This window comes from Rosa chinensis, chromosome 7 (genome assembly GCF_002994745.2).
Source record: "Rosa chinensis cultivar Old Blush chromosome 7, RchiOBHm-V2, whole genome shotgun sequence".
Lineage (NCBI taxonomy): Eukaryota > Viridiplantae > Streptophyta > Magnoliopsida > Rosales > Rosaceae > Rosa > Rosa chinensis.
The window spans coordinates 50,805,234-50,875,827 of record NC_037094.1 but is presented as its reverse complement, the minus strand read 5'-3'; the positions used below and the strand labels follow the sequence as shown (position 1 = coordinate 50,875,827).

Below are 70,594 nucleotides of genomic sequence, written 5' to 3'. Positions count from 1 at the left end.
TCACCTAATTCGGTGATAAGACAGGGTACTATGAGTAGTCAAATACCCAATACCCATATGGATGAAGGCTTTTATTTTTTATTTTTTATTTTTGGAGAAATCTTGATGAAGGCTTAGCCAGGTATTAACTGTTAGGGAAAACATCACTAATGGTCACTGAGTTATGACTTATTCGACACTTAACTCACTATATTTTCAACAATATCACTTAACTCACTCAGTTTTACATCTGTCTTTCACTTAACTCACTGTCGTTAATTCTGCCGTTAAAAACTATTAAAATTGAGGGTATATTTGTCTAAACACTAAAAAAATGCATTTCTAACTGTTAAAAAAAGACAATTTTTTTTTTCAAAATATATTTAAGTTAAAAAATCATTTTTTATTAGAAATATCATAAATTTAAAAATTGAAAAAAGTCTAATAAATATAAATTGAGGGTATATTTGTCTAAACACTAAAAAAACTTTTCTTTTTTTAAAAAAGACATTTTTTTTTCAAATTATATTTAAGTTAAAAAAATTATTTTTTATTAGAAATTTCAGAAATTTAAAAAAAATCTAATAAATGTAGTTTTTTTTAAGTTAAAAATGATTTTTAAGTGTTTTGACAAATATACCCTCAATTTTAACGGCTTCTAACGGTAGAATTAATGGCAGTGAGTTAAGTGAAAGACGGATGTAAAACTGAGTGAGTTAAGTGATATTGTTGAAAATACAGTGAGTTAAGTGTCGAATAAGTCATAACTCAGTGACCATTGGTGATATTTCCCCTAACTGTTAATACTTGGTAGATACGGTTATGTTAGCAACAATGTTCACAGTTCACACATGTTATTCACCAAGTACGTGCCAAAAACATGGTTGTCCTTAATCAAGGATAGAAATGAATCACTTCACCCTCAATTAAGGATCTGTGTTTTGCCTTTCAATTTTATCCTATTAGAGCAAGTTCACCAGTAGTCAAGAAATTTCAAGGTCAAAAAGTCAAGTAACTGTTCACTGCCACTGGACATAGGTTTCCACCAGTTTTTTTTTCTTGACCAGTCAAGACTGTTCATTTTTCACTGTTTCTTAACTGTTCATTTTCACTCTTCATTGAGTGTTTTAACTGTTCATTGAATTTTTATTTTTTTATTTTAAAATTAAAATATATTTGATGTAAATATATGATAATAATGGAGATTTATGGATAATTAATGTCATAATTATGCAATTTACTATTTTTTTAATATTTTCGGTGGACAAATTATGAGCCACCTACAATTACCGACAATTTATCCTGAAATAAGTGAAGCCACCTGTGAGCCCCAAAAAAATTTATCGAGATAAGGTGAGATCGTTTGGAACAATTTGACGATCTCGGTAATTATTAGGGTCTTCGGAAATAAGTATTGAGATTTTTCACAAGGTGGAATCTCCAAAGTTTGTTTGAAGTCTATAATAAAGTACGCGACGTTACGAGTCTGTGAGAATTTTCGGGGAATTTTTCCGACACCAGCACTATTTATTTTGAATTTCAGAAGTTTAGGAATTATGGAAATTCATTTTAAATAAAAAGAAATGCTCTAGCATGATCTGGACCGTTAAAAAGTCCACTGCTTGATCAGCACCGGTCGTCTGAAATGAAACTCAGGCTATAAATAGCCCTTAGATCGAATCACCGTCCCAGATCATTCCAGAGACGATCAGAGCTCTCTACCCGTTTTTGCTCCTCGATGACCCGAAGCCACGACCTGGACAGAACTCCTCCATCCAACCACCTCTCCGCGGCGAACCCCCGACAACAGCTTTGTCTCGCCGTCGCCTACGTCCCTGCTTTCTCGGATTGTACATGCATCGACAGTGAACAAAGAATCAACGACGAGAAGCTGCGGGTTTTCCGGCGAAGTTCCTGCAATCTCCGGCGATCTTCGGGGCTGCATGAGGTACGGAAGTTGACTCTCTCGACGTGCTCTACGTCTTGCTAAGTTTAGTTTTTGAATTCGATCGATTGTTGACTGATTGGGTTTCTGGGTTAGCTTCATCAGCGCGTCTGTTCCTCTTCTCTCTCCGCAGACGTCACTGACTTTTGGGTGTGGACCGAACTAGCACAGGCCTTGGCTGGGTCAAGGAAAATGTCATCCCCTTGCCTTTTTTCTTGACTTCGGTCAAGAAAGTTCATCCTTTGACCGGTCAAGCCTGTGTTGGTGGAAGAGAGATTTTGGAGTTGGCCGGTCACCACCTCACCAAATCCATGCTTTGCTCGGTCAAAGAGGAATCGGTGGACTTGCTCTTAGTTGCCAAAAACTATGAATTTTGTCTACATCAACAATAACCAACCCCTCCCAAAAATAATAATAATAATTAATACCGGTCTTATGCTCACAAGCTTCAAGCTTTGTACGTGTAAAGCTTTTTTCTATATTGTACTATAATTTATTTAAAGGAAAAGACTTTGTCAATCAAAATAGGTGTGAAAATACTTAAATACCACATTATATATAATATTAAATTAATATTTAATAAATGAGGGATATAAATACAATTAACAAAATTTTTAAAAAAAATACTAAAAGAAAGAAAACTACCCAATATCGCTGCAGACAACAACCCATTATGTAATTAACATTTTTTTAATTAGAAAATTTACTTACACATGTAGAGCATACACTATGTGTGTGTATTTAATTAAAAAAAACCAATTTTGAGCAGTTGAATAGAAGGGTACTTATATCTTTTGTATATTTGCCTTCGAGGATTAACCTTTGGTAATAAAATATTTTGTTCCAACAAAAAAAAAAAATAGCAAGAGCAATTGAAGTGAGTGTGTACCAGTTTTGGAGAGCAGATGGATAATGCTTATTTTTCATATTTTTCTTTTATCTTTTTTTTTATTGCAATTTACAGTTTTATCCTTGCAAAAAATGAAAGTTATTTGAGTGAAAAGAAAATGAGAGGATTATCTGAATGATGAGTGATTATTGTAGACATGGGTAGTTAATTGTCTGAAAAATTATTTATTATTTAAGATACTACCACTTCATTTTTAAAAAATATTTAAAATTAATATAAGATTTAAGGGTTCGATACTTCTATTGATGTTTCACATACACTCACTTTGGCTGACAGAGGGGTTTTAAATATTTACTACTTTAAAGCGGCCCTCAAAGCTTAACCAAATTTTAATTTACTTAAAATAACCTTAGAAACAAACTCATCAGCTCTATTTCTTACCAGGGTAAATTGGGTAGTCAAAGAATATGCGATTAAAGAGATAATAATGAGTTTTATTTAGTAAAAACTGAAAAACAACGTGGGAACTCCCCACTAACTTCTCAAGAGAACAAAATAGAGCTATAGATAAGGAGGAAAACAAAAACTATCTGTTAACTTGATTTCAGTTAGGGGTCATCATTTGGCCCTTCAGCCCTAAGCACGCCCAGCCCGTAGGGCCGAATCCTGACCAGGCCATTGTAATAGGGCGGACCGGCCCGACCCTTTCTAAAATAGGGTAGGGTATGGGCCATGAAAATGAAGTCTGGCCCGACCCTTTAAGCCCACCCGAATAAGCCCTAATAATTTTTTATTTTTCTATTTTTTAATTATGTTTCTCTTTTTTCTATAATATGCAATTTATCTCTTTTCTTTGTAATTGATTTCATAAGTTTTGTTTTCTTTAATTTCTATTTTCTTTGTTACACAACAATTAATATTGGGAGATTTATATAGATAGCTAATTGAATATAACCCCCTTAACTAATATTAATAATGTTATAAGTTAGCTGAAAAATAGCAAATCGAATTGGCTCCACAAAACTCGGACGGCTCTTGGTCTAGGGTTTTCCGATGGTTCGCCGTTTTGGGCTGCTGTCGGACGGGCTCTTGAATGCTAATGCCTAGGCAGCTTTTTGGTGGGGGAGTTTTGGCTCGAAGGTCTGCCAGAATAGGTGGAGGTGGAGCCCAGATCTTTTTTATGAGTCGAGATCGAGTTGTACAGAGGCAGTGGGTTTGGTCATGGGCTTCCAAAACCTGAGGAGCAATCTTCATCATGGGATTCCCAGAGCTGGAGGAGGCGGTGGCTATGGCGAAGTCAAAGCAGATCGTTCTTGGAGGCGCGCGGGGCTTTAGTGGTCTGGTTGGATTGCTATGGCGGCGTGGATATGGGGGATCTGGTCTGATCGGGAGGGCCGGCGTGGCTTGGTGGTTCTAGGCAATCTCGTGGGGTGGTTGCGGCGGTGAGTTTTCTGGATGGTGGTGGTTAGCAACTACACCGAAGCTGTGCACAGATTTTGGTTTGGAGATGGTGTTTGGGCTAGGCTTGGGGCACCCTCCTCTGCTGGGCTGTGAGCTGGACTTCCTCTCTTGGAGTTGTCCTTTTGTGCTTTTATTTTGGGATGGGGTGTTTGCCCTAGGCCCATTGCTATGTTTTAGTTTATCTAAATACAATAATTTCCTGTTGAGGAACCTATGCACTTTTGTGCACTCTATGTACCTCTAGCGCCTCTGGAGTAGTACCGAAAGAGGACTCTCACTATGTCTAAGTACTTAATTGTCCATTGAGTGGGTCTTTAGCTACGTACCATTGTGGGTACTACCACTAACTTCTTGTATTCTGCGGAAGGGTATGTACCGGCCTATTCTGGCATGTGATGCAATATATTGGCACCCGTTTTGGGTTTGATTCAAAAATAAATAAATAATAATAATGTTATAAGTTAATTCCTATATATGTGTGTGTGTGTGTGTATTAAATATGATTAATAAAAAACAATGAGTCTTTTATTATCTATATAAATCATTGAGCCATATTTTGAGAAGAAAAAAATAATGTATTTTTTTTTGTTAAACAAAATAAGGCCCTTTTTGGCCCATTTCGGCCTTATTTGAAAGGCCGGCCCAACCCAGCCCTAGCTGATCTGTCTTTTCGGTCTTGATCTCAGTCTATCGCTAAACAAATAGTGGAATATAATTACTATTTTATTTCATTCCCTCAACTTCTCTTGAGCAAAATTTAAGACCCTTTACTTCATATTTGGTTCTCCTTTTTCTTAGTCTCTTGAAATATCTCTTATGGTTTTCGTAATTATTTAGTTTTGCAATCTGATCTACATATGTCTAAAAAACGTCTTCTGCATGAGAAATGTGCGAATATAAAGGCTAGTATAATTTAGATCATTGCATTTAGTGGCATTATTATCTTCTTTCTCAATTAAATCACGTGAATTTCGACTCATAGAATATTACAGACCTTATTAGACCGAAAGAAAATGGTATCAAAGTAAAACATTTCATTTCGATTTCTAGAAAGGCGGAAAAGAGAGAGAAGAAAAATCTTGAACGGAAAAAAGGAAGGGGAAAAAAAAAAGGTTGAAATGGGTTTCCATTTTAAAATTCAAACGAAAAGAAAGGGACAGCAAAGAACAACCGGCCAACAGCTTTGGCTTGCTTTTAGAAGCAAAACTGATAGGCCCTGGGTCCCACTAAAAAAGGAGGACCCCACAGCTCACAACCAAACCTAAAATTAAAAATTAAAAATTAAAAATTAAAAAAAAAGGAAAAAAAAAAAAGGGGGACCCCCTCTCTGGACCTGGCTGTTTGCGGCCGGCTTACCTCAAAACCTCGATGTTGTCAAGCAAAGATAGAAATCCTTAGATGATCCTACGACAGCCTGTTCCAAGCAGACTCGCTGACAACGCGCCACCTGGCCGAAGACTGCCTCGGTTTCGCTTCCTTTTTTGGCTCTGATTCGTTGGTTCTTATTCTCCTTGACAGCGCTGTCACTCTGTTATTAGTTCCTTCTTTCCGTTTGATCTGCGGCGAATTAGAAGGGGTCACACAGTGATATCATTAAAACGTGCTTAGCGGTTTCTGACAAAAATCTCATCGGGTCTGCATGGCCCATTGTTTTATTTCTTTGCTTTTTGACTATTTTTTCTTTTCTTTTCTTGAAATTATTTAGTTTTTTTTCTTTTTGATGAAAAAGAAATATACGATATGACATAATTGAATCATTGTGACAGCCAATAGGAGCATTAGTCTTATCTGTTAATTTAGGTTTTGGATTAAAACTGGAATTATTTTTTTAGGGATCCACTAGGCATCAAATAAGTCATCCCTCTACCAACTTTTTTCCACAAATTGGGGATTAGTGGCTTCAAAATCTTTCCATTTGCATGTGCAATGACAAAACACAGAATCAAATAAAACATCCCTTCCCAGGCAATTTTTTTTTTTTAACCACACGCCATTATTTTTTTTAATTTAAAGCTGTTAAACATTACAAAATAAGAACAAAACTGTAATTTCCATGATGGGCTCAGCTCGAGCAGCTATTATTACTGAGCCGACTATCAATTATAGGATATAGTACAATAAGTTAGGATTTGAAGTTTATTTATTATTGTAATTCCGGATTATCAATCCAACTACCATTTTCTTCGAATAGCGATTTTTTTTTTTTTACTTTGATTCTATGTTGTTATTTTGGTTATGTTAGTGGTAGTTATTCCTATTTTAAGTTTTAGTTATTTTGTTTCCTTCTCTTACACGTAATTATAGAATTTTCAAAACAAGGTACATAGAATTCAAAAGTCATTGAATCAAAACCAGACTCACGTGCAATTCCTTAACTATCATGATTCTAGATTCGATAATGAAAATTTTCCGCCTCTATCAATACAGAAACTTCTGCTAGATATTTGTAGTCATAAATGAACGCCCTCTAAATTCAAACAAATACTTTTGAACGTCACATTAAGAAGAACAAGTTGTGGAATAACTTTGGCTTAATCAATTCTCCTTTGGCTTAATCAATTCTCAATTGTTGAGTGTCGTCCTAAACAAGAGGATAAACCAAAATTTTCCCATTAAGATGAGCAGGAACTTATGACATCATCCCATAAGACCCTTATGAGTATAAGACAGAAAAGAGGAAAGAAAATAAATTACCAAAAATAAAAATCTCATAGCAGCCAGGGCAGGGCTAGGGTGATAGTGATATTATGGGCAAACATGGGGCGAGGGGCAATTGGACACATTCTGGGGCAAAGTACATCGTTGGATATGAAATTGGCGATAGAGATGGAAGGATGGAAGGAAGAGAGAGAAAGAGAGAGAGTTGAGAACGGAAACGGAAACGGAAACGGAAGAGAGAGTGGGGGTGGACCCCACGAATAGAAGTGGAGGGGTGTGTTAGTTCACTTAATAGCTGGCAAACCGGTCTGACAGACTGGTTCGCTCCATAGACAACAACACACAACATCAACCACCATTTCTTCTTCTTCTTCTTCTTCTTCTACAAACACCCCCCACTTCTTCCATCAACCCTCATTTTAAGCCTTCCCCCTCTCCCTCAAACTATACCTCTCCATTTCTCTCTCTCTCTCTCTCTCTCTCTCTCTCTCTCTCTCTCTCGCCTGAGTGAGTTGATTATAACCGTTATACATGGCTGAGGAACACGAGAAGCCTGCTGCCTCTGCTGTGGAGGCACCGTGTGAGGTGGCGGTGGTGGAGTCGGAGGCGCCGCCTGCTGAGAAGTCTGTGACCGAGAAGGAAGCTGTGCCGGTGCCGGAGCCGGAGCCGGAGCCGGAGGCCAAGCCTGCCGTGGAGGTCGTTGAGGAGGCGGAGAAGCCTGCCAAGGCTGAGGAAGAGGTTGATCCTAAAATCGTCGCTCAGTCAGTTTCGTTCAAGGAAGAGAGCTACGTTGTTGGTGAGTTGCCCGAGCCGCAGAAGAAGGCTCTGGAGGAGCTGAAGCAGCTCATCCAGGAGGCCCTCAACAAGCACGAGTTCACCGCGCCGCCGACTCCGCCGCCGGTTAAGGAGGAGGAGAAGCCGGCTGTGGAGGAAGAGAAGAAAGAAGAAAAGAAGGAGGAGGAAAAAGCTGCCGAGCCTGAGGCCCCTGCCCCTGTTTGTGAAGCAGAGGCACCAAAAACTGAAGATGCTCCAGAAGCTTCCAAGTGCGAGGAAGTGAAACCAGAGGAAGAAGTGAAAGAAGAGAAGATCGTTGTTGTGACTGAGGTGGTTGAGACTGTTACCAAGGTTGACGATGACGGCGCCAAGACTGTGGAGGCGATTGAGGAGACCATAGTGGCCGCAGTCCCTACTCCGGCGGCGACCGAGGAACCAGCCAAAGAAGCTGAAGCGGCAGTCGAGGCGACTCCACCGACGGAGGAGCCGAAAAAAGAAGCGGAAGGGGCCCCGGCTGCTCCTCCGGTGGAGCCAGAGGAGGTCTACGTCTTTGGAATCCCGATTCTCGGTGACGAGCGCAGCGACGTCATTCTGCTCAAGTTTCTGAGGGCTAGGGATTTCAAGGTGAAGGACGCCTTCGCCATGATCAAGAACACCGTGAAGTGGCGCAAGGAGTTCGGGATCGACGCCCTGCTGGAGGAGGAGCTCGGAAGCCACTGGGAGAAGGTGGTGTTCACTCACGGCGTCGACAAGGAAGGCCACCCTGTGTGCTACAACGTGTTTGGTGAGTTCCAGAACAAGGAGCTGTACCAGAACACGTTCACTGATGAAGAGAAACGGTCCAAGTTCATCAAGTGGAGGATCCAGTTCCTGGAGAAGAGCATCAGAAAATTCGACTTCAACCCTACCGGAATCTCCACCATCGTTCAGGTCAACGATCTCAAAAACTCTCCCGGACTCTTCAAGAGGGAGCACAACCAGGTCACCAACCAGGCTCTTCAATTGCTTCAGGACAACTACCCTGAGTTCGTTGCCAAACAGGTATGGTTTCATAGATAGAGTTTGGTTGATTAATTAATCTCTTGTTCAATTATAGTAAATTTGATTTTGGGATTTAGAAGGTGTTAATTAATTTCCTGTTCAATTATAGATAATTTTGTTTTGAGGTTTTGGGGTTTTGAAGGTGTTGATTAATTTTTTGTTCAATTATAGCTAATTTGATTTTGGGGTTTTGGGTTTGAAGGTGTTTATCAATGTGCCATGGTGGTACCTTGCTTTCAATAGGATGATCAGCCCCTTCCTGACCCAGAGGACCAAGAGCAAGTTTGTGTTTGCTGGTCCATCCAAATCCGCCGAGACCCTATTCAAGTAAGTGCCAGTCTAATATTCTTCACTGTTTTTGTCCCTTTTTGAGTTAATTCAAATTCAAATAAGGCTTTTGCATGATTCTGTTTTGTTGCTTTGCATATGAATTATGATGAACAGATACATAGTTCCAGAACATGTGCCAGTTCAGTATGGTGGTCTAAGCAAGGAAGGCGAGTGTGAATTCACCACAGCCGACCCTGTCACAGAGGTTACTGTTAAACCAGCTTGCAAACACACCGTTGAAATCCCAGTTTCTGAGGTATTACCTTGTTCATGTAATTGAATTGTGTATATATTACATTCTAGTCGCAATTGGATTTTGTTGAGAAACTAGAAATTCTAATGGGATTTTGTTGGATTCGCAGAGTGGTGTTCTTGTTTGGGAAGTGAGAGCATTGGCTTGGGATGTGAGTTACGGAGCTGAGTTTGTGCCAAGTGCTGAGGATGCTTACACAATCATATTGCAAAAGACTAGAAAGGTTGCCCCAAGCGATGAGCCAGTGATCTCGAACAGCTTCAAGATCGGCGAGCCAGGGAAGGTTGTGCTCACCATTGACAACCAAAGTTCCAAGAAGAAAAAGCTCCTCTACAGGTCCAAGACCAAGCCTTCCTCTGATTAAAAAGCGTGCTGATGAATAGTTCTTCATTCCTAGCTGTCTTGGCGGTTCACATTTCCGATCAAATACAAGACAGCTCAAAGTGCAGTACTGCAGAATAAACAGTGGTTCTTTGCTATTTAAATACAGGGTTAATTTTTTGTTCTTTTGGTTGTTGATATTTATTTTCGTTTTTTGGAATGAAAGAAGAAAAAAGTTATGGGATTCATATTTATTTTAGTGTATGGGGAGAAATATATTTGTTATTCTGTTTTGGACCTTTGGAAGGATTGGATGCCTGTGGTGGGGAAAACATTTGACGTAGATATGTTTAGGGATGGGGACATGTGTACGGACTTGGGACACAAGCTCTGTTTCTATTCTTGATACTGCCTGTAAAATTTGTGTAAATTTGGTTGGTACCTTCATTCTCTTCCTTTATAGATGTTTGGTCATTTTTCTTTGTTGTTGTCTGTGGTCCTATCAATCACTTTTACTCATTAATTTCTTTTTCATGTTTTTTCATCAAGTTATATAGTTTTTTTTTTTTTGATACGAAAAGTAGAACACTTAAATACGAAGGCCACGAGGGCCTCCACAGTTTACAGAGTCAAATAAGATAGCTCTAGAAACTGTAGGTGGGAAACGATTAACCCACCACACACGATCCGAGAGAGAATGGCCCAAATTTGCGACAGAATCAGCAGTAAAATTTGCCTCCCTAAACACATGTTTAAAGGAAATGGTAGAAAACGAATTAGCCAGAGTTTTGACATCCCGAATGATTTTACGCAGCCTCCAAGGTGGGTGAGAAACTCCATTAACCGCATCAATAACAAGTTTGGAGTCTCCCTCAACCTCAAGGAACTGAATTCCCCTATCCTTCGCCGCAGCCAGACTATCACGTAAAGCAACGGCCTCCGCCATTGGAACAGTGGCATGACCCGAAGTTGTTGCACTTGCCAGAATTGGGTTTCCAAAATGGTCTCTGAAGATGAAACCCGATGCAGCAGCACCAGACTTGACAGATCCATCAAAATTAAGCTTGATTGTATTTAGTGGAGGCGGACTCCAGCGGATGTGTTCTGGTTCTTGGCTGGAGTAGACCTGTGTTGTAGCCTGCGGATCATTATCCAACATCTGAAGAACAGCCTGTGAAGCTGACACAACAGTGCATGGCACTGCAGATACATCTTTAAAGATAAGGTCATTTCTGGCTTTCCAAATCGGCCAAGCTAAAACAATGACTTTAGCAAAAAGTTTTTGATCATAAGGTCTTCTACTGAACATTTCAGCAAAGACGTTTAGATAACCTTCCTTCCAGTCAATGGGTGCAGAGATCCCTGCAAGTCTCCATACATTCAAAGCAAAAGGACAATACCCAAAGAGGTGGTCAGCTGTTTCATTATCAGTATTACAAACAGGACAGGAATTATCTAAAACTGACCCAAACCTTGAAAGTCTGTCTCTTGTTTTTAGTCTGCCAAGGAGGAAAAGCCAGGCAAAGATTTTAACCTTTGGCGGAACATTCAGCTTCCACATCTTGTTAATGAGATCCATTTGGTTATGCTTATTTGTGTTTTGTAACTAAAGCCAGGTTGCCGATTTGATTGAGAACTTCCCACAAGAAGAGGGGCCCCAAACAAACTCGTCATCCTGGTCTGATAATGGTATTGGGATTCCTATAATCTGATTAACTATTTTATGATCAAAGAAAGAGTACAATTTAGGTAAATTCCATGTACCTTCAGTTATGAAATCAGCCACTGTCTCCTGCCAATTAATTTGAGCTTTCTGCATGTCATTTAGCAGGTTGCACAGGGGAAAATCAAAGGCCCAATTAAAGGTCCAGAAATTAATTGTGCTACCATTTCCCACAATCCATCTCATTCCCTTGAGAACCAGGTCCCTACTGTCCAAAACTCCCTTCCAAGCCAGAGAACTTGACTGCTTCTTTTTAACCTGAAAGAAATTAGAGTTTTTCATCAAGTTATATAGTTGAAATGAGGTCTTAGTCTTTTTATTTATTTTTAATAAAGAGTTGGTGCTGCTTTTAAATTTTGATTAATGAAACTGTTGAATAAGGGGGGGACATAGAGCCTAAACTCCTGATTACAATAATCATTTAGAATATGTCCCGAAATAATATCAGGAATCTCTATAAAGTACATGTATTCTAACAAGCACTAAATAGCAAGGAGTGCTTGACAGGCTACTCCATTTGTTTTGACATAATGGAAAAATAACTTGATATGTAACTCGATTACAACGTAGTATAATTACCAATTGCACAGCTTTCCTACTATATTGCCGTCGGAAAAAAAATCTGACGACACTTAGTTTCACCCTGCCACTAGGAGGCAGCGACCATTTGATCAAGCAAGGAACTCGCCGCCTACCTAGAGCAAACACGTTACTGCAACTAGGAAGTTGCGACCATTTGCCAATGCAAGGAACTCACCACCTACCTAGAGCAGACATGACACACAAGGTGTAAACACCGAGACCAAACCCACTGCGTCCTACCAAAAAATGGTAGTAACTTATTAAAACAACTACTACTATGAAAGCCAAACAACTAAATATTTTAAAATAAAAAACAAACCCTCTTAGAGGAGAAGGCTTGATGAAAGGAAAGAACTTGGCTGACCAGCCCTGGTCAGGAGGGGTTGACCACAGCCACTAACAATCTGACAGCTGTCCTTTTTTTTATTTTTTTTGGCACCTTTTCCTTTCGATTCTCCTTCTTCAGTTCTTCCTCCTCTGTTCTCCTTCTTCCTCTTCTCCACTCCCATAGTGCAATGGAGTCCATAGTCGCCTCAGCCGCCCAGAAGCCATAGGAGCCGCTCCTCTTCGATCTCATCTCCGCCATCATTGAAGAGCCCAAGGTCCCTCTGCGTGAGTACCATTTTGGAGGATACATCTACCGGGAGGTCCGGAAAGAGCTGTAGGCTTACGGGTTGCAAACTGCAGCAACTTTTTCCGTTGCCGTCGGCCAAGGTGGTGCGAACTGCAGCAACTTTTTCCGTTGCCGTCGGCCGAGGCGGTGCCGTCGTCCTCCACGCGTCCCTGATTAGGAGGGTCATTCAGATCCCACATTTTCTTCTTCTTCTTCTTCTCTTGCGCTTTACTTTCTCAGTAGCTTGACGCGTCCCTGATTAGGAAAGATCTACAAATAAACTCGGGTTCTTAACATCAAACCCAAAATTTTGGGCAAAACGGTATAAAAGAACAAGAACAAGAGGAAGAGGAAGAATTGAATAAGGAGAACCGAAAGGGAAAGGGGCAAAAAAAAAAAAAATTGGACAGCTGTCAGATTGTTAGTGGCTGTGGTCAGCCCCTCCTGACCAGGGCTGGTCAGCCAAGTTCTTTCCTTGATGAAAATAGGAGTGCTAAGTGAGGTGTTAGGCTATGATTTAGAGTTTTAATCTAAAAGAAGGCTTGATGAATGTTACTTTTTTCAAGTATCAACCCTACCCGACCCTTTTCACTCCATTAGCCGCTTAAGACCACCTTTAGTTGGATTTGCTTGAGGGAATGGTGTTGTGTTGTGTCTATGTTGTCTAAAGTTTTATATTTTAATACGTCTACATAATTTCAAAAATTATACCAAATATAACTTCATGCATTAACCATTAAGATCCAACTTATGAACTAAACTGAACCAGTGAAAAACCGATATTCACTTGTGTTCACATTATATTCATTATCGTATACAATTTCATCTAGTCTAGTCTCCGGCCCCCATTTTTTGAACTCGAGATGAATTTAGTGTGACCCTTTATGTCTTTGTCCCCGCACTCTCTTGCAGGCGTCGTATGTTCTTTTCCATCATAGTTTGCGGCTCTTTCGATTTTTTGGATTGCAAATGGTTGAAAGTCTTGATTTGATGTTTCCAAAGAATGCGTCTAGTTTTGAGTTTTAAGTTTTTCCTTGATTCGATTTATGGGGATTCCGTTCTTCAAAACCTCTTGCATACATGTTGGTTCATTATCCAAGTAAGCAGTGTTGAGTAGCCTTTTAATGGCCTTGGTGTTGGTTCTCAGGCATATATATGTTCCGATGTTAGGGTGTAATGATCCTTGGAGAATGTCACAAACTAGTTCATGGTCGGAAGCCAACATTTAGCTCACCAAGTGATCAAAATTGACTATCTTTGGGTTTTGGTTGTTATCTCTGATGAAGAATAGGAGTTAGCTTCTTATTGAGAGGTTTAGGACCTTGGTTTTTAAGACACCACAGATTATCACTTAAATTTCGAGTCTTTTTATGATATATTATAGGATTTTGCACCTGTTTTTCTAAATGTGCTTAAATGTGTGAATTAGTGCGTTAATGACCCGTTTATCACAATATGGATGTGTCACTAGGTATTTGCTCTTGCTGGGGTGCAGTAATAGATGTGTCACTGTGCCATTTATGTTATCGGTGCCTCCTTTGGTTTCATAGAATGTTAGTTTGGCTAGAGTAAAGCACATCCTAATCCCAGGCCACTTTCTTTAACTTGGTATGATACTGTTGAAGCTTTAACAACGGTGGCACACGCTCACTCCTGAAGGTTGCAAATAAAACTTTTCCGTTTCAAGTTAAATTAGTGATAGAGTGTCACGCCTCGATTTTCAAATATAATCTTAAAATTATACATGTGTGATGATTCAGCCATCAATATAAAATACTTGTAAAACTTTTTTCTTTTAAATCAAGTACATACTAATGCTTTGAACCCACTACGTCAATACATACTCTCTCCATAGAGTCATATATTCTATAAGTTTACGAATTAAATTGTCACAACAAAACAATACGTAAATGCTCCTCAGAGCTTACTACATAAGAGCAACTCCAACAGCTTCCCTATATTTTGATTTTACTCTATTTTAGGGAAGAATGAGTCTCTTTTACTCCAACAGATTCCCTATAATCATCCCTATTTTAGAGATAATGAAGAGAGAGAAAACCAAATTCCCTAAATTTACAGCAATCTCTAAAATTTAAGGAAGAATTATGGAGATTTTAGAAATTGCTGCAAAATAGGGAATCTGTTGGAGTTGGAGAAGAAAAACTAGCTAAAGCTTTGATTTTTGCTACCCTATAATACAAAAATTATAGGAAAGCTGTTGGAGTTGCTCTAACGGAAGTCATGTCAATGGTAAAGTTACAAAATTGGCTTCCTACTGTAAATATGCAAATACACGATCTCAGTTTCAGCCACGATTATCCTAACCTGCATGATTAACCCCTACACCATCGAATAGTGCACCGGGTTGCCACATAACAAACCCAGTAAGCTTATGAAAGCTTGTATGACTAACTCAAATACAACAATCAAACACCACCATACCAACCACGAGAAAACCACTATTTCAATTTAATAAAAACAAACCACGCATGTATTCCTTTCATCGAAGGAGTTGCATATGTCACTCCGTGACAAAAATCATATTAATTGATCGCTCAACAAAATAATTATGAAATCCAAAGTCCCCTATGGACAATAAAAGATATAATACTCTTGAAACTGTCTTTCAAAACCCGTACTTATGAGTCCCAAGTAATCTCAACTATTACCCCCATAAGATACAATTAAACCTGGCAGACAGACTAGAGCTCTAACTAATCGTAACCAATAACCTGACCAAAGCATTGGTTCCCGATAACATGTCATGGTCACATTCGTGACCCCCGATGCTCAACCCTTAAGTCTTTGGATTCACGTTATAAATACTAAAACATTAAGTGAGTCGCACTGGACCCAAAATGTTACATGAATCTAAAATAAAAGATTCTCTGACATTGATCCTCCTTAATGACTCCCGGTACAGAGACCAAACATTTAATTAAGTCACCCATGACCTAAAAATGTTCCACAAACTCAACACTTTTCAAACAATAGAAATCAACACTTCCCATAATATATTGTTTTTCGAAAAGTCACCACTCAAAACAATAATATGAACCCTATCACAAATATTGCTTTATCACAACAAATCCACCAACAGATATATATTTCACGTAAATAAACATAAATGAACATTATGAGATTGCAATTAAATAATTAACTTTCAAAACGATAAGGTAACTCTGTTCGTAAATGAACATTGTGAGATTACTCACCTCAAAATTCCCGCTGCATCTTCACACAACTAGATAACTTACAGAACGTATTCTGTCAAGAACCTAAGGAAAGTACGATCTCAATTCAGTACACGATTCATAAAGCGATTAAAGTTCTAATCCCCCGATTGAACTAAAACATGAAAGTAATGCCAATCGAGGCGAAACCTCATCTGAGACCACCCAAAGTCTCTGAAACACTTCTAGGATCAATATATCAAAACTACAAGTCGATCGAACGACTGTATCCTCACGGATTGAAAATCGAGACAATCGAAACTGCTAAAAATCCTAACATGATCAAATGATCTCTAAAAGTTACATATCATATATCAAAACATTCAAATCGACTAGTAGATGATAAATGAAGCAAGAAACTATCCCAGACATGGCCAAACGCTCTGTCACGCGTGGCTACACAAACTGCATGCGCCGCCTGACCAAACTCAAAACCAGCAAGATCCAACCGTCCAAAATGAAGAGAATACCAATTGGAGCAACTTTAATACCTGGAGTTCAAGCTAACTCGACCTAGATCGCCGCCGCAAGCCCAAATACATTGTTCACCTTGAGTTGCAGCTCCACACTGAAAATTGATCAAAACCACCACCAAGGATCGATAGAGGAGGCCTCTGCGAGCAAACAAGACCAGTTTCACCTTCAGCTGTTGCCGGAATCAAGAAAACTGATCGGGTCCGCCGCCACCAATCTTCATTGCCTCGCTGTGCCGCCGTGGGTCAGAATCGCCTCTAGAGACCACCGTAGGGAGGACCAGACGGAGGAGAGGAGGCGATTTGGGTAGGTGGCGTGGTCTGCCGTTGCCGGAGGAGCAAGTTCCGGTTGGGTCTATTTTCCAGATACGGGTCGGGTCGACTGGAAGAGAGAGAGAGAGAGAGAGAAGTTTCTATGGAACTTTCTGGAACAGTGCCAAAAAGGGAAATTTTTGTTTTGTGTGATTTTTTTTCCTGAAACTTGCCATTTATACTAAAATTTATGAAAATGGAAATAACTTTCGCTGACCATAACTTTCTTGTACGAACTCCGATTTACGCGTACAGCATAGTCCACGAACACGTATTGACGCTAATCTCTACAACTTTTGTGAATGAAGTTTTCGGAGAAACTCAAAGTATAAAAAGTCAACATTCGTAACCCCCCTAAATGACGTTTTCTGAATAATTATTCGTCCGAAAATAGTTCCACTTCACTACCAACATACGGATAAAGCAAAATAACAATTATTAATTGCAAGAATTAAATAACGAAAATCTAGTTCATCACACAAAGTTTGTTGCTACTTATAAAACAGGTTAAAGCTTTGAACAATAAGTCTTTTAGTGAGTTTCGCCCAAAAATCAGAAGAATAAATTGATAAGGACATCAAAACTGAAAAGCTAAACGTCATCAAATTTACATGGGAAATTATTTATTGATAAAACATCAATAGTAAGATTAAATCTTTGATATAGGCTAACACTGTGTACCTTATTATTTGCAAGAACTGTTGGTTTCTCTTTTTTTATTTTTTATTACAACAACTGAGAATTACAACAACTAGTTTTTCATGAGTCAAACTTACGATCTCTCACTTACAGAGGGAAGACTTATGTCATTGGACGCAATGAAACTGAGCTATTTAAAAAGATTATAGCTTTCATGTCTCCTCTCCTCACTGGTTTTTTTTTTTTTTAATAAAAATAAAGAAAATATTAAATATTGGCTATAAACATGTTCTTAATATGTTTCGTAATAACCTTTTGTGTTTTATTTCTTGGCTGCAACATTATATATCTGATCAACTCCTCAAAAAAAAAAAAAAGATATATATATATATATATATATATCTCTCTCTCATGAAAAGAAAGAAGAAGAAGAAGAAGAAGAAGAAAAATCACGCGGTCTGCAGCTGAACCAGTTTTGGTTCGTTGGAATTGGACCAGTTTTGTTCGTCAAAGTAGTTTACTGTGCTGTTGTTCCCTAGCGCAGTCTGCGGCTGCAGAGTGCACATTAAAAAATTAAAACAAAAGATTAAAGTATGTGACTACAGAAGTACAGAGTCATTTCATTTCATGGCTCTTAAATCATAATAAAAATGTGAACAAGAGGCAGCACATCTTTTGTTTTCCTTTTTAAAAGGCCATTAAAGCACTGGCCCAATAAAATTAAGAAAGTAAGTAAGCTAATTTCCTTACAGTAAAAATTTGAAATAAAACTAGGTCACATGTCAATTTGCTAGATACAGATTTGCTATAATTTAGGAGTTAGGCAGGCTGAGATAAGCGGCAGTAATTTAGGCAATCACTTTATATAGAAAGTAATGCTTTGCAGTCCAGATCGCAACATTGAAGTTTTATTTAAAATGAATTTATTTTATTTAAAACTTAAAAATTATAAACATTAGTTCGGGTGTGTGTCCATAAAATTTCACAAAAATTCATAGACTCTTCTTGACGCATACTTTGTTAGACTGTAGGGACTTGAGCTTGTACAATTATACTAGGGTCACTACCGTTTGCTAAGGTTTGTAACTCTTTTTAAATGTTTTGTACTAAAGAATAGTTGAAATTATTTAAGTGATGACTCTTTCTACCGTGTCTTTAAACTGTGAGTCATTATGTAAAATTTTTGCCTAATATAAAATCCGAACCTCTATAAACAACTTCCTAACTAATCATCACCGCAAAGCACATGACGCCTAGAACAAAAATGATATAAAACCAAAACTTCATATCTTCAAAACCTTCTTAAATTAGTCATCGAATCTATAATCAAGCTCCTTACATAATAATATACTCAGAAACAACCCACACCAATGATACCATCCAAAAGAGAAATGACCATATGCAATGCCACCATTTGACACTCACCCAAAGCACAATTAAGCAAGGATTACACATGTTTTCGTTAACAATTATTACTTTAGAGTTAGGCAGAGAGGCTGAGAGAAGCGGCAGTAATTTAGGCAATCACTTTGCAGAAAGCAATGGCTTGTTGGTTGTCTTCATTCCCAGCTTTATTCATATTGATTCCTTCATACGACTCGGGACCCGTGTTTGGTTTGCAATCATTTTCTCCACCACCTTCATTTAACAAACATAAAATTTTGGATTAATTATTGCTCTTAAGATATTTATAATCAATCAACTGGGTCAAATTAAGCATCACCAAAATTTAAATATTACAGGAGCACACCTGCTATCAACGTTTCACAATGGAAACTTCATAGTTAATTATTGTTTTGGTTGGAGATTCTTGGTTTAAAAGCGACATGACCTGCCGTTTTTTTTTTCTTTTTCTCCTTTTGTTTTACTGTAACCTTTCCCTATCAAAATATTCATGTTGATCTTCTGCAGTTTCGGTGATAATGGGTGGCAAAAATAAATAAATAAATAAAAGGAAAAAAAAAAAATTCCTCTCATATACACAAATCATGATCTTGTACTGACGTACTGTATTGTATTCCATGTGAAGTGCTATAGGATTTACTAATTTAGGGTTTAGGAGTTCAGTTCAAATCGATCAATAATTAAACGAAATTATAAATAAATAATTAAATACCCTTTTTAGGCCACTGTATACTATAAAATTTATTCCTTCCCTCACGAGGCTAGCTAAAAGCTTTTTGGTTCCGCTAGTAACTTCGGGTGAATAGATTTTTAGGTTCGAGTGGGCGATAAGAAATAAAAACATCGGGTGGCCTGAAAAGAAATGTTACAAAAATGATTTTATCTGTAATAAGGTCACAATTAGCCTAGCTAACTATAGGAATGAGCGGGGCTCCGGCCACTTGGGGTGAGGAAGCTCCGCCGTGGTTGCCAGCCATCTTCAATATTTAGTTTCTTAATTCAGCTGAAAGTTTCATCGAGACTGTTTGACCTCTTGACAAAGCAGTGAAAGCACAAGTACAGATTGTTGGAGCATGAATATCTCCCATCCTAGGATAAGAGATCAAATACAACTATGCCAACGACGTCCTTTTGGTGTAGCAAGGGAGCCTCTTCTGCTTGACCTCTTAAGTTGGGCACAATCCAAGATAGAGGCCCAATCTTCATAATCTCCTGGTTAGCTCAGGAATGAAAATTAGAGATATGGGTGACCAGCACACTCTTTCACTACCAACATGGTGTTTGAATCAGGGCAATTAACTCGTCGCGCTCCTGAGCTCTAGGGATATAAGGAGTGACCAGCAGACTCACAAGAAGTACAATACTATAAACAAGCGTGGTCATGAGTCATGACCATGATCACCGGTCATTAGACTCGTCCATAATCGCCATGAGTGCCATCTCCGATGGCTTGCAAGTACCAAGAAGTTCCAACCTTAATAGGAACCATGCAATGGCGGATCCAGGATTGGAACCTTGGACGGGCTGGATTTCTTAAACAAAACAAAAAAAATTTATATATATATATATATATTATGGAGAATCTCGATAGTGCGAGAGAATTTTATAAATTAAAAAAAAATGTACATCTAGTCATGGGGGGACGTAGTGAGCCTTACCCCTCAAATGCATATCTATACAAAAATAAAAAAACAAAATCAACAACAAAATAAACGTGCAATGCAATACAAGAACCTAAACTAACTAAATCTAACTCTACGAGTTCCACAAGCTTCAAACTCTTTGATCACCGATTCATTGTCCATAGATTCAGCATATTCTTTCTCAATATGAAGGACCATACAATCACCAAGAAACTCATCCTCCATCTTGTTTCTAAGTTTATTCTTAATGATGTTCATAGCTGAAAATGCCCTTTCAGTGGTCGCCGTAGAAACAGGAATAGTCAAAACTAGACAAATCAATCTATAAAGCATAGGGAAAAATTCTGACTTCCTTGTTTGAACCAACATTCTGCACAAATCAGAAATGGATTCCAAATTCTGGAACTTTGCATCACTACGCATATCCTTCTCATAATATGCACACTCTAATTCTAGAGCAAACATTTCACTATCAACAAAATCTTCAGGATAATACTTCTTTGCAAGATTGCATGCACCTTCAGTTTTAAAATTACTGAAGTTATCACAAGGATCCAAGGTTGAACTAAGTATAAGAAGTTCAGATGTTTGGTCTGAGAATCTTCTATTCAACTCACTCAACTGAAAATCAACTAAAGCATTGAAGACATCTATATGGTAATGATGCTCAACTGTAATGAAATCTCTTTGTTGGCAACGACGACCTGTACCATCCTTATAACGAGCATTCATATCAGGCATATCAATATCATGTTTCTCACAAAAAGTTTCAACATTTCTTACCAAGTCATCCCAGCCTTCTTCTCTCATCTCTTGAAGAAATGATTTTGTATGTCCAACAAACTTCATAGCATGTACGAAGTCAAGAGATTTTCGCTGCAATGTCTGACAAAGAACTTCAGTAATTTTCATCAATTTGTGCATTAGAAGCAAGCAGAACACAAAATCAAAAGACATCATAGTTTTAAGAACAGCCACAGCTTCTCCTTGCAATTCCTTGGGTCCTTGCTCAATCATATAATTAAGAGTTTTTTTGGTTGAACTAAACAATTCAATCAAACTCTTAATTGAACGAAAATGTGAGCTCCAACGTGTAGCAGCAGCTCGTTGCAAAGTACAAACTTGATTAGCACCAGTACCTGTTTGAAGTTGGCCACAAGCTACCAAATCTGCAATTTCTTCCTTTCTCACAGCTTTTAATGCAGAATGACGCTTAGCAGAAGAATCAACAAAATTCACAATTAAACTTAAACTTGAAAAAAATTGCCAAATCTCCGGCACCCCTTTAACTGTAGCATTCAATGACAATTACAAGCGGTGAGCAAAACAATGCACATAATAAGCATAAGGACACTCTTCAAGAAACAATGCTTGTAACCCATTATAAATACCTCTCATATTGCTAGCACCATCATATCCTTGACCACGCATATTTCTCACTTGAAGATTGTACATAGTAAGTACTTTAGAAATCTCATCTTTAAGAGTTTGTGAGGTAGTGTTAGGAACACTCACAATCTTAAAAAATCGTTCTCGAATAATACCTTGACAATCAACAAACCTCAAAATAATGGCCATTTGTTCCTTACTAGATATATCTACTGCTTCATCAACAAGAATACAATATTTGGAATCTCCAACTTCTTCACGTATCTTGTTTCTCACTTTATTACCAAGAATATTTAGAAGTTGCTTTTGAATTGATGGACTAATGTACTTGGCATTTCCGGGAGCATTTCCCAAAACAACTCTCTCAACCTCAATACTCATTCTTGAAAAAGATTTTATGACTTCTCTAAAATATCCCGCATTCAATGAGTTTTCAGTTTCACCATGGCCTCTAAAAGCAGCTCCTTGATTAGCTAGCAATCTTACACTTTCTATTGAAGCCTTAAGCCTCAATCGATTGTCCTCTATATCCTTACTAGATTTTGACTGAAAAATTGTTTCAATTTGTTTGGTTGGATTTCTTAATAAATCCCATTTTTGCATTGCAGCATGATGGGGAGAATTAAGGCCTCCTACATGCTTCATCAACACATTATCACTACCACAAACCCTCTTCCAAGCCTTAAACCCATCAACGGTGAATGCTGTATGCTGAGAATCTTCAGTGTCAAATAGAAAACAAGGGAAGCAATACGCCTTATCAAGAGCAATTGAATATTCAAGCCATGGATTGTCCTTGAACCAAGAAAACTGAAATCTACGTTGTTGACTCCCTTGTTCAGTGAATGGAAATTCTAACTCGGGTTGAAATGGACCCAATAAAACATAGGTTTTTCGAATACTATCACGCTCATTGATTGGATATTTCCATATGGCACAACGTAATCCAGGATCACGTTCAAGAGCGTTGATATTATTTTGTGGTTCAGGAATGGAAGGTTGTGGTTCAACATCAATATTTGGAGAGGATATGGAAGGTTCAGAAACCACATTTGAACTTGAAGACTCAACATTTGTTCTTTTAAACCATGAGTCAATGAATTTTGATCGCTTCGCTTTTGGCTCATGATTTGACATTTTACTCTAACACCTATAAATTAAGAAATTAACTTTGAATTAACTACTTTTCATAATAACTAATTTAACAAAAATAAAAAACCACAATATAAATTATATGCACTAATGCACAATGAACAGAAAGGAAAAAAATACCTCAGAAAGCAGTAGACTCAAATCACTCAATTGCACAGCAGAATGCCATATTTGCTGCAGAAACTCAATTGCACAATTTTAAGTAAACCCATTGAGGCACTGACCTGTTTAAGTATTGAAATCAAATAATCAATTAAACCCACAACAATTGCACATTTGCACAGCAGAAACTCATATTTGCATTTAAACAATTAAACCCACATCACATTTAAGTCGAGTGAACTGCAAAAGTGCAGAACCCAGAAATTGCAGAACCAAGAAGATGGAGAGAAATCAGAGCTGCATACCAGATTTAAGTCAAGTGAACTGCAGAAGTGCAGAACCCAGAAATTGCAGAACCAAGAAGTCGGAGAGAAATCAGAGCTGCATACCAGATTTCCAGACCAAGAGACAACCTTCATTCTTCAATCCATGAAATCATCAATCCAATACAACCTACGAAATTGAATTTCACATCAATCCTTAACCCTAGAAATTGCCCCAAATTGGATTGATTCAATTAAACAAAAGGATTAATTTCAGTTTACCCCCCTGAGGTTTGGGGGTGTCATCATTTCACCCCCTGTACTTTCAATTTTGAATTTTTACCCCCTAAACTTTCCAATTTCAATCAACCGTGTCCAATTTTCTACTATTCCGTCCAAATTGGACGTTAAGTTTGACTTTTGAGGGCTAAAATAGTCATTTCAACATAAATTTTTTTTTAAAAAAAATAAAAATTAAAAAATAATTTATTTATTTATTTTTTTTTTTTCTGTTTCTTCATTTTTTTTAATTTTTTAATTTTTTGTCTTCAACCTATACACCACAAGTTATAATAGGTTTATAAAAACAAAAAAATACTCTACGTGGTTGAAAGCCGCTCGCTGGTTTATGATATTTGTGATATATCTCTAATAAAGTGAAGAATTTTAGGATATATCCCCAATAAAGTGAAGAAATATTTGTAAAAAATAATTTTACACTATATCTGTAAATAAATATCTGTATATCCCCAATAAAGTGAAGAAATATCTGTGTAAAATCATTTTTGGTCTACGATATTTGTGATATATCTCCAATAAATTGAAGAATTTTATGATATATCCCCAATAAAGTGAAGAAATATATGTAAAAAATGATTTTACCCTTTATCTATAAATATCTGTATATCCCCAATAAAGTGAAGAAATATCTGTGTAAAATCATTTTTTACAGATATTTATTTACAGATAAAGTGTAAAATTATTTTTTACAGATATTTCTTCACTTTATTGGGGATATATCCTAAATTCTTCACTTTATCGGAGATATGTCACAAATATCGTAGACCAGCGAGCGGTTTTCAACTACCTAGAGTATTTTTTTGTTTTCATAAACCTATTATAACTTGTGGTGTATAGGTTGAAGACAAAATAAAATAATAAAATAATAAATAATTAAAAAAAACGAAGAAACAGAAAAAAAAAAAAAAAAAAAAAATGAAGAAACAAAAAAAAATAAAAAAGCGAAGAAACCGAAAAAAAAAACTAAAAAACAGAAAAAAATAAATTTTTTTATTTTTTTTAAATTTTTTATGTTGAAATGACCATTTTAGCCCTCAAAAGTCAAACTTAACGTCCAATTTGGACGGAATAGTAGAAATTGGACACGGCTGATTGAAATTGGAAAGTTTAGGGGGTAAAAATTTAAAATTGAAAGTACAGGGGGTGAAATGATGACACCCCCAAACCTCAGGGAGGTAAACTGAAATTAATCCTAAACAAAATCTTACATTCAATTAAACGAAATTGATGTCTTGATCTCTGAGACTTGAAGTGGAGAAGCCGAGCTTTGCTAGAGTTTAGAGGAGGAGGACTGGAGGAGGCGACGAACTGGAGAAGGAATCGAATACGAACTGGAGAGGTCGACTGAACTGGACGACTAGAGTTGGGAGTGGGTTTAGGACGGGACGGGCTTGAGCTGGACCATACCTAATAAAAAAAAAAAAAAACCAAGTATATATCTAATTTTTTTTTAGGCCCAAAATTTTCGGACGGGCTGGAGCCCGCCCAAGTCAGTATGTAGATCCGCCACTGGAACCATGCATAATCCACGCGCCTACATTATGAGTTCTGGATTCAGTATTAAGCGTCTGTCTACAAGCTCAAATTTCCTTTCCTCTCTCCTTTATCAACTTTTCTAGCATGGTCAAGAGTTGAACACGATGGAGAATGTAGGATCCCAGATTATGAATTCTAAACTTGCATATATGGTGGAAACCTTGGAGATTTGAGTTTTTCCTCTAGTTAAACTACAGCGAAACTGTGAGAAAATACACTAGGTAAGTAGACAATTATCAAAGACTGCATAAACGGAGGAACATTAAAAGCAAGAGAAGTATAATTAGTATCATGGTTGATGAATTACTAGGTCCATGCTGACCATATAACGAGATTTATGTATTACAACTCATAGTGCCCACTGAAATTAAAGGAAAGTACCAATGCAAACGTCTCAAAGCCACTCTACTGCTAATAAGCAGTCATGATGACTTCTGGCGTATTTCGGGAAACACAGTATGAAGACTCAACCACCACATCATCAAGGATTCAAGGGAACCCAACACTACTAGAAGTAGTAGTTCCATTTGTTTTGGGCATATTTTGCTTAAATATGAACAAGGAACAACAGAACATAATAAGTCATTCACTATCTTGAATTACACATCAGTAGGACTATTCACAAGACTTGTGTGGTTAACAGCTTCAACACCATTATAACCTCAAATCACCCATCAGATGCTCTAGATTTAACCATTACAGGACCAGATTAAATTGTCTAGTCTAAAATCAGATTTTTATCATCAGTATTACTGTCGCTCGAATGTTTGTCAATGCATAACTTATCATCAAGGAATTCTGAAGGGAAAATTCTTACATACCTGTATGTCATACACACGTACATTTATAAGAGTGACAACAAATTTGTTGTCAAAGTGGTAATATTGAGTCCTATTTTGAGTAACTTAGTTTTATTGATGGTAATTACACCACCTACGACCTTGTTACAAGTTTTTGAACAAATTTATTGTCAATATTGTAAGTTTTGCTTAATTATATGTAAATAGTGTAAATGAGTATGATAATTTTGTTCTCAATGTTGTAATTTTGATTCATATAAATTGTAATTTTTGTTTAAATATATGTAAATTGAATGTATGATAAACATCACAGTACCATAGCTTGTCCCATTCTGAAGATGGAAATTGATAACTTCACTAAGAATAGAAAATAAATAAATAAAACAAATAATTCAACTTGTAGTGCTGAATGCATCATGAAACTCTCATTAGGGCTCCCCTAAAGTGAAAACTCTCTAAAGTTTCGTAAAGTACGTCAAATCTCAATCATCCGAATAATTTAATGATTTAGAAAGCCTCTACTTCATTAAAATTGGGTACTTTAGAAATTTTAGCCAATTTGAGGTTAACAGTGAGACTAACTTGCCGTTAACCACCTGACATTCAGTCCATGTATCTTAGAACCGAAAACTGTTGCCATTCAAGATTTAATAGAATCCTCCCCTCACAATTAAGTGAACCTTTAGGAACATAGACATATACCGCGACTTTGACTCCCCCTCTCTCTCTCGCTCTGCTAGGGTTAGGGTTTGAGTTTTTCCAAGTTGTGCGGCGTCCCTTTCATGGCTGCTGCTATATATTGCATCCATGACTGCCAAGCTAGCGACTAAATTGTCGCTCAGAGATGGAGAAGAACCGGTGGACCTAGGGAATCTTAGGGTTTTGGGGAAGGAATTTTTGACCCACAACTTCTATCTAGTGGGGCGCCTAAATACTTGCAGGGCGGTGGGGTTGGATTCCTTCCGAAGTGCTGTGAGATCAATGTGGAGGTTGTGGGGGACCGTGGAGGTCCAAGTGTCCAACCATGGGGTGAACGGTTTATGTTTATGTTCACTCATGAGAGGGATGTTGCTCGTATGTAGAAGGGTGGTCCTTGGGGCATTCAGCGAGCCATGATCCTCTTGAATGATTATGACGGCTTCTCGGACATCTCCGCCGTGAAGTTGGATTTTGTTTGGATCTGGGTTATGCTGCAGGGTGCATGTTCCTCCGGGTTTGTTGATAGAACCTACTGTTCGGTTGATTGGTGGGACTATTGGAGAGGTTCTAGAGGTGGACCGAGCGGCGATACACAAGGGAGAGGCGTGTGTCAAGCTTGTTCTTTCCATCAACGATCCGGTCTGCCTTGATCGTAGGGTTAGGGTTCCCCTGCTAATGTTTTAACCATTCGTTTCCGGTATGAGAGGATTCTAAGGCTGTGCCATTCTTGTGCTATGCTGAATCATGGCGGCTAGCCCTAACCTAGAGCGGCTGAATCCAAGGCCGACATGGTGGTGGAAGGGGTTTCACAGCCGGCAGTGGGACCAATCATCCCAGCCCTTGTTTTCAGGGCAAACGCCCAACCTTCTGTTTCTTCTTCGCTTCTTCCTTTCAGGGTTCCCAACCTGCTGAAGAAGAAGTTTGGGCAGATCCGTTCTCTCCCAGAAGTGGTGACGTCTTCTGGAACTAAAGGTACATTTTCTCATGCATCGGTGGTGGGTGTGCGTCGTCCCAGAGAGGAAGACCTTCCTGAAGATGGTAAGCGTGCCAAACATAGTTTGGCTCTTGTTCCGGGCAACCTGCAGCCAGAAAACCTCGGTCTGGAGCTCTTTTCTGACGGTCTAGTTGAGGTGAAGGTGACTCAGACTCCCAAGGTCTACAAGAAGAAGGGCAGGCCTCGGGGTTAGCGAAACAAAGTCAAGAATTCGTCGGCGGCGTCCACCGGTGGCGCTTCTGAATCCATGGAGTCGGGGTCCCTTGATGGAGGAGTTGTGGGTGTGCATGGGATGCATGTTGGTCCCGCCTCCCAGTCCGGGTAGGAGTTGAAATCCTACGTCAGCTAGGGTGGGATGTGTCTTGCTTGATGATAGTGACGTACACCAAAAGGGTCTTAGGCATCAAAGGGATCGAGGAAGTGTCTCATGCTAGAGGGTGTAAGGTTTCTTAGTTTCATAGTCTTTTTTTGCTTTTTGGCTAGTTGGTTTCTTTTTCTGGAACTTTAGTTTTTTTTTGGATTTCCTTGGTTTTTAGCTTCTCTAATGAGCTTGCATTGTAATATGAGGGGTGTTTGTACCCTTCATGCTTGACTGAGTGCGGTCGTGATGATTTCGATTAATGGATTAGTCTTCTGTTGCCCTAAATATATATATATATATATATATATATATAATAAAATAATCTATTCCCAGATACAGATACAGTTCACGAACTGTGGGAAGAGATATTCTTTCCCAAATCCGTTGGTGAAACTGTGTCAATCTTTTCCTACCAAGCTTAAGCGATGTATGCAACACGTACATCAGTTGGTCCTAGGATATGATGCACTGCTTAATTAACTCTTTCATTGAAGTAAAACATTAACATGTATGTACGTGGTCCTCAATCATAACTTTTGAGTCTTGTATATAGACACTCATGAGCATTAATTGATAAAGGTCTAATGCCCTAGGATCCCTTGGATACTTAATTATCATAGGTGATCGACTTGGTCAAGAACACTAAGTTGTGCCTCCCATTAGGGCTCTATTCAAGAATGCTAAAGCAACAACCTCTTCAAATCTGAATTGATTCTGGAGATGGTGGTCAGTTTTGACTTTCTGGAGAATGGAAGAGAATGATGGGAATGGTCGAATGGAACATGATACTTTGATAATAATTTAGTCAGAGTTGTGGGATTTATTTATAATTGAAATTGCGAAGGATTTTTCTTTTCAATTAAAACACCAAAACTGATTGTGTCATCCATCATATTCAGATGCTGGCATTTTTGTTTTGGGTGTTTCTAAATGTACCCAGCAAATATCTGTGTAAACCCAACAAATCAATTTTTCATGAAAAGACAATTGTATCCTCATAAGAAATGACATTAAAAGTCATGATAAATTTAGATATTAACAAAATAAACCATAAAGTTTGAAACCCTTTTTCTTATTTGTACCCTGCAGTTCATTGTGTTCACCTTGTTACATTGTTTTTTTTTTCCAGCAAAAGCTTGAACCCAAATATCACTTTTCATTATAGTTGCTTCATCTTAGATTTAATATACATGATATTGACAAAGTTGTCCCTCAACATGTAATTCCCGCTTCGCCTGCAGATGATATTGTAGAGTGGTTCGGGCATCATAGCAATGGTCCCTCGGTAAAACTCCCGTTACCACCACATCTATACAGGAAGAGTACTAATTGGATAGGATTGGTTAAATGTGCATTCTTTTCCGTGCACCACCATTCAACTACCAATCTTGATAATAATTTCAATCCTGACATTCCTCTGCACCTTACATGTTATTTGGAAACTAATTAATATAGGCAGTCTGGGCCTTTTCCATTCCTACACCCATGATTTCCAACTAATTATAAACTATTTAATTATTTGTTGGTAAATGTATGAATGATTTAGACTGTTTTAGTCCTATCTATGATGATTTGCATTCATAATTCATAACGGTACCGAAAGTAACCAGAAATATTTTCTTTCCAAGCCTATAAATTAATGACCACCAACGAAGAATTCAAATGGCTGCATGTAGAAGGATTCATATGGGTTTCCTACATACCACGAAGGTCGTTGATTTTGGATCATCGAATGAGTGCATCGACCTACAAGTTTCAATTGGAAGTGACTGCCCAGGCTTAAGGGTGATCAAGTGTGGGCTTCCTCTTCTATATGAACATGATGAGCAAGAATTTGAGAAGACCATAATGCATTGCAGGATCTCGTTGTCTGATCATCTAAGAAATTTACAAAGTTTGGTGTTCTTCATCTCAGAACCAAGAAGTCTTTGGGTGTTTGGTATTCTTCTTCAATGTGAATGAATTTTGCTGGGTGTATGAGTTTTTTGCTGGGTATATGTGCTTTGCTAGGTATAATTAAAGAAAATGGTATTATAGGAAAACTTGCTGGGTGTAGTTAGAGATTTTATAAATTACTCGGATGTAAAAAGTTTGCTCGGTGTACTTAGATATTTGCTTGGTACATTTAGAAAGACCCTTTTCTTTTCTTCCCACAGTTTATGATCTGATCTGGGAAAGGAACTTTTTTTTTTTTTTTTTTTTTTTTGCCGTTAGTCTCACTATTAACCTCAAATTAGATAAAATTTCTAAAATACCCAATTATAATGAAGTGGTGGCTTTCTAAATCATTAGATTACTTAGAGGATCAAGATTTGACGAACTTTTATAACTGTAGAGAGTTTGCACTTTAGAGGAGCCGAATCCCTAAAGTATTTTCGATACTTACAGCATGCACTCTCCTCCTAATGGAAGATCCAGATTGTTCTCTTCCTCTTGTTGAAGTCCTAGCTAAATTGCCCCCTTCCTATAGTTGAAGCTAGAGATTGCCCTCTTCCTCTAGCTGAGCCTTTAGATGACACTCTTCCTGTAGTTGAGGCTGCAGATAACCCTCTTCCCTGAAAACATATTGTCAAAAATCCCAAACGAAAATTATAAAAAAAAATTTTAATGACGAAAATTATCAATTTAACATTACCTAAAATTAGTTGCTTACTCTTCCTCTAGCCGAACTTCAGGACTGATCTCTTGATTCTCTTCCTCTATTTTGAAGTTGCTAATGGGTCTGTTTCTCTAATTGATTGTCCTCTGGTTTTCCCTTGGAATACAAACAGATTTCAAAAGCATATCTCAAAACAAAAATCAAAGGTATTCCAATAGAAAAGACAGTTTAGAAATGCAAGGGACACTTGCTCTTTCTAGACTTCCAATACTTGTTAATTGTCCACTTAACCTAGTAGAGGGTCCTTCACTCGTTCCCTACAATATATATTGTTTTCAATTGTATGGACCACAAAGCTATAGAATAGCGAAACCAAAACTACGTATCAAGACCACAAATTTAACCTAAGATATTGTAACATGGACAAAGCCATAGATGAAACAATAATACCAGACCAAAGCAGAAACCCCGATATTAGAGCCAGATAACAATATTAGAGCCTAGATCACACACACACACGACATCAAAGCCAAAATATAGTATATCATCAACGTATTTCCGCCAAATTCCAAACATGAGATTGATGCATACTCACATAAAAGGGGTCAAAATCTGTTTCACCAAAAAGGGTAAGTAGAGGCCTATAAATATGGGCCCAAATATTCCCACAATAAAACCCTTAAACCCATATGACCAAAAAAAACCCTTAAACCCAGCGCCGTCTTCTTTCTTCAAACAAGGAGAGTCGAACCACCGACTGTACACACTGAAACTGCAACTGCCCATCACTAAAGCAACTCCTGCTTTGTTGGTTCTGCACATCTTCTCCAATCTTGACGGCTCCGCCACCTTGCTCAGCTCCGAGTGCCGCCGACCTCGGCCATCGGAACCGAGCATCGCACCCCAGTTTGAAAGTTCAGTCAGGTATTTTATAACATGTGGCTTTTGTTTGCTATTGATGATCGAATTTTCGAGGTTGGTTTTGATAATTGATTTTTAATTTGTATTTTAGAAACCCTAGATATCAGCCATGGGCGTGCCGGTCAAGTCACTGCTGGACCCTAACCCCGGCGCGGCCATCGATAAGCAATTCCTGGCGGCGCCGATCAAATCCGCAACCGACAAATTTGCTCTGCTGCCGGAGCTTCTCAAGGTCAGAGGGATCGTCAGGGAACATCTGGACTCCTTCAACTACTTCGTCAACACCGGAATCAAGAGAATCGTGCGCGCCAATGACCGCATTGTGTCCGCAGTTGATCCCAGAATTTACATCAAGTTCTTTAATGTAGAGATTGGCGAGGCCTCCGTGACCAGGGACGGTGTCACTGATAAAATTGCTCCACACACATGTCGATTATCCGACATGACGTATTCGGCTCCGGTGAAAGTGAATGTGGAGTATGTTGAGGGGGCACATGATCTGACACCGAGACGGAAAGCTGGTGTCACGATTTGCACAATGCCGATAATGTTAAGGAGTTGCAAGTGCATTTTAGCTGGAAAGAGCGACTCGGAGCTTGCGAAGCTCGGGGAGTGTCCGCTTGATCCGGGAGGCTATTTTGTGATTAAAGGGAGTGAGAGGGTGCTGTTGATTCAGGAGCAGCTTTCGAAGAACAGGATTATTATAGGCAAGGACAAGAAGGGGAATGTGACTGCTTCTGTGACTAGCAGCACCGAGAAAATGAAGAGCAAGACTGTGATTGAGTTTGATAAGAGTAAGAAGACGGTTTCTTTGCTGATCAATGCGTTTGAGAAAAAGGTTCCGATTATGGTGCTGATGAAGGCTATGGGGATGCAGAGTGATCAGGAAGTTGTGCAGATGCTTGGGAGAGATCCGCGGTATGGTGCATTGCTTTTGCCATCTATTGAGGAATGTGCAAAGGTGGAGATATACAACAAGGAGCAAGCATTGGTGTACCTGGAAGGAAAGCTTGCAAAGAAGCGTGAGAAGGATGGTACTCATGGTAGAGTTATCTCAGTTCTTGCAGATGTGCTTCTTGCTAATGTTGCGGTGACGCGGGGAAATTTTCGTCTGAAATGCATGTATGTTGGTGTCATGTTGAGACGCATGATGGATTCAGTTTTGAACAAGGGTGCAGTGGATGACACTGATTATGTTGGCAACAAGCGGTTCGAGTTATCTGGACAATTGATTTCTCTCCTGTTTGAGGATCAGTTCAAGACAATGATCGAGTCAGCTAGGAAAGAATTAGACACTAAAATGTTACCAAAGGCAAAGCCTGGGAGGGGTTTGGCCTTGCTCTCTCTCATACAGAAACCGCGTATATCAGAAGGACTGGAAAGAGCCCTGTCTACCGGAAACTTTATTATCGACCGGTTCAGGATGAAAAAGTCAGGGGTGACTCAGGTGCTAACTAGGCTATCCTTTATAGGAGCTCTGGGCTCAATGACCAAAACAAAGCCGCAAGTTGAAAAGTCGGCGAAAGTAAGTGGACCTAGAGCCTTGCAACCTAGTCAGTGGGGAATGCTTTGTCCTTGTGACACTCCCGAAGGTCAAGATATTGGACTGGTGAAGAACTTGGCCCTGCTGGCTCATGTCACAACGGATGAAGTGGATGGTCCATTGATTTCTCTGTGCTACTCTTTGGGTGTTGAAGACTTAGAACAACTATCAGCAGAGGAGCTACACTCGCAGAATTCTTTTCTGGTTCTATTTAATGGAAACATCCTCGGAGTGCATAGAAAGCCACAGAGGTTTGCCACTGCAATGAGAAAGTTGCGTAGAGCTGGAAAAATTGGGCAGTTTGTAAGTGTCTTTGTCAATGAGAAGCAGAGTTGTGTTCAAATTGCTTCTGATGGTGGTCGAGTTTGCCGTCCGCTAATTATTGCTGACAAGGGGATCTCAAGGGTGAAAGGACATCACATGGAGGAGTTGAAGGCTGGCTACCGGACTTTTGATGATTTTTTGAATGACGGTTTGATTGAGTATCTTGATGTCAATGAGCAGAACAATGCTTTGATTGCTCTGTACGAAAATCAGACAACAGCAGAAACAACTCATATAGAAATAGAGCCTTTAGGCATTTTAGGTGTTATTGCTGGGCTTATTCCGTATCCTCATCACAACCAGTCACCTAGAAATACTTACCAATGTGCTATGGGAAAACAAGCAATGGGGAATATTGCCTATAACCAGCTGCGTCGGATGGACACGCTTCTCTACCTACTGGTGTATCCTCAAAGGCCATTATTGACTACCAAGACAATTGAGCTGGTGGGGTATGATAAACTTGGAGCTGGGCAGAATGCAACTGTGGCTGTGATGAGTTATAGCGGCTATGACATAGAGGACGCAATAGTGATGAACAAGTCATCTCTGGATCGTGGGTTTGGTCGTTCTATATATATGAAAAGATTCAGCGATGGCATCAAAACTTATAAAACTCGAGGGACTGAAGTCGTCAAACAAGACATAATAGCCAGGCCTGATACAGATGGAAAATATTATAATGACAAAATGCGGGTGCTTGATGATGATGGAATTGCTTTACCTGGAGAGATTATTGCACCAGATGAAATCCTTCTGAACAAACAGGTCCCAAGTACAAACAAGTCAGGACATAGGCCTGCACCCTTGAAATACAAAGGACCTGAAGGGGAGTCTTACGTGCTGGATAAAGTCTCTATGTATCCTGACAAGTATAATAATTTGCAGTGCAAATTCTTAGTTCGCCATACTCGTAGACCAGAGGTTGGTGACAAATTCAGTAGCAGACATGGGCAGAAAGGTGTCTGTGGTACCATTGTCCAACAGGAAGATTTCCCATTTTCTGAACGTGGCATTTGCCCTGACCTAATTATGAACCCTCATGGATTTCCAAGTCGGATGACTGTAGGCAAGATGATAGAGCTTCTTGGGAGTAAAGCAGGAGTTTCATGTGGCAGATTTCACTATGGCAGTGCCTTTGGTGAACCAAGTGGTCATGCAGACAAGGTTGAATCCATAACTGAAACGCTTGTGAAGATGGGATTCAGCTATGATGGCAAGGACTTTCTTTACTCAGGACTTACAGGTTGCCCATTACAAGCATATATTTTCATGGGGCCAATCTACTACCAGAGGTTGAAACATATGGTCATAGACAAAATGCATGCACGAGGTAGTGGTCCTAAAGCTCAACTAACTAGGCAACCTACAGAGGGAAAGGCTCGTAATGGAGGACTGCGAATAGGTGAAATGGAGCGTGACTGTCTGGTTGGTTATGGTGCAAGTATGTTGGCATATGAGCGCCTAATGCTCGCTAGTGATCCTTTTGAAATTCATGTCTGCAGAGAGTGTGGTTTGCTCGGCTATTATGATCATAAGCGGAAATCCTCAATGTGCAGCAACTGTAGAAATGGAGATGTTATGGCTACCATGAAGCTTCCATATGCTTGCAAGCTCTTGATCCAAGAACTCCAGTCCATGAATATTGTTCCTCGCTTGAAATTGGCAAGTGCATGACATATGGTTTTTCTTGATAGTAGTGAACTACATAGGGATTTGATTTTTATGCTTTGCTCATTATTCGATGCATTAGCTTGCATATTTTTGAAAATGAACATTTAGCTCATTTCTGAAGATTACCTGCTCAGTTCTTTTGTTTGGTGATGATAAGTGCATCGTCGCTCATTGCTTTGGCACCTCCGATATCTGTTGCATAGTGGAGAAATTGGAACGCTTACTGAAATTTTTTTAATATAAAAGTTGAGTAGTTATACAATATTATTTGATAACCACTTTGCATTCATGAGTGGCTTGGATTTATTCAAATAAGCACAAAAATGACTCGTTATGGACAATTCTACTATTGCTTCAAAATTATCGTATGCAGCCATGATTCAGATGTGCTCGAAGTTTTTGAGGTATCTGGAGCTTATCTCTTGAAGCAGGGTATTACTTGGAGGACTGGGAATCATTTGCATGCTAGATTTTGGACAATTCTTTGGCTTTTCGGACGCCTTTGATCAACCTTATTGATGGTGTTGATGATGAGTTATTCTTGGCTTGGGACCTTCCTAGTGTTGGCCAAGTTAAACTCAGTGTCGCCACTTGCAGTATTAGAGCTGGAGCCTGGAGGCGTTCTTAGAGACTAGAAAAGTATTTTGGTTTCACAGCTTTGCATCAGATTTAGACCCTCGAAAAATCTTAAAGACCTGGCTTAGCAATGTCTCGCCTAGTTACAAAACTGGCTTGTACATCAAACGAGGCATACACAAATTATACAGAATTCTTATCTCCACACACTGTCGGAAGTTCATGAGCATCCCCTTTTTTCGACCCGGAACAAATGTTGATCATAGTCCAATTTCGAAAAGAAGAAAGGTTGAACCGGCAAATCTAAGCAAGCTTGTATTGAATGTGTTAATAATAAATCTCCTAGCAAATGTGAAATACTGAAACACTCAGTCCATATACTAATGCAATTCTGCTAAAAGAGCTGTTTTGTTCTCCATTTCATTATTCTCCTTGATTATTTCATGGAAAAAAATTATCACAAAATTGCTACCAATCACTACATTTGAGACATTGTGCAACATAAAATCGATTTAGAGACCATTTTCCATTGGTGAAAGTGATGATATTGGATCATCCGTGAAAAAGTTGTAGCCAATCACCAAAAACACATTTGGTAGCTAAAAAGGAAGAAAGACTGAGCGGAATATTATACTAATCGGCATCTATCAGCACAAGTAGCGACACAGGGTAACACTTAAAGCACCCAACAGAAGATCTGACCTTGTAAATTAAGCCCTAAAGATGGATTTAATTATGATGTTCTAAGATAAGAAACAAAAAGAAAAAGGAACAAGAAGACAAGCGCTTCTGATGCCAAATATTGCACGCTACCATACACATTTACAGTATCACATACCTCTCTTGCTTCAAGTATACATCAGCCACTTGATAGTAGATAAACCTCAGTAGTCAACTGCAGGTTTACTATCATAGACTTCTCTGGTTTCAAATAAATCAGCAAGATAATGTTTGGATAAAACTTCCACCTGTTCAGAAAATGACTTGAGTGCATGGTGGCCAATGTGTTTGACCATTTGATTCCATCACTTTTGGCATATTTCTCCCAGCCTATGCTCAAGCAGATCATCCCAATCAACATCTTCAATACAGCAAGCATCCAAGCTATTGAGAGCATCAAGAAGTCGATAGTCATCAATATCAGCCCACAGCTTTTGGTTTACCAAAGGTGATGTTAATTGGTCATACCACTTCATGCTGCAAACAGCATTGGTTCTAGAGCCCAACGTTTCACTAATTGCCTCCCAGCAAATATTATCTCGCAGCATGCCATGCTTGGTTTTCTTTTCTTCAAAAACCTTCATACACAAATCCTTGTTCACTAAATCAAATAAAGCCTCATACTCCTCTTGGGACCAACGTCCTTTCTTCTGATTTGGCAGTTTTATTCTGCGCCATGCATCCTTGACATGAATTCTATGTTTGCCAAGTTTTTCGCCCAAGGTTCTCCAATCAGCTCCACGATCTTTGTGGAACTTTCTTACCTCTTCATACTCTTCTGGGGTCCAAGTACGTTCCTCTGCTCGTTCGAACAAAATATGGGCTCGATATTATACACTCTTAAAGGGCCTCCATGGTAAGGCTTCCCCAATATCCTTCCAACCATTTTTCAATTCTGGGTGGTTTTTGACGTCAGGGTGGGACTTATAACGCAAAACCATGTCGAGGCCATCATCCCCTAAAGCATGTGCCTCTATGTATCTTAAAACAGCCTGTCTCACAATCTTGTTTTCTTCTTCTGAAAACCGTTTACCTCTTACCAGGTCTTCATGCTCATCACTTGGGTCATCAGACGGTGAGAAGACCTCCACATCATCAGCAAAACTTACTCTTTTTGATGCTTTCTTAGGTCTCAATTTTTCAGAATCATCACGAGCCCTAGTGCTTTTTCGGGTTCTTAAGTTGCCCTTACTTGACTCCTTCTCTTCATTGCAATCCTCCACAATAACATGTTCCTTTGATGTCGCCTTCTTCCTTTTTTCACTATCTACTACATTAACCCCCTCCAAATTTCTGTTGCAATCCTCTGCATTACCCTGTTTCTCAGAGTTGGCCTTCTTCCTTTGTTTCACTGTCTTCTACATTAACAGCCTCTGATTTTCTGTTGCAATCTTCTACATTAACATGTTTTCCTGACTTGGCCTTCTTCTTCCTTTTTTTACCATCTTCTACATTAACAGCCTCCATGTTTCTGCTGCTATCTTCTCCATTAACAAGTGTCTCTGATTTGGCCCTCTTCTTCTTCTTCCTTTTTTTTCTCATCATTTACATTAATAACCTCCACATTTCCGTTCCCCGTTTCATCTCCCGTTGACTGCACATTGACGTCATTCTTTGAGAACATGTTTTCTTGAACTCTCAGTGCTCTCAGTGCCCATTTTTTCAGCCACGAATTCTGGCAACTCCATTCCTGCATTCTTTCCACCATTTCTTTTCTCTTTCTTCCTCCCCTCTAAGTGCAAAACCACCCTTCTCCACGATATGCCCATCTAAACGGTGACTTGCTACTCCGGCCTCCGTTCCATCACTTGTGATATTCTGCACCAATTCACCACCTGCTTTATCCCTCTTCTCTTTTTGTTTTTTATCTCCTCCCCTGTTCATTTGTGCAACGTCTCCATATTCAGTTGCCACACCCATTTTGCCATCCTTGAGGATTTTCTCTCTTCTTTACATTAGCTGTAGAGTCAACTTCCTCCATGGTTTTCCTATCAGATTTCTCCCCATCATTTTTGAGCTCATTTTTAATTTTTTATTAATCATACTCTCTTTTAACATGACATCCCCCTCCTTTTCCCTCTTCCTTTTCTTTTTTTTTATTGGCTCGAGTTCCACCACTTTTGTCATATTTCGGCCCCTCAACTACCTTTCCCATTTTCTCACCACAGACTTCAACCACAGAAGAATTTCTATCAAGTTCATCCTTCTTCACTCTGTCCTTCCCTTTCCCCTAGTACTTTTTCTTCTCTTTTCCTGGTTCAAACTCCAAAGTTCTACTCTCCTCCCTTCCCATAATAGAGTCCTTTGATCTAGAATAGAAAAAAAAAAAATTAAGATCAATGAAATAACATGATGATATTTCTAGAAATACATATATGCCACTATACATGTGGATGTGAAGACGAGATTCTGGAAAGTGTGTGCCAGGGCTAGAATAACATCCAGATAATGATGGATATGCCAATGCCTTACAATGTACCTTTAGAAATCATAACAGAGAGACATATTCCAGGACAACGCTTCAACAGAAAGTGTATAAAATTATTTGGAAACAAATGACAATATTAGGTAGATCAATTGAGTTTCTACAGGTAAATCTATCTAGAACATTTGGTCCTATTAGATTTGAGATATCATTGACCAGGTGGCCAGCTAAACCATGAAAGGCATCTCTAAAGGCATGGACAAAGTCCTGGACACTTAACTCCAACAAAAGAATGCACGCCTTCCTAATGAAGAGCAAACTTCATTACAAATGTTGAGGTGCAATACAGCTCATAGAAACCCTGACAAATGCAAATGCAAATGCTTCCAGGCCACCAGTTGCAAACCGGGGGGGGGTTGGGTATATACAAAATGGGGTTTGGCTGAACTTAAATTGTCATATCCCTTTACTAACGTCTCTATGTACACATAACAAAGAAAACATAAAATTGATATCCATATATTCATTTCTGTAAAATAAAATTCAGACTATACCAAGTTCATTCCATTGCCAGGAAAGGCATAAGAAAAGAAACAAATCAAGACTAATGTACCACACACACAAAGAGCAAGTTATAAAAGAAATTTCTTATTAAGCTCACCAAGTGATAACAGCACTGCTCCACCAACCCCAACTGCTCACTCTTCGTTTCACCTTTTGGACGTCAATGACACCCCCGGCTTCTCTATCCCCAATGCAGCACAACTCAAATCTCACACGCCCTGTAATGACTCCAAAACAGAGAATTATCAATCTCACTCAATTGGGTTAGATTGAATCATCAATTTTGGCTTCAAAAATAGAGGGTTATCAAGTAAATACTCTAACGATTTGTTTGTTCGGGATTTCAAAATTAGGCGGCGGAACTCGGTGAACCATTTGCCGCAATCAATACGTACATATATGTAATATGTTCCTCTCTCAAAATCTCGGGTTCTCTTGTTTCTTTGCCACGTGGAATTTTTAAATCACATTAAGAGATCAAATCTCATATATCCACAACACATAGGTGCATAATTCTGAAAAGGAAAAAAAAGGAGATATATTGGAGATTTAGTTATTGTAGTTAGTGGAAAGAGAGGAAAGAAAAGAAAATAATATAATCGCCCGTCCGGAATAATCATGTTGAGTCGGGTGGTTGGAATTCTTTGAGGTCATTCGAACAGGTTGACAATTGACAGGATATGTAAGGATAGAAATGACAAAAATTCTTAGAGATCGGGCGATTTTGGAGGTTTTATCGCCCAATGGGGATGAGAATGGGCCAATGGGGAATCTCCGATAATTTTTATTGGGTATTGGAGTCGGAATTAGGCAAATAATGAACTTGGAGATGATATTGTGATCCTCATCCCCAACCCGCCTCATTACCAACCATATGCAGGGCAAAGCAACTGGCCTAAAGAATGAAGTTGACAGTAAAGATGGGATTTTTGTTATTTTTTATTTTTTTTAGTGAGGTTGCTAATTACAATAGTATTTTAAATTCATTAAATTTAACCTTTTTTTTTCAAAAATTCCAGCCAAAATAAGGAAACAATCCTCGATCAAAAAAAAAGAAAAAAAATGGAAACAATCCTCCCCTCTTAGTAATGGTATAAATTAGTTCTGAAGGTGCACAAAATATTTCTAATTTTATTTTGATTCAATTGTCGCAGTGAATTGATACATATTTATGTGCCTTGCATATATCCAGTATGGTGTACTCGCCACAACTTCCAAAGTTCACCGAGAGCAACAAAATTCTGATAGAATCAAATCTTATCGGTACTTGGCTGATAAATCATTACGTCGTTTCTTAAGCTTTCACTACCGTATCGACACTTGACAAAAGTAACGTCAAAACTCAAAAGCTTATGTCTACATCGAAGCCAATGTAAAAGCATATGGAAGTGTTTTTGCTGCTGTTTCCCTTTTGCTTTAGCTGTATGTCTGTGCCTTATGGCTTTTGCAATGGAAATTTACATTACCAAAAAAAAAAAAAGCATATGGAAGTGGTTGAGAAGAAACTAAGCTAAAATGCTATAATTTGTCATAGTGCTTACTGAAAAACGAAAAGGCATCAACAGATGATGTGGCCGGAATAAACTCATCGAAAAGATACTCCCCGGAAAGTGACTGCAGTTTCTATTGCATAAGAGGGTCCAGATTGATTGCTGCCGGTGGAAAAGAAAAGGGTCTTCATGGAAAAGCAAATGGAAAATGGACCGGGAAGTGACTTAGAGGCTTAAGCACGAGTAATCATTACTCACCCTCAATGCAAAGCAACATGGTTCAATGGAGAACAGCGTAAACCCAAAGTAGAATCCAATATTTATTCCTTGATCTAGTCTTACAAACATAGATGGCAAACCAATAAAAATATCCAGGTCTTTGTATAAACTATGAAGCAAACCTACATGCGAAGAAAGCTGATGTCTCAGCCAGCTACAAAGAAACAACATCAGTCTAACTCAAACTTTTTTCACACTGCCAAAATCATATACATATGAATAGAAAATTCTCTTAAGAAAATCATCAAACCATGCATGTATTGTTGAAAACTATGATGTAAAGTTGCTCATAATGCCGGCCAAAGTCAAATTTTTGGTGAGGGTCTCTATCTTTTAGGTAAATGGTCATCTTCTGGATGAAACTAACCGACAATTGATCATAGAGTAGGAATGGGAAAATGGAGGTAATATGCGTGTGTACCAAACATTGCAAGGATCGCTTGATTCTTGGTGGGGTGCAATAATTTTTCAGGTGCCAGAGTAGGATCATAGTGCTCAAGTGATGCATATTCTAGCTCAAATTGCTCTCTATTGTAATGATTCGCTCTACTCATCAATGAAATGCAAAGGATTCTATTGAAGAATGGAGAGAAGCATGATGACAGTAAGAATAAGAACGGAAAGAACATGCAGCTCTGGGTTCCACAAGATAGGACATGCTACCTGGTGAAATCATAGCAACCAAGACAATTTTACCATGCTACACTAGCTACAATCTACACTAGTGCACAACATGATTGAACCTTTTTCTCTTGTTTGGGGAAAAAAAATATGGGCTTCAAATTCGAATAAAAGAAAATGGAGGTCTTAGGTCCTACCATAGTCCCACATTGATATGTGCCTTTTGAAATTGGCACTATATAGAAAAGAACACCCTCCATTTAAAGTTGGTGTTCAAGGATGAGCTCCGTCCATGATCCAGAATGGGATTCAATCAGTAAAACTCATCCTTTAATAAACAAAATCCATATTCAAAGACAATTCTTCATCCCAACTGATAAAGATGTTCCCTTAGTTTACACACAATGGGGTCCAAAAGGTCCTGATACATAGAGAGCCAAATAACTACTGTGAAAGACCATCTTAAACAGAGTTAATACCAACATTTCTACCCTTTGTCCACAAATTTGTTTGCTTTCTTATAATATAACTCTAGTTTTGTATAAACGCACAAAACAAACCAAAATTCAACGACTCTGCAGCTCCGACCAGCCTTGCTCATCACTCGAAAAGCATGCACTAGAGTACTGTACCACAGAAGGACGACAACAAACAAACTAAATTTGCAGAACCAAAACTAACAGCTCTAAGCCATTAACTCGAATAAACTAGAAACCTCCATTTACAAAACACAACAGAATGAAGATGACCATTAATTATATGATGCCAAGCCCTTCCCTCTTCACTTTCACTTCTTAGTGCACAATCACATGTCTAAAGTGCACAATTACTTAGAATCCTTGGTCAATAGGAGGGTTCGACCTTGAACCTGTACAGAAGCCTCTTCTTCTTTGAGGTTGGATTGTCAACGGTGAGCAATATTTTACCCAGCTCGCCAACTTTGAACCTGTGAGGCAGCACTGGTTCATCAGTTGGGGCCATCTTTGTGGCTTTTTGAATGATCAGTGTATATGCATCTTGAGAGTCGGGAACAAACTCAGCACTGTAGCTCACCTCCCACCCAACTACACGAAGTTCCCACACGATGGTACACTTCTGCAATTTATTGGCATCCAAATCAATAAAGTAAGCTTCGATTCATCATCAAACATGCATGAGGGCCTGTTTGGCACTGCTTCTATAGAAGTGCCTTTCCTCACCAGCACATGATTTAACAAAAAAACAAACAAAAAAATGCAACTGCTTCATAAAATGCACATTGAAGAACTTTCTAATCAAAACACCCTTCATTTCATATTGAAAGCACTGTAAGCTATTTCTTCGAAGCTTCAAACAGTCCAAAAAGTACTCTGCTGAGTATTTGAAAGCATTTTTCCACTTCTAAAAGCCTAATAGCATTGCCTAACATGCCCTGACTCGTTTTGTGCTCGGAATGAAAGTACATTGTATATATATCAAATGATAATAGAACAAAAAAGAAGAAGCAATCTAACCTCATAAATTATAATTTCCACAGTCTTCTTTGTTCCAGGTTTGATGGTTACATCAGTGACTGGATCAGCAATCGTGAATTCTGGGTTGCACTCACAGTAATCCACACTCAAACCCCCATATTGTATAGGAACATACTCAGCAGAAATGTACCTACAGCATCATGTGGTGACATTTTAACTTTAAATTAAACAACCATATATAAGGGGATGAATACACATGAAACAAACACCTATTGATCAAATCATGCAACGTAAGATGGACAGAAACTCTACTAACTTGAAAAGGGTCTCTGCAGATTTGGCTGGGCTTGCAAAGACAAACTTGCTTTTGGTCCTCTGTGTCATGAAGGGACTGATCAATGTGTAGAACGCAAGATACCACCAAGGAGCATTGACAAACACCTTAATAAAAAATCACAACCAAACAATAAGTAATCAAGGGATGAACCCAATTAAAGAATAGATTAAAAAAAAAGTAACCAGCGAAAATGATCAGTACCTGTTTGACTACAAACTCGGGATAATTGTCCTGAAGCAACTGAAGGGCTTGTTTGGTGGCCAAGCGAAGCTCACTCTTTGCAGGGCCAGGAGAATTCTTAAGATCATTAACCTGAAAAATAGTGCAAACACCACCAGGGCTGAAATCCAGCTTCCTAATGCTTCTCTCCAAGAACTGAATCCGCCACCGGAGAAACTTGGTTCTCTTTTCCTCATCCAAAAACGTCTTCTGATACAGCTCCTTGTTCTGAAACTCCCCAAACACATTGTAACACACAGGGTGACCCTCTCTGTCATACCCATGCATAAAAACCACTTTCTCCAAATCATCACCGAGATCTTCGTCCACAAGAGCATCGATCCCAAACTTCTTCCTCCACTGGATCGTGTTTCGGAGCATAACAAAAGCATCTCTCACCTTGAAGTCCCGAGCCCTAAGGAACTTGAGAAGAATCACATCGCTCCTGTCGTCCTTGAGCAGCGGAACCCCCCAAATTGAAACCTCCTCAGGAGAAATCGCCAGCTGCGATGTTTCCTTAGCTACTTCCTCTGCTTCCTTCACTGGGTTCTCCTCGATTTTGGGCTCATGGAGCGGCTTTGTTTCGGATTCCGAACCAGCAGTGTCTTCTTCAGTTTTGGGAGCTGGTTTGTCCTTGGTCTCTTTCACTTCTTGTTTTGGGGAAGTGAACTGGCGAGTGTTGAGAGCCTCCTGGACGAGCTGCTTCAGTTCTTGAAGTGCTTTCCTCTCGGAATCTGAGAGATCCGCCACTATATTGCTTTCCTCTTTGAACGAAACCAGAGACTGCGGAATCGGTTTCCGAATCTTTGGTTCCTCACCCTCCTTGGCCTGCACAGACCCAACAACTAAAACCTCCTCCTCGGACTTAGCCTTCACCTCGGGAGGAGACTCGTGAGGCAGCTCTAGCGGTGGCTCTTCTTCCTTGGCAGACTCTGTCACTTCTGGTAATGGCGCCGGTGGAAGTGGGTCTTCTTTAGACTCGAGTTTTTCGGCCACAGAAGGCGATTCGGACTCAACCACCGCGAAAGGTGGTTGGTCTACCCGTGGCGGGGTGGTTATGGTGGTTTCATCAGCCATTTTTGGGAGAATGTTGCAAAGAAGATAGAGATGGGTTTTGTGGGAAGTTGGCGATGGTAGATGTTAATAGTACTAGTAGAAGTAGCAAAGATGGAAAAGAAGAGTGTGGAAGTGGGGAAGTGGGGAAGGGGGGGATGTTTGTTTAGGTTAGGAAAGAAGTAACTGTGGGTGTGTCAGTCATGGGCCTTAGTTGTGTTGAGGCATGCAGACCACATACACCTACCGTTTCAGCGGTGTGAGCAGTGTGGAGTCAATCGAGTGAATACGGATCGATTCGGTTGAATCTGGAATCCTATGCTGATCAAAGGGGGCTTGTGCAAACCTTTGTCTTTTTTATTTTCTTTCTTTTTCTTTTTTCTTTTTCCCTTTTTTCTGTTTTTCAACTTTTAATCTGAAAATTCACAAAAATACAAGATATTTCAGTAGACTTTTTTTGAGAAAGAGATATTTCAGTAGACTAGCTGCATGTTATTCGAAAAGGACAAAAACAAGCTATATACAAGCTTATCTTATAGATAGATTATTAAAATATGTGAAATGGCTCGAGTAAAAGAGTAATGGTGAGACTACATGAATTTGTTACGGCCTGAGTTTATACTGTTTGTAATAATATCTTTCACAGTATCCATAACAACTATGTATGCACATCTTTAATTCGGTCACATTATAGTGCCGCGAACCATCAGAAGTATGAGCTAAAAATAATTCAGCAACATTCCCAAATCCTTGCTTGGCATTTGGAAGTCATTCATGACAGACCCGTAACTGGTTTAGGTTTTAGGGAGGAGAGTGGGGAATTTTTGTCCACCACTGGTCATTCCCGTATTATTTAACTTTGTTTAATTCAATAAAGGATCTTATTCTCACAAAAAAAAAAAAAAAAAAAAAAAAAAAAGCAAGACATTTGGATAAGATATGACGATATTATTTTGTTAAGGATTTTTGTCCATTTACCTTAATTCTAGGGTCATTTATCTCACTTACCCCATTAATTTTTTTTTTAATTCTCCAGTACCCATAAAGACTCTAATAAGGTCTTCCCTAATACCCAATTATGTTTTTTTTTTTTTGAGTATTTTACCCTCACCCCTTTGTTATATATGTGTGTGTGTGTGTGTGTGTGTGTGTGTGTGTATAGAGAGAGAGAGAGAGAAGCCATAGCAGACTTCGTCGGACTCCGATCAGCCATCCAGACTTCTCTAGAAACCTAGCCAAAGGTTCCCAAAGAGGTCATCGGAGATCTCATAGGTCGCCGGAAATGTTTATTGCCCCAAATAGATCTTTATTGCCCCCTAATAAACCTCTATTGCATCCCAATAGACCTATATTGGGGGCAATAAAAGTTTATGAAACCTCGCCGGAAGTCCCTAAAGAGGTTGTCGAATATCTCATATGGAGCCGGAGAGGTTTATTGCCCCCAATAGATCTTTTGGTTGCTGAAATGGGAACTAATCTCCTTAAAATTAGACAAATAAAACTTTGATCTTAAAAATGGAGGAAATTACATCAATTCAAAACATTTATTGCCAGAAGTTTATTTCCCCCTAAATAAATTTTTATTGCCCCCAATAACACCATTTTGTTGTTTGTTACTCAATAATTTACATTTTATATTACCAAAATTTCTCACTAAAAGGAAAAAAAGTAGAAAAAAATTAACAAAAAGAAAAAAGAGAGAAAAAGAAAAGAAAAAAGAAAGATACAGTCGTAGTAGATTGTATACAGTCATAGTAGCTTCATCATTTCCTCCTTATCGAGGCCGCTGACAGGCAAGGCCTCGGAAAAATTGCGCCGCGCCGACGGGTCCCTTAAGTAGAAGACGACAGTATCATAAGCCCGGGCGGCGGCAACCGGGGTCGAGTATGAAAGGGCCGGGTTAGGCGGGGCGATCGGATTAGTCCTCCAGTTTCGATCCAATCGGGATCTAGGCGCAGTGATCAGTCGACGTCAGACGATGCGTTGGTCTTGTCGTCATCTGATGGAGGTCCCGCGGTGGTGCGCTTCGTCCTGCCATTTCGGAGTAGCCATGAGAGAGAGAGAGAGAGAGAGAGAGAGAGAGAGAGAGTACGCTTCGCCGGAAATGAGAGCACAGAGATCACGGCTAACCTTATTGATTTCTTTGAGGTACTCTTTGTCAACGACCAGCGAAGCCATCAGAGCGAGAAGTGCGGTGACTCGGAGAGAAGAGGAAACGATCAGAGAGAGAGAACCAAGTGGCATGTTGTAGTTTCTTAATTAGGTTAAGGGCAAAATGGACATTTACTGTTAAATTGTGTAGGTGGGAATAAAAATTTGTTGTTAAGGTAAGTGAGATAATTTTGGCTTATTTTAGTGTTTGGGGTCAATGACCCATTTTAATAGTAAAATCAAGCTGGAAGCGTGAATATGTATGGGGTAAAAATAAGAAAAATATTTGGTGTAGAAATTAGTTACTTCAAATACCAAAATGAGTTCCATTTCTAAAACCAAATTTGATGGAGTGGGTTTTCTGAATAATTCGACTGAGTTTCACAAATTGTTATTAAGAGCAAACAAGTGTAGGATTTGAAGAAGATTGGATAGAGACAAGTTGATCAAATTGAATTGAAAAATCAAAGGAAATTAATACGCAATACCTTAACCAATAGCTTCATATCAAACACTTAACCGACAGGAAGTAATTGAAGAAAATGGTTTGATCAATCATTACATACTTACTACAAAACAAGGAATTATGAAATAGATAAGAAGATTTGGAATGTAAATAACGAAACCTGTTAAGTGGAACAAATTTTCGAGAATAGTGCAAATTCAAAATTGGAAAAGCATACACACCCAGCATTAGTCCTAATTGTCTGTATTCGTGCACAGTACATGCAACCACAGAACTAATGTAAGGGTGAGTAACCTTCCTCGTAGGCCCAGTAGGGCTCATTCCCAACTAGGTTTGAAAACAGTTGTAATATATAAACATGGGCGCCTGTGAGTAAGTAAAACTACATATATAAATAAAATCCACATCGAGAACATTTTTTGTAAAATCAAATATTCGGATATCCAATGAACAAAACTGATGACCGATCATAAAGCGAACTACACTCTTACCCTGATTATCGATCGTCTAAACCGGTAAAGGAGCAGCGAGAGTGTCCACTTACGCTATATCGCCTAGAAGTGGTGCCACACTAAAGAGAATGTTAGACACCCTTGTGTACATACGACCCATCCAAAGGTTTAGGGGATTGAAACACAAATAAGTCACTATGCTCCGCACTCTCAGGTCATCCTCATTGTCTCGAATAAGAAAAATCATAGAAATAAGTGTCACTAACTATAACAATGATAGATGGTAAAAATAGATTGTTTTGGAATGGTAAAGTCTAAAAGTTTTAGTATGGTAAACGTTAGCCAAACAAGCTAAATGAAAAGTGCTTGATGTACAACTCTAAAAGTTATTCTAATCATGATGTGAAAAAAATAATTCTCTAAAACTCTATACATTAACTTAATCATCCTTTGCTTGTTCTAGTATTGGTGCGACTAAGGATGTTTAGAGGAAATTATGGAGCTTACATGTACCACACAAGGTTAAAATATTTATGTGGAGAGTATCCCATTATTTTTTACCTAGTGCTTAGGTTTTGAAGAATTGAGGAATCACTAATGATTCTACTTGCTGGCATTGTGGGGCGGCATGGGAGACTATTTTGCATGTTATGTAGGAATGCCCAAAGGCTAAACGTGTTTGGAAGAATGCTTTTTTGAATAGGGTCTATAAAGTATGGAAGGAAGCTTCATTCCTTGACTTGTTGCATCATGTTAGTACTATCGCAAGTGGGACTAAACTGGAAACCTTCAGTTTTCTCTCTCGGTGGTTATGATGCAACAGGAACATGCAAAGACATGGGGAAAAGGCTTTGGAACCGGATGGGGTTGCTTGAACCCAAAATTAACATTTTTTTCCCGACGAGGGCGCCTCAAAGAAAACCGAGTCAATATCTGTGGCCCAAGCTATATATATTTCCGATAAAGCTAGGAATATATTATTTAGAGGCTAAATAAAGCCTACTTGAAGACCAAGCAATCTTAAGGAGAATCGTGATATTCATGGATTTACTAGTAATTATCAAATTTGATAATTAATGGTGACTTGTTTACTTGATTACCAAGTATTGTGCTAGAAGGAGGTTTCGCAACGAGATATGTGGCCTAGTCATGCAAGGAGTTTCATCAAGGAAACATGAATCCTTTTCCAATAAGGCATCATCCTTCGCTACCAATGAGATGCAAGCATTCATGTATTCCCATGCAATTAACGTGGACATGGGACAAGGTAGAAATCGATCATCATTGATTGCAGTTAACAGGGCATATATAATAATATGATTACTTGGGATACGTGGAGTAGATTGAGGAAGAATGTAATCCTTTAAATGCATTCAACGAGAAGAGCAATTATGACGTGCATATCCTACCATTCGCAGCCAAGAAGATTACATCCAGGAATTGAAGAGGCAATTAATCTTGCCTATATTTTAGCTACGACAGAGGATAATTATTAATTATTACCTACGATATTTATCAAGACTATTACGAGTTTTGATTTGATTCAATGCCAATAAATGTGGCCTAAAATATAGTATTGTATTCCTATTAGGAAAGAGAATCTACAAGTAGCCTATATTAGAGGCTAACACGATACAACAGACACAACTCTCAATCAATCAATCTCAACGATTATCAAAGTCTCTCTGGAGCAAACCTATCTTCAACCTAGTTGAAAACCAGACAAGCAAGGGTAACGCCCTCGCAACTCAACGAAGCTAAATTCACGCTTTAGCAAACCTGTGCTTTCTCCTACTTCCCGGTGATTGATCTGCTCAATCTACAATATTGAGTATCGACTCGGTGACGCAAGAGATCAAAACACAAGCCTTTATCCGTAAGGCAAGAAGTCATTTTCCGAAAGGTATAGAAAAGAACCTGGTGACGAGGTTGGTGCTCTCCTCATCCACAACGTTTGAGAAGAAGTCAGGTAAAGGGACACTCCGACGACTGCACCCCACGGTGCTGGCACGCCTGCACACGCTCAAAAGAGATTGTTTGCTACCAAACTGGTTTTGGAGCCAAACAAGGGTAGCACGTTTGGCAATTGAATGGCAGCATTAGTTTGAGAGTTGCATCAATGGCAATAAGAGGATAATAGGTTGTGATGCACCTACACAAAGTACTGTGTCTTAGCAGCGCCCAAATTTTGGTTGTCTTAAAATGAACCTTGATGGTGCATGTGATCAAAAAATGGAGTATGTGGCTTGGGCGTGATTTTTAGAGATAATCATGGTGCTATGGCTGTGCCACAAATTGGGAACCTCTCGCTCTCTTACATGGCCTCAGATTTGCTATGTATGTGGCATTCATGAACCCATGTTGAAGGTGATCCTCTTTCTGTTATTAATATTTTGCATGATAGTAGTGACAATTTAAGTTTGGAAAGTCATATTATTGATGAAGTTAAGTTTTTGGTTAAATGTTTTAATATTTGTAGTAGACATTTTGTTAGATGGGAAGACAATAAAGTTGCTCACCGGCTAGCAAAATAAGCCTAGCAATAAAGGCATTTTTGATAAGATTAAATTATTTTTCGAAAAATAAACACTCAAGGTCCTAGGAGTATTTTACTACAGATCAAGTGTGATGAACATGTGATTCATTAGGATCAAAGTAAATGTAATTTGATTTTATAAATAAGATAATAAAATATGAGACCTTAAAACTCCCTCAAAGTGATATTAAGTTGAAAAACGAAGAAGGTGTTACGAATACTTCTTTGTTGCCTTTCATCATTGTAATCTTCTATTAAGTGTTCTTGCATGTGAATATCATTCTGAACAGAGGTATTCTTTGCTAAAAGCATTGAAGAGAGGTTATTCAATATTTGATGTTGTAAGGTATGGGACAAATTATGGTCAATATTCTATTATGATGAGAATTAATTCTTGATCCCTATACTTATGGCACATTTACTTACTTGGAATGGAAAACAATCATGAATCGGAGACAAATGGAATATGAGAAGAAAGGAATCGGTATTGATTCCGGAGGATTGACTCCTAAACCCATCTCCTCCCTTCGTTATCAAATTCCTGAATATTCAGGAATCGATTCCTTATAAATAGGTGGGACCTACACCAATTCCGATTCCTTCATGTGTTAGTAAATACATGAATTCTTTTACCCGGAATCATTCTGATTCCTTTATGTGTTATTAAACACAGGGGTGTTTTTACTCCGTAATCATTTCATTTCATTCCATTCCATTCGAAGTAAGTAAACGTGCCCTTACATGAGATGATGGACTTAATTAGAGTGAGTAGTCAATATCCTATTACAGTGAGACTTACTTACTTTAGAGGCCAAAGTTATGAATAGGGCTGTCAATGGGTCTTGTCAGGTTGAGTTCGTGTCAGGTCAAAGTATTTATCGTGTCGCAAGAGATAAACCCAAACCCAACCCATTTAATAATAGTGTCAAAAATTTAAACTCAAACCCAACCTATTTATTAAACGGGTTACCCACTTTCCAACCCGCTTAACCCATTTAATAAATAGGTCGTGTAGTGTTAGACAAAATGACTCATTTAAAGATTAACAATTCGACCCATTTAACTAAAAAAATGCATAAATTGATTAAATTAGCTAAAAATTCTGCAAGGCGAAGAATATAAATAATTATATATAATTCATAAATAATTAAATCCAATAATTATAAAGCAAAATATTTCAAATTGTTTAATCTTATGATTAAATACTCCCAACGTCCAAAATTTCAAAAAGAAGTACAGTATAATTGGGTTGTACGGGTTCACTTCGTGTTGGCGGGTTGACCCGTGGCCGACCCATTTATTTTAATCGTGCTGGTTCAACCCGCTTAATTTTGTGCGGGTTTCGAGTCGTGTTATCTGGTCGTGTCAGAATTGACAGCCCTAGTTATGAATATTCATATTTAATGTGATTAGATAAGAGTATCATCTCATGGAATTTAAGTTAACCTATGGTTCTATCGTGATGCGGATTTTTTTTTTTTTTTACCAAATAATACCATAACTAACATTGACAACATTGCAACGAATAAAAGATATCAAACATCTAATCAATATCCTTGCTCTACAATCAAATAGTCTATAAATGTGATAAAATTGTTCCTGTCACAACGAAAAGTGAAACCATATTGGCAATTCTATTTGTATTGCTGCAGGAGCCTAAGCTATTCCTTCTTCCTCTAGAGTTTTCTTACAAAATGACTTTTTCTTTATCAACGGGAATCAATAATTACATTTGTGAGACCTTGTATAGGATAAACCGTGGAGAGTAGCTTCCCGTTATCTTTATTCCAAAAGCATAGATGGCGATCCAAACCCGTTGATGCTATTAGATAATGTTGTGTGTCCCTTGCAATGAATTTAATTGGATTATTTTGGATGAGAGATTTAGATACTTTTCTCCGAGAGGGGCAGAGTGCAGAGGAACTGAATATTGGCTTGAGACTCTGCGCCCTCTTCACCCTTGGCAGCCACTCTTCTCTTAGCGTGAAGTGTGGGAACGGCCATGAGGTGGCTCATACCCATTACTTCCGCAAATCCATGCTCTCCCTCCAAGGTTCTGTCAATGTTCGGAAGAGAGAGCATGAGTAGAGGGCGACCACCAAAGCCCTTCTCATATGGAGGACTCGGTCTGGTCCGACTCCAGAAGGAAGGGGTTCGAGGAAGGGTCTTTGGCCTCAAAGTGGCTTTCCCCTTCCCCGATTTCGCTCCGCGTGTGGGATTCTAACAAAGATGATCTCGCATGACCGGAGATCCCACACTAATGGAGCTCCCTGTGCTTTTTTACCCCTGAAAGCCTATACATTCCATCCAGACTGTCAAAGGTAAAAAACACGGGGTTGCCTGAGATTACGCCATAAGGCCTAACCCAGACTTGAGATTATGCCATAAAGCCTAAAATTTAGAGGCTAAGGGCCATTTCCTGAGGGGAAGATTTTTGAAGAAGGAGAAAGAGAAGCAAAGATTGAAAGGCCATTGTTGAGGATCTGAAGCTTAGAGGAAGGTTTTTGGCGTGAACGTTCCCATCCCCAGAATGCACCTATTTATAGGAACAAGACATGCAAATCTCCACCCTTGGATGGACAGTCGAAGAGTCAAACTAAGTGTCAGTAAATCTTGATTAAATTGCCATAAATCTCGGAAAAGAAGGGATTATTGGCGCGTGGGGGAACCAAACGGTTTTCGAGGAGGTAACTGTTCCATTTTCAATATTATCTTCTCACGGTGGGGGAACCAAACAATTTTCAAGGAGGTAACTGTTCCATTTTCAATATTATATTCTCACGGTGGAGTTTTCAACAGTTAGTTTAATGCAAAATTAAGACTCGTTGAAAAACATAAGACCAAAAGTTTGGAGTTGAGCCAATAAGTGGATCCAAGAAGTGAATATTGGTTTAATATTAAAAAAGGCCTACGGAGGTTGGCCCACGAAGCCCAATTTCAGGCAAAGTTCCTCCATACGAACGGTTTTCGAGGAGGTAATTGTTCCATTTTCAATATTATCTTCTCACTATAGAGTTTTCAACAGTTAGTTTAATGCAAAATTAAGACTCGTTGAAAAACATAAGACCAAAAGTTTGGAGTTGAGCCAATAAGTGGATCCAAGAAGTGAATATTGGTTTAATATTAAAAAAGGCCTACGGAGGTTGGCCCACGAAGCCCAATTTCAGGCAAAGTTCCTCCATACGAACGGTTTTCGAGGAGGTAATTGTTCCATTTTCAATATTATCTTCTCACTATAGAGTTTTCAACAGTTAGTTTAATGCAAAATTAAGACTCGTTGAAAAACATAAGACCAAAAGTTTGGAGTTGAGCCAATAAGTGGATCCAAGAAGTGAATATTGGTTTAACATTAAAAAAGGCCTACGGAGGTTGGCCCACGAAGCTCAATTTCAGGCAAAGTTCCTCCATACGGAGGTTCGCCGCAATGGCACCAGCTTTGGCCTGAGTGGCCCGTTCTTTGACATGGGCCAGGTTGTGGCCCATTTCTTCAGAAGCAGCCAAAGGTTCATCGAGTTAGGCTTCTTCTGCAGCAATCGCATTCTCAACAGAGAGCCAGCGAACAAGGCAGATACTTGCTGCTATACACATGGCGAAGCTACCACCAAGGAAGAGAAAGATCCTCATTCGCGATCAAAGCAGTCTCCTTCGCATGGGGGGCACGCTAAAGTTCTGATCTCCTATAACCTACCCAAGTTTCGCCAATTCACTACATACCAAACATCAGATACATGGGGGGTAATAAAGTTGGCAAAGAAAGCGTCAGTTCATGACAAAGGCAATTCAGATTGTGGCATTCAAGCTTTATGGCCTATTTAGAGGCCTATATGGAATTAGTCAAGTAATTTCAGTCAAGCCAATACAAGTGGCTTTGGAGCAACGACATTATAAGAGCAGTGCTGATTCAAGACCTCTTCAGTCAAGACAAAGACCTTTGACTTCGAGGTCTGGGGGCCAATGTTTGAACCTAAAATAAGCATTTTGACCTGACAAGGGGTGTCTTGGAGAAATTGAGCCAATGTCAGTGACTCAAGCTATATATTGTCGACAAGTTCAAAATATATTATTAGGAAGCTAAATAAAGTCTACACGCAGAATTATGGAAGATTATGCAAGCTGCAAGAATGCGAATATTCATACTCCATTCAATTAAGGAATATGACATTCGTGTGGGGAAGCATTCAACTACATTTTATGGTGGCTTAATTGGAAAACCTATCACAATTCCATTAGTGTTTAAGTGCTTAAACCTAACAATTCCATTAGTGTTTAAGTGCTTAACCCATCATGATTTGTTTAAGGTCAACCACTATGGCTTGGTAGCCTATATATAGAGGCTACGACAAAGTAACAGAGACACAATTCATCAACTAATCTCTATGATTATCCAAGCCTCTCCGGAGCAACCCCTCTCCTTCTCTTACCGGTGACCACACTCCAGTCCCAGAATCCTCTGGAACCGACCGTTAGTGCCACCAAGCTCTCTGTTAACGTGCTTCGGTCCTAGTCTCCTCGGGAGCCGACTGTAGTACCCCGACCACAACGGTTATGGAACCAGCCAAGCAAGGGTAACGCCCTCGTAAACCAGCCAAGCTAAAGTCACGCTTTAGCAAGTTCTCCCCACTTTCCTGTGATTTTCGCTCTGCTCGATCTACGATGTCGAGTATCGATTGTGCGATATTGAAGAAACTAAACAAAAGTCCTCTCCACGAGGCACAAAGACCTCTGCGACGAGGTTGGTGCTCTCCTCATCTACAATCACTTGAAAGAAGTCAAGTCAATGGACATCCCTGACGACTGCACCCAACGGTGCTAGCACACCCCCACACAGAAAAAAGATTGTTGACCAGCTGTAACAAAACTGGAGCCAAACACCAGCAGTTTATTAACTCCACCTTACTTCCTCTTCATTCCTCACTATTCCCAACTAAGGACACTCCAGATTCTAGTTGCCATCAAAACAGAATGTGATCATTAAAACATATTGGTAAAAAGAATGTAGATTGTTAACATATACAATCTAGATAAGTAAACTAAAAAAATGCATATCAACATATGTCAATAGAATATTAAACAGATCAGTATACAATTCAACATCAAAACCTCAATTTAAGTATTTAACAAATCAACAAGCTATAAATTGAAATGAACAAGCCAATTCAAGTATTCAAAAAACTAGCAAACTCTAAATCAAAATTGAAACCCTAAATCCCCAAACAATCAGAAACCCCAAACTGAAAACTCTAAGAATGATAGAACAACAAATCGTAAAATTTTATGTGTTAAATTCAGAGGTAGAACGACAAATCCTAAAATTTATACCCGATCTTGAATCTTCAGTGGACTAGAAAGAGGGTAGAGTGATGATGGAGAGGATCCTGAAAGAGGGTGGAGAGGAGCTTGAGAGAAGGCAGAGTGGCGTCAGAGGCTAAGGCTTAGTTTGGGATTGCTGTGCTGTGAGAGGAAGCACTTCCGAACTTGCTGTGAGAAGAAGCAACTGAGTGTTTGGTAAACTGATTTTAAAAGTGCTATGAGAACAAAAAGCAATTTCTAAGTGTTTGGTAAGTTGAAAGGCAAAAGTGCTTTAGCTGGATATAATTACCAAAATGGTCATACATGCTAAGATATGATATTAAGATAGATAATAATGTTTTTTGATTATGTAACCATACCAAATCAAAGAATTGCTCATGTATTATCCTTGTACTCTTACTTGGACCGAATAAGAGATTTACTTTAAATTCCTAAATATGCATATTATGTTTTACTATTACACAAAATAAGTCCATAATATTACATAAAATATTATTTTCCTGACCATAGCTCAACGAGAACCATTACATAAAATATATTAAAGTTACTTGAATTTTGCAACTAAATGCTAAGTAGATGTATTTATTAGACTTTGTGCAATTGTATTTCTTAACACCTCCATTTCTTGTCTTCCCGGACCATCTCCTTCATGTTCATTGTCCTCCATCTCTTTAGTAGTCTCTTCACTTGAGTAATTTCCACTTTCATCAAAATCAAGATCTCATTGAGCATATCTTCTTATGTAGTTATGAAGAGCCATAATAGCAATAACTATCTTTACTTGTTATGCACGAACAAACATCACATTTGCAAACTAAATAACAAACAAGCCAAATCTTTGTTCTCTGCTTAATGTCAAGAGAAAGTAAAAAAGACTGGGCTAGATGAGTACCACAAAGATTGAGGCGACAAGGTCATACATCATTATCCCTGCATCTGCTAGGGCAAGACTAGCACATGATAATACTACAGGAAGATCACCTGCAACTGAAAGGAAATAGTTCATTAGCAAGCAAAATAGTAATATTACTGCCTTGCACTCAACTTGAATCATATTAGGTTGTTTATGACACAACTAACAACATAATAACTGACTGATATGCACTGCTAGTGCTAACATTAAATGGTTGACATATCTCCGTTCTATTCTTAAAAGACTTCTCTCTTCAGTAGAATTGCTTATGAACATTATACTTCTTTTGCTATCTAATTACATTATTGCACTCAATGTAACAAAAGGAAGCTGTGGAACTCTTGTATATAGAACACAATTGTCCAACTAAAAACCCAAGACAATTTTCTAAGTACACCAAACTTGAGGCTAAGGAATACCAAGAAAATATAAGTACATATCATAATTTTGGGGACAAATGCAGCACCTCTGTATACAAGTATCTAGCCAGTGGTAGTGATCATGTATATTGGAGAAAATCAACAAGGAACAAGGTCCACGACCACGTATTTGTAAAGAGCTCATAAACATGAAGAGCCTACCGAAATTCAATTTAATCTAGGAACACCTCAAACATCGACAGCTTATAAATATGCATTGAAATTCTATCAAGGAAGGTTGATCATCATTATCAACCGAATATGAGTGCTATGTCTCTCTCCCTATTCCACATTATCAACCAAAACTTCATATTCATAAGAGCTTCAAGCATACATTTCTTCCGGGCTTAGTAAAACACATCTCCGCACATACCATCAATCATCTAAACACACAAAAACTTCGACCCCTTATAATGGTCAAGCAACTCGACATTCAACAACAAATATAGCCTAGTAATAAGAAAGCTTTAAACAAATTGACACAATTCAAAATCAAACTAAAATTGCAAGCTCAGTTCTTTGAGTCCAAAACAGTTGCTAAAATTGAAAAATCCCACATGAGGTGAGCTGAAATCAATTGAATAAGACCACATTCGACATGGAAAAGTACTAATAAATCAAACTAAAAACCAAAGCAAGAGAATTTAACAATGAGAGAATAAAGGAAGGAACTTTTGGGTGAAAGAGAGAGAAAGGCTTACATGCAGTTCTGCATTGGTGGAATTCACCTCCATGGGTTCGGACCCAGTCGGCATCGTTGTTTCGGAAGATGAGTGACTTGGCTTTCCGGGCTGTGGAGGATGGCGAGTAAGTACTCGGAGCTCCTCCAAGTTGTCCAGCCACTCGGGCTCGCTTGGGAATTTCAGAGAGGCGAAGGCGGCTGAGAATGCGTCCCTATATGCTCGATGTAATTTTTAGAAACTGTCCCCATCGTAATTGGAAATTTGGTATAATTCATTAATCTTGTACTGTTGCTCCGTGTTTTTCACAGAAGCAGCTCCAAAAGCTACGATTTGTTGCTTCTCAATATCAGCTTTCCGTAGAAGCTATTTGGCCCAAAAGCAATTTCTAGAGGACTTTACCAAACACCATCAAATAAGCTCAAAACCAGAAGAATCCCTAAAAGCAGCTTCAAAATCAATCCCAAACTAAGCCTAAAATTCTCAGAGAGAGAGTCAAGGTCGAGAGGAGAGCAGTTGTGAAAATGAGATGAAAATTTTTGACCGAACTCGTTGCGTAGGTTTAGGGTTAGAGAAGAAATGAGATGATTATGTGCGGTAGGTTGCATCAAGATATATTTCTCTACCAATCATATAGTGATAGCAGATAAAATTTTATATATATATATATATATATATATATATATATATTTAAAATTTGGCCGGTTCGGTTTAGAACCGGTTGGTCTAACTATAAAAACCAATCTCGAACCAGGTTTAATCGATTTCAGTCCTTTTTACATCTTCTTTTTTTCAGTCCGGCTACCGATCGGTTTTTTTTATGGCAATTAGTTTTCACCCACCCTTGGACAAGCCTTTGATTTTATAAGTCAAAATCGATTTACCTTTATAGATGTGTTTGTAATATTTTGGTTGAGTTGTTATATCAATAAAATGATAAACATATGAATTTGTAATAGCACAACAAAAATATAGCGTACCTTTCTACAAAGTTACCATTTGGTGCTTGAATTCATGGGGAATTGATAATTAAATTCAAAATTATTTAATTTTCCTGACCTAGCCTTAAGATCGTTGTTTATAATATAGGCAAATAAGGATCTTTCCCGCAATGTTGTTGTCCTTAGGATTTGGAACGTTTGAGGTAAGAAGAGTGCCTTGAGGCACTTTTGCAATGTAGCAGCAGTTTGGCCACCTTGCCTTTCCAAGTTGTCAAGAGACTTGTCATGCTTCTGGATCTGTGCCTTGATCTCTTGCATGAATGAACTAGTTATGCTATCTATCTCTTTAAGCATATTACTTGAAATTTGTTGAGGCGGATTTTGTCCGTATGTTTATTGCGCTAGACCCTTTTTGGGAATCCGAATCCGAATCCAAATTCGAAGGTGGGCAAAACACATTCTCATTGTGTTCCATCTCAAATTCAGGTGATCTTTCCAAGGTCGTACATACTTCGGCTGTTGTTGCACTACATAATTCACATGCTCCTCTAAAAAACGACTTAGTGAATAATTTTTGGGGCCGTGACCACTTACCCAATTTTAGACTAAATATTGCCCACTTACTCCCACACCAGTTTTTTAACCCCATTTACCCAATCTAACCTCTAGTGACAGTTTTGCCCCTATTAATTAAATTTAAACCCATCCATCTCCTCTCAGTCTCTCTCTCCTTCCCAAACTCTCTCGCTCTCTCCAGCTGGCAGTGGCGACCATGCCTTCAACACCTTCTTCGTCGACCTCGATCTCGGCGCCGGCTAGCACATCCCAAGCCCCATCTTTGTCGACCTCTGCCAATCACCGAACACCGTTCTGGTGCCAACCATCCTCAATCACGGATCACCGATCTGAGGCCGGTCGGAGATGGGCTACAGGTGAGAGACTGGAGAAGAGGAGCTGGGGAAGACGAAGGCGGAGATGGGACAGGTCGGAGATGCGCTGTGGTGATGGGCTGAGTTGGGGCTGGGATCGGTCGGAGAAGGGCTGCAGGTGAGAGACTGGAGAAGAGTCCGGTCGGAATCGTGCCGGAATCAGGCTAGAGAAGCATGGGTGTCCACAGGGGAAGCCCAACCCGAAACAAAGAGACCCCAACCCGCCGCAGGGAAGCACCGACGAAAAAAACAGCCGGTCTCACACGTTGATGGGTGCCCAGAGCATTTTTTTTTTTGGTATCCTGAGATTGCAATGTAACTGTGGGGTTTGTTTGATGGTCTACTGGGGGGCAGTAGACACATTATTGGCCACCAGTAGACTTTGATACGAGGGACATGGATCACTATAGTGTGGTGTTTTGATAAATTACCTGTTGTTTTCTGTGTATTAAAGTCAAATTATCTGTGAATCCTACAAAATGGTGCATTTTTGGTGGTCTATTGGGAGGCAGTAGAGACATTGGACTTTGTATTGTGGGGCAATAATATGATTATTGGGAGGCACTAATATGATTATTGGGAGCCAATACTATGATTATAAATTGATCAATTGTGCCTGTAGTGTATTCATTTTGGTTTTGGGAGTTCATACAATTCACTGGACGACAATAATATGATTATTGGAGGCAATAATATAATTACTGGGGGGCAGTAATATGATTACTGAGGGGCAATAATATGGTTATTGGGTATTATTAGGGGGCAATAAATTCAGAAGCCGGAATCCGGTTAACAGTCCGGTGGCCGGATTCCGGATTCCGGTCATCGGTTGCCAAATTCCGGTCACCGGTCGCCGGATTCCGGTCGCCAGCCGCTGGTCACCGGAGCACAGCAAGGTGGATAATGACTTTTCTCTCTAAGTGAGAAAGAAGGAAAGGGCAAAAAAGTACCAAAAATTAATAAAAAAGAATAAAAAAGAATTAATTGGGTAAAGGGGAAATAATCCCTTTAGAGTGTTTTGGGTAAACGGGGTTAAAAAACAGTTGGTAGAGCAAGTGGGTAATTTTTAAGCTGAAATTGGATAAATGATGATTTCCCCATAATTTTTTTTAATTTTAATTTTGAAAACTCTAGAATGCAAGGCACATTTAATTCACAAAACTCTCTTGATACAAAATTACACATACTTGGCATGTAAAATATGCATTTTAAAATAATAACGGGAGTACGGGACATTCTAATCGAAAAGAAAAGGAAAAAGAAAAGAAGAAAGGGTTAAGCGGACCCTAGTCACGTTACGCAACCCGCAAAATCGGAAATCGAGCGAAAGCCAGAAGAAACAAACCCTCGCACTCGGACTCTCTCAAGGAGGAGGCAATGGCCGATAACCGAGAAATCCTGCCGCCGCAGTACGACGTCAACGCCAAATGGGACGCCTGTATCGATCTCACCGTCCGCCGCTTCGTCTACTCTACCCTCGGCGGAGCCGTCGGCGGTCTTCTTCTCTGCAGTCAGTCCTCTCTCTCTCTCTCTCTCTCTCCGTTTCCGCCTAGGTTTTCTACTTGTTTGTTTGGCTTCTCTGTGGAAATTGTGGATAATCATATATACATATTCTCGAAGATTCTTATGCTATTTGTTGATAACGCAATTTTTGTTTGGAAGAATAGATTTAGGTTGAATGATTTGATACAATCCTACTCTCTGAATCTCCAAACGAAAATCAATCTCTTAGACTAATCTAGTAGTCACTAAGTTAGAGAGTACATATGCCCATGGAAGTGTTCGTTTGGGTGAGAGAGAGAGAGCTTAGCAGAAATTACCGAATTTGGGTATGCCCAATGACTTCTTTTGAATATTCATTAATCTTTTGAATGTTTGTTTGATCTTATATGCAACAAGCTATGCATGGTAATTGGAGAGAGTCTACCTCCTTTATTAAAGGTTGTTCGTGTATTTTTCTTCACTCTGGGGTTGCGTTTACATTTTGTCTTCTTATCTTGGTTTGCATTTATATCTGTGTTCTTATCTTGGTTTGCATTATATTTTGTGTTGCTGTGTTTTCTAAAAGCAGAGATTTGACAATTATGTGTATGGGATTGTATTTAGTTTTTACTACATATGTAGCCTCTTAGTAAGCCTTCCTTAATTAAGCAACTTTTGAATATTGGTATAAGGTGTAGAACTCATATGGCCTTTCTTCTTACTTAGTCAAATGGTGGATTTTATTTCCTGGTGGGCTAACTAATACTGACTTGAAAAACATTGGCAGCTCTATGGGAAAGTAATCGGTCTAAAACTGTTAACACTTAACAATAAGATTGAATGAGATTTTTCATAGAATATCATTTGTTGGAAACTTAAAAGCCCTAGATGTTAGTAGCTAGTATTCTCAGCAAAATATGGTAGCATTGGTCATTGCTCCAAATATCCAGCCCCTTTGAACCTTTTAATGTAAAAAAAGAATAAAAAGACGGGTAACTGAGGATGCAGGTAAGCACCTTAACCTGACTTCTTATATGTTACACCCCTAATCTTTGTTTCTTTCTTTTTGGTTTTGCATGTTGTAATCAATGTATTGTGATATGCCTTATTTTCATGACACAGTGCATTGCCATTATTTGTATCCAAGCATGTATTTGCAACGCTTGCATTACAATTTCCTTTTACTTCTGAATCTGAGTATCCCTTTGGTTCATTCATTCATTGGTCAAGATCATTATGCGAATGAAAATTGATATTTTTTAACTATATATTTTTCACACTCTTGTATTGGTAAACTATGTTGAGTTGCGAATAGCTTGCCCATTGTCTTTCCCCTTTGCTTTTGAAACCACTGGATTGAACTAATTGATTCATTGTTGAGTTCTACAACCTAACTTATGTTGAGCCTTCATCCTGTTACATGCGTGTCAACGAGAAATTGGAGAATTTATTTCACTGGACAATCTGAATTCATGAGAAATGGACATTTACGTGTATCTGATATTGGTATCTGACTTCTTATGTCATAGTTTATAATCTATGATGGATGAAACAACTTTCTCATAGTTATTTTGATTCCCCACTGTTTAGTGGACTGTTGAAGTCATTGAGGCTTTATGTTATATTTGATCTACTTTTTGTGCATAAGTATATGCTTTAAATTCTTGAATTAATATATTTTAATGTTTCACACTAGGGAGTCCTGTGACTCGCTGGGCTGCTGTAGCCTTTGGTGCTGGATTGGGCATTGGATCTGCATACACAGATTGTTCTCGTTTATTTGAGGGATCTCCTGCAACTGCAAAGTTGGCATCTCATAAGATTGTTGAGACTCCTGCTCCTCAGGTAAAAGTGACATTTTTTTTTTTAAGTAAGTCAATCTGTTTGAATTTTTTCTGATAATTCCCATTGTTTTCAAGCATCGGAAAAGCATGTCTATACTCTAGAGTCCAGCTTTTAGAAACATCTTGTATATCGGGTTTGATGATTTAGCTATTTTTAAGAATCCAATCGAATATCAGGGCTAATTAGAGTCATATGGGATTTTCTGGGGAAAGTTATCTGTTGCCACTTGTGTTTATCCCTTATTTAGGAAATTATCTCTGTATACAATCCTATAAAAAAGTTGACCATGCAGTGGACCCTTTTTATTGGTAAGCAGGGGCTTGACAATTTGGTAGTAGTTGCTTTTGGTAAGGAGCAAGTTTTGCAAGTTTTGGTAAGAAGCAAGTAGTTGCTTTCGCAGACTAAAAACATTAGTTGTGAAATGTCTGATCTCAGTTTAAGAATCTTTAACAAGAAATGAATGGCAAGTGGAAGGATAAGCACTTGTGTAGAAAAAACTTTGTGATGGCTTAAAACTACTGTTTAAATTAGTGCTAACCTTGCTGTTTAATCGTTTGAACCAAATGTATCTGTTCCTAGGGGAAAGACCTTTAAATTTTTTTACTACCTTTCTTCTCTGGGTCCAGTGCTTCTGCTAGTAATGGAGAACATAGGTGTGCTTATGAATACGTCGAGAATGGATGAAATGATAGAGAAATAAAAAAGTGATCTTTAGTTGTTTGGATTTGCTGGAGTCTACTAGCTATCTGTTGTGATTTCATGTGTCTTCTAGATATTTCATCAGGGTGCATGCTTTTTAAATTGGGTCATGATTTATCATTTTATCGTTCCTAAGCCATCTTCTGTGAGTCATTGTTGATCAGTTTAGGATTCCTAGAATCATTAATATGGGCCATTTTGATGTTGATCAGTTTCTATAGCTTATGTAGCTCTATAAAAGATCCTATATGTTCATTTGAAAATTAGAATGAAAGAGATTGATTGTGTTTTATTTCAATCAGTTACCCGTCAAATGATTAGCAAGAAGTCTTGGTGTGATTCCATTAAAGCTTCTGGTGTGATTCCAGATCTTGTATTCTTTCTTATTTTCCCTTCTTTTCTAGATCTTTAACCATAGACTACCCTTTGTTGTTCTACTTCAGCTTGACAACAAGAGGTCACTCTTCCCTACCCTTCATAATGTTTTGTAGTTAGTATGTGGAGACTCCTTTTTGCATAAGTTTTCCCCAACTCTACGTTTTCCCTATCCCTTGTTGCATAATGCTCTGTGGCGTATAGTGCTCACCTATCCTTTTTCATAGAAACTTAACTTCCCTTGTATCTTGAGTTTGTATCGTACTTTCTTGTATATCTTTTGTGGAACTTAGTTAACGATCAGTGCCTCCTGCACCTTTCAGTCCATCACTAATTATCTGGAAGCCAAGTACCTCTAAGGTATAATTTCTTGCTAAGGTTGTTGATTGAAGGAACGTGGATATGTGCGAGGTTCTTCATCTGAAATGGTCTTTTTTTGCTGTTTGTGTCTCCACAATTATGTATTCTGTGACAAAAGAATATTGACACCCTCGTCTTTCAGTGTCCAGTGGTGTAGAGTTTATGGTATAAACTTTTTAAGGTTACTTGGTTGAGTTGGGTTATGACATATTCTCTCTCTTCCCCCACCCCACACACTTTTTTGGAGAGCTAGGGACCTTGTGTGAGTAGCTGTCTGTGACAAATTTGTTTAAAATTGAGGAAAACATTAAAGAATTGATAACAAGAGGTGTTTTAAAGCGTGGATTTTATCAGCTTAGGAGGCAAAGTGAGACATTTGCTAATGTTCAGGACAAGTTGTTGTAATAAAGTCAAGTTATTTGAATGAAATTCTTGTGTTTAGTTGTAAAGTAAATTGCAGCGACAGTTCATAAACATTTTCTCAGTTGCACTTTGGGACCCTGTAAAAAAAAAATAAAAAAAAAGATCTTAAGAGTACTCATTTTTCAGAATTTGGTAGGAATAGTCCTGGTCGACAAATTTGTTACAGCTTCAGTCGATCCAGGGCAGTTTTAAACAATTCCACTCAGCATTTACCAGTCCTACCCACTCTGCAATTCCACTCATCGAGTAAACGAAATCCATAACTAAAGGGGACAGATTTCTTAGATTAACACAGTGCGCCTAGGGTTGAACTGTTGAGATATGGGCTTTGAGATCAGGAAATTGACTAATTTAGGATGTTGGGGGTAAATGCTGTATGGATTTGTTGAGATTGCCCCCAAACTAGACAGAAGTTGTAATGCAGTTGTTGTTTTAGAACATATACGATGAGAACTAAGATTTTTTCATGGCCAAGTGCAACTTGGGGAAAAGTTTATGGACTATTGCTACAATTGACTCTTTATACTGTTATACTGTAAGAGTTATTCAAGAATGTCATGAAAACTATGTATACCACAGATACATTTTGCTTCTTTTCTATCAATTAAGGATGGTCCAGTGAATTAAGTGCATGATTGTTGGGGTTTATAGTATTTGAAACTTTTCAGGTCTTCTGAGTTGATTTTAAGTTCATAGTTGTGCACTTATATACATGAGAGGTCATTATGCAGCATAAGTTATTAAATGTAGTTTTTCTTGTTTTCAGGATGGACAGGATTGAGGTTATGCTAGTGAAGCTAACACACTTTGGGATTTAAACCAGAGTGTTCCTTTTGAGATTGTTGGTTGTTTCTATGCCTGCAATGGCTTTGAATATGTAGTAAAAGTACTGTTGTTGTTGGACAAAGATTCAACCTGATCTACTTTGAGACTTGATATATAAAATTATCACCTTTTGACCTTGTAACCCTGTCATTGAGTTGAACTTGGACTTGGAAAAAGAGGAAAACAAATAATTGCTTTTCTGTGACCTCAGAAATTTGGCATTTTAGCAAGAAGCTTGGTGATTAAGCAAAAGGAAACTTGCCAGAATTATGTTTGGCAGAGCCATTTGCACTGTCGTTTATATGCAATTTGAAATCGTTTATAAGCCATTTGCACTGTAGTTTATAAGCCATTTGCAATGTTGTTTATATAACCTATTTGCAATGTGCTGTATATAGAAATGTTATGCTTTTTCTCCCAGGTGGCCTGGAATCAACAAATTCTAGTTTCACTTGGGTTCTATTGGCAATTTTCGCTAGGAAACTATATATACAGAAGTCTAGATTAATTGATCTCAAGGTATTAAAAACTGATTTTGATGCAGATATTTGATATCAAAAGTTAGGAAATGTGAGAAAATGGTGAATGTTGATTAGAAACGTCATAGGGTTTAGGGTGTAAAACCTAATGATTTATTAGCAGATAAAGAAATATTCACAGAACGGACTTACATGAAAATGTCAACGGTTTGAAAATGTAGAAATATTGCAATAGCTACTGGTAGAAGTTTACATCAAGAATGGAGATAAGGAGGAAAAAAGCACAAGTACTATTTGGCTGGTGGATGAAAAGGGTAGACAACTAGTTCTTGTAGTCAAGAGCCAGAGCATTTTATATTTACTAGTCTCTATCTAGTACCTTTCTGAACTTCTACTATACTATTTTTGGTTCTACTTTTCATCAGTCAAAGTTGAATAAAATACCAGAGTTTCTAGTGCATGGACTTGAAGACCAAGTTTTAGACAAAGTCTCACCTAGGTTTTTAGAAAATGGACTAGAAACTGTAGCTGACACTGTCTCCTTCATCATGCATTTGAATGCTGAAACACAACTCATCCACTAACCATTTGCCATGGATTTCTTGTATGCATTGTGCTTGTCTTTCGCTACCTTCAGCTTATGCTTTTTGCTCTTCCCAATTCTCACTGCCTCGAGCCCCATCCTTAATCACTCCATCACTCCAAACTTCACAGCCACAAATATGCAATTCATTGATAATTCCGGTGCTTTCCTGGAGTCTCCGAATGGCACTTTCAGAGCCTCTATCAATACTCTAGAATCAATCCACTCGCATTTCTACTTCTCTGTCATCCATGTGGCCTCTAACACCATCATCTGGTCAGCCAACCGCAACACTCCCATTTCATATTCTGCTATGCTCTCACTCACCATCCATGGCCTTAGCATCGCCGATGACTCGAATAGAGCTGTATGGTCCACACCCTCATTCAACTCTAATATTGCTTCTCTCCAGCTTCTAGACACCGGGAACCTCATCTTGGTTGATGCACAAAATGTTTCTCTCTGGAACAGTTTTGATTCTCCGACAGATACTCTGATCATTGGACAAAGATTGTATGTTGGTACATCATTGAATGGTGCTGTGGGAAACAATAACTTATCTGTGGATGATTACAGGCTTGCAGTTACCAGTAAGGATTTGGTTCTGCAATGGAAGGGTCAAACTTATTGGAAACTATCCATGGAAGCCAAAGCTTTCAAGAATTCAGATACACCAGTGTCCTATATGGAAATGAATAGGACTGGTTTGTATTTGTTTGGGGCTGATGGCTCAGAGGTTGTATTTCAAGTTTTCTTGGAAACCTCAGATACAAAGATTGGGAGGTTGGGATATGAAGGGGTTTTCAGCATCAGTGGCTTCATGGGAAACAAGTGGGTGCAGGACTTTGTAAAGCCAGTTGATATCTGCCAACGTCCATTTACTTGTGGAAAACTGGGATTCTGCTCGAATCAGAATCCAACATGTATATGTCCAACAGGTTTCCATTATGATGCTGAGGAGAATGATGCTTGTGTGCCAATAGAAGACACCATCTCTTTGCCTTCTTCCTGTGATGAAAGTGGAAATTCCGGTGAGTTCAATTCCTCAACTGTTTATTTGGAACTGCAAAAAGGCATGGACTATTTTGGTAATCATTTCAACCGGCCTGTGAACCATGTGATGAATTTATCACTATGTCAAGATGTATGCTCACAAAACTGTTCTTGCCAAGGCATTTTTCATGAAAATTCTTCTGGTTCTTGTTATCTTCTCGAATACAATTTAGGTTCCCTCATGCCAATGACCTTTGGTGAGGAAGGTCTATTAGGGTACATTAAGGCTATCTCAACTGTGTCTGTAATCCCTGATGAGAATAAGAAACATGGTTTAGCAGTATCAAGTTTGGTGGTGATAATAACCTTTTCAGGGTTCGTGCTAGCCACCATGCTGGTCATGATCATAATATGGTTGAGAAAGAAAAGGTATGATAGAATGACCTTTGGACGTTTGAATTCATTCTCAACAGCAGATCTTGAGGTGGTCTCCATCCCAGGTTTGCCAGTAAGATTTAGTTATGAAGAGCTTGTTGCTGCAACTGAAAATTTTAATAATCAAATTGGCAGTGGTGGATTTGGTACTGTGTATAAGGGCATTATAGCGGACAAGACTGTAGTGGCAGTGAAGAAGATCAGTAGTTTGGGAGTCCGAGGGAAGGTGGAATTTTGCAACGAGACTGCTTCAATTGGAAACATCCACCATGTCAATCTTGTCAAGTTAAGAGGTTTCTGCATCCATGGGAAGCAGTGCTTTCTAGTTTATGATTATATGAATAGAGGTTCACTGGAGAAGATTCTTTTTGGGAATGAGTCTAATGATCCTGTCTTAGAATGGCAAAAGAGATACGAAATAGCGCTTGGAATGGCACGGGGTCTTGCTTACTTGCACAGTGGATGTCAACAGAAGATCATCCACTGCGACATTAAGCCAGAAAACATTCTTTTGCATTCTGATTTTCAAGTCAAAATATCAGATTTTGGGCTAGCCAAGCTGCTAAGCCATGAAAATTCCAAACTATTGACGACACTGAGTGGAACTCGGGGCTATCTTGCACCTGAATGGCTTACTAGTCATGGAATCACTGACAAAACTGATGTATATAGCTATGGAATGGTTTTACTGGAACTGGTAAGGGGAAGAAGAAATTGCTTGTTTCAGTGCAGCAGCACTGAAAGTGATGTCAGTGAAGGAAATGGACCATCTTTCATTTCAACCAGTTGGGACCTTGGGATGGTGTATTTCCCTCTACTTGCACTAGAAATGCATAAGCAAAGAAGATATAAAGAACTAGCCGACCCGAGGCTAGAGGGTCGGGTGAGGATTGAGGAGGTAGAGACACTAGTGAGGGTAGCGTTAAGTTGTTTACATATAGTTCCAACACTAAGGCCAAGTATGACTAATGTGGTTGCTATGTTGGAAGGAAGATTACATATAGGGGAGCCTAGGGTTGAGGCACTAGAGTTCTTGCGATTGTATGGTGGGAAAACCACTGAGACATCCAGATTACTCACAAGGATCGGTTAAGCAGAATAAGTTTCTTGTACCTAGCAGCAATTATATACCACTGATTGTAATGTGAATAGTAGTTCAGTACATTAATTGCCCTGTAGCTCTTCAAAGCATAGTTCTTTTGTTGGAGGTTATTTGCTCATGCTTTACATGTAATTAATTTCGCTGTTAATAAGCTGTGTAAATAGAGATCTTATAGCAGGCACTTTCGTCAGTAATCTCAAGTTTGAAATTTGACTTGCTTCTGTTCATTATTCTGATGCTTAATCTGTTCATTTCGACCTTCGCTTAAATCGGCAAAAGTTTTAGGCTATGTCCGAAGCATTTGTTACTAAATGAACAGATGCTATGTCTGCGAGTTCGTGTGTTTGCTTGCCTAAATTTATTGTTAAAACTTACTCATCTGGTACATTGTGTTGTAAAACAGAAAAAATTTTGAGAGAGAGAGAGAGAGAGAGAGTCTAAAGACAGAGAATCAGATTGTGTGTTTTATTCATCTCACCATAAGGAGCCTTATATAGGACTACATGGCGTACACGAAAGGGTAATACTTAATTACAATCCAATCACTCCTACAATTACAACCTATCAATCACCAATCTATAGGGATAGGCACCTATTACTCAACATCTATTTACATGATTATCCACAAATATTTACAACACTCCCCCTTGGATATTCCATGTCAATAGTGTTGCATAGGCTGAGCGCTTCTAAGTTGCCTCGTCAAAAACCTTGCCAAGTAATAAAAACCCTGTGGGACAAAAAACAATCTTGGTCGAAGGAGAAAAAGAGCACAACGCGCTTGAGTGTGGAGTAGCAGTATCACAGCTTTAGAGATAGGTGAAGTCTTCTTATCAGCACCATAAGTAGGTAGTATGTCTACGAGAGGGATGCATTAGAGTTGCTACACCAAAACCTTGCCCGGTAAACCCAGTGGGAGAAACCCTTGGTCGAAGGGAAAAGATGAGCAAATGCATGTATATGTCGAATCAAAGCATCTTCAGGATGTAGTATAAGTGGGGTGACCATGCTAAAGATGTGCCTCGTTAAAACCTTGCCAGGTAACAAAACCCAGTGGGACAAAATAACCCTTGAACATGCTTCTGGAATGTAGACTTTGGTAGTGACTTGGTAAAGAGGTCTACACGATTGTCTTCAAATCAAATATGCTTAACTTCAATCTTCTGATGCTCCTGTTGTTGCTAATTGAAGGAGAACTTCGATACAATATGATTGGTGTCGTCTCCTTTGATGAAACTCATCTTTATCTGCTCTATGTAAGCAGCATTATCCTCGTAGATAATGGTTGGTTCATCAGTGGTGGAATGCAGTCCACATGTGCTTCGAACATGCTTTGTAACGGCTTTTAGCCATGTACATTCACATACTGTTTCGTGAAGAGCTAGTATCTCAGCATGATTCGAAGAGGTAGCAACAAGTGTCTATTTTGTAGACCTCCAAGAAATTGCAGTATTCCCAATGGTAAAGACATAACCAGTCTGGGAACATGCCTTGTGCAGGTCTGATAGATAGTCTATATCAGCATATCCAACAAGGCGAGCATCATTATGAGGATCAAGGGGGTTTG

The 70,594-nt window shown here is 38.8% G+C and overlaps 7 protein-coding genes across 8 annotated transcripts; 4 read left to right on the top strand and 3 right to left on the bottom strand.

The window, feature by feature from the left end:
- The first annotated feature begins 7,253 nt into the window (after nt 1–7,253).
- Nucleotides 7,254–10,066, top strand: LOC112176457 (patellin-3). The gene is made up of 4 exons (XM_024314386.2): nt 7,254–8,708; nt 8,911–9,035; nt 9,153–9,294; nt 9,401–10,066. The coding sequence occupies exons 1-4, from the start codon at nt 7,425–7,427 to the stop codon at nt 9,653–9,655; spliced, it is 1,806 nt and encodes a 601-aa protein (XP_024170154.1). The 5' UTR covers nt 7,254–7,424; the 3' UTR covers nt 9,656–10,066.
- A 10,264-nt stretch (nt 10,067–20,330) lies between these two features.
- LOC121050665 lies at nt 20,331–21,044 on the bottom strand. Its single transcript, XM_040511486.1, has one exon. It carries the CDS (start codon nt 21,042–21,044, stop codon nt 20,331–20,333), a length of 714 nt encoding a protein of 237 aa, XP_040367420.1.
- On the bottom strand, nt 20,790–22,059 carry LOC112178104 (zinc finger MYM-type protein 1-like). Of its 2 annotated transcripts, none has more exons than XM_040511856.1 (3): nt 21,626–22,059; nt 21,374–21,523; nt 20,790–21,119 (listed from the first exon to the last, which is right to left on the bottom strand). In XM_040511856.1, exons 1-3 carry the CDS (start codon nt 22,002–22,004, stop codon nt 21,097–21,099), a joined length of 552 nt encoding a protein of 183 aa, XP_040367790.1. In that variant the 5' UTR covers nt 22,005–22,059; the 3' UTR covers nt 20,790–21,096. The 2 variants fall into 2 exon arrangements, with proteins under 2 accessions (XP_040367790.1, XP_040367791.1); XM_040511857.1 differs by having other exon boundaries at nt 20,790–21,110.
- Nucleotides 22,060–31,097: 9,038 nt separating this feature from the next.
- Nucleotides 31,098–35,244, top strand: LOC112175341 (DNA-directed RNA polymerase III subunit 2). Its single transcript, XM_024313013.2, has 2 exons — nt 31,098–31,353; nt 31,442–35,244. The coding sequence occupies exon 2, from the start codon at nt 31,460–31,462 to the stop codon at nt 34,892–34,894; it is 3,435 nt and encodes a 1,144-aa protein (XP_024168781.1). The 5' UTR covers nt 31,098–31,353; nt 31,442–31,459; the 3' UTR covers nt 34,895–35,244.
- A 6,630-nt stretch (nt 35,245–41,874) lies between these two features.
- LOC112176496 (patellin-3) lies at nt 41,875–44,833 on the bottom strand. Its single transcript, XM_024314451.2, has 4 exons — nt 43,559–44,833; nt 43,337–43,461; nt 43,060–43,210; nt 41,875–42,661 (listed from the first exon to the last, which is right to left on the bottom strand). Exons 1-4 carry the CDS (start codon nt 44,651–44,653, stop codon nt 42,410–42,412), a joined length of 1,623 nt encoding a protein of 540 aa, XP_024170219.1. The 5' UTR covers nt 44,654–44,833; the 3' UTR covers nt 41,875–42,409.
- Nucleotides 44,834–60,682: 15,849 nt separating this feature from the next.
- On the top strand, nt 60,683–65,585 carry LOC112180703. The gene is made up of 3 exons (XM_024319263.2): nt 60,683–60,936; nt 62,605–62,753; nt 65,377–65,585. Exons 1-3 carry the CDS (start codon nt 60,804–60,806, stop codon nt 65,389–65,391), a joined length of 297 nt encoding a protein of 98 aa, XP_024175031.1. The 5' UTR covers nt 60,683–60,803; the 3' UTR covers nt 65,392–65,585.
- A 209-nt stretch (nt 65,586–65,794) lies between these two features.
- LOC112176084 (G-type lectin S-receptor-like serine/threonine-protein kinase At5g35370) lies at nt 65,795–69,240 on the top strand. Its single transcript, XM_024313902.2, has one exon. The coding sequence runs from the start codon at nt 66,508–66,510 to the stop codon at nt 69,016–69,018; it is 2,511 nt and encodes an 836-aa protein (XP_024169670.1). The 5' UTR covers nt 65,795–66,507; the 3' UTR covers nt 69,019–69,240.
- The last annotated feature ends 1,354 nt before the right edge of the window (nt 69,241–70,594 follow it).

Excerpts from the sequence above, each read along its gene's own strand:
- LOC112176457 (XM_024314386.2), top strand. The coding sequence starts at position 7,425 with ATGGCTGAGGAACACGAGAAGCCTGCTGCCTCTGCTGTGGAGGCACCG. Across the intron at positions 8,709-8,910 it reads CTGAGTTCGTTGCCAAACAG|GTGTTTATCAATGTGCCATG; the intron begins GTATGGTTTCAT and ends TTGGGTTTGAAG. Across the intron at positions 9,295-9,400 it reads TTGAAATCCCAGTTTCTGAG|AGTGGTGTTCTTGTTTGGGA; the intron begins GTATTACCTTGT and ends TTGGATTCGCAG.
- LOC121050665 (XM_040511486.1), bottom strand. The coding sequence starts at position 21,044 with ATGAGAGAAGAAGGCTGGGATGACTTGGTAAGAAATGTTGAAACTTTT.
- LOC112178104 (XM_040511856.1), bottom strand. The coding sequence starts at position 22,004 with ATGAGTATTGAGGTTGAGAGAGTTGTTTTGGGAAATGCTCCCGGAAAT. Across the intron at positions 21,524-21,625 it reads TGGTGCTAGCAATATGAGAG|TTAAAGGGGTGCCGGAGATT; the intron begins GTATTTATAATG and ends TGAATGCTACAG. Across the intron at positions 21,120-21,373 it reads TTGTGGCCAACTTCAAACAG|ACATTGCAGCGAAAATCTCT; the intron begins GTACTGGTGCTA and ends GTTCTTTGTCAG.
- LOC112175341 (XM_024313013.2), top strand. The coding sequence starts at position 31,460 with ATGGGCGTGCCGGTCAAGTCACTGCTGGACCCTAACCCCGGCGCGGCC.
- LOC112176496 (XM_024314451.2), bottom strand. The coding sequence starts at position 44,653 with ATGGCTGATGAAACCACCATAACCACCCCGCCACGGGTAGACCAACCA. Across the intron at positions 43,462-43,558 it reads CCGAGTTTGTAGTCAAACAG|GTGTTTGTCAATGCTCCTTG; the intron begins GTACTGATCATT and ends TTTTTTATTAAG. Across the intron at positions 43,211-43,336 it reads TCTGCAGAGACCCTTTTCAA|GTACATTTCTGCTGAGTATG; the intron begins GTTAGTAGAGTT and ends ATGATGCTGTAG.
- LOC112180703 (XM_024319263.2), top strand. The coding sequence starts at position 60,804 with ATGGCCGATAACCGAGAAATCCTGCCGCCGCAGTACGACGTCAACGCC. Across the intron at positions 60,937-62,604 it reads CGGCGGTCTTCTTCTCTGCA|GGAGTCCTGTGACTCGCTGG; the intron begins GTCAGTCCTCTC and ends GTTTCACACTAG.
- LOC112176084 (XM_024313902.2), top strand. The coding sequence starts at position 66,508 with ATGGATTTCTTGTATGCATTGTGCTTGTCTTTCGCTACCTTCAGCTTA.